The following is a 67,684-nucleotide window of genomic DNA, read 5'->3' as shown; positions in this document are numbered from 1 at the left end:
TTCCCAACAACTTTCGTTTTTAGTTATGTAGGTTTTAAAATCCACAAGTAATAACCTCTTATATCTTTATCTGAATAAATCTGGTTGAAAACCTTCTGTCAGGTTTCATTCCGTACGTTTTTTATCCACGTGGTGAACCGTTTCCCTGATTTCACGATAATTAAAAATTGGAACTTTCCTGTGGGCACGATTGGGCGTACCGCCATTGCAAAATATTTTTCGTGAAAATTTACTGTATTCTAATGCTAATATAATCTGGATGGGAAACAAATATTAAATTTGATTCTTTTTTTGTTCGTATTTCTAAATTTCATGATGAAAAGAAATATTTACAAATCATTTTCTTTAATGGGCGTTGCATCGACATTGACATATTTAATGATGTCATAATCAATGCCGTGCATCCTTTTCATAGGATAAATACCACTAAAATATACAAGATAAGTAAACATTAAATTTATCGCCCGCGAACACAGCTTAGCTAAGCGCACCTCTCTTATTCATTATCTAAGAATTGAAGCGGGTAAAGATTACCGCGCGGGCTGATAGCGGACAAAGGTTATTTGAAGATATTTTCAGTTATAATCCAAGGTAGAACAAAATAAACATAGAAAGGGGGTATTTTTTAGTGCTCTATACGATGAACGGTATTTTTTTTTAAATTCTATGTTAAGATTTTTCTACCTAGCCATGTTGCTATGTACGTGCGCCCTGTTGCTAAGATCTTTGCTTGAAATCGAAAGTGAAACCAAAATAATTTAGCGCACACTGCTGTTCGCGTAATATCGATAAAGTGAAAGGAAGCAAGCCCTGACTGAACTTGGGACGAATGGTCGACACATGGGAGTGACATATCTGGCCTATTTTTTCACTTACTGTTAAATCTCTTTGACAACTACTTTAGGCGTACAAACTTTCACGAGCAGAAACTTTCGCGAGGACGAAAAATCGCGTAATTCACGACATTTACTTTCGCGAGTTTAACAGAAATTTTTTTTTCGCGAGCATAAACTTTTCGCGAATCAAGACTTAAAATTGAGAATTTTCACATGAAAAAATGGCTTCGAGGGACAAATACTTCTTGGACTGGCTTGAAACATTTTGTGCTTTGACTTTTTTTTAAAGACATTTACTTTCGCGAAAAGGGCCAAAATTCGCGAAAATCGTGAAAGTTTCTGCTCGCGAAAGTTTGTACGCCTAAAGTAATTTGTTTTGATAACTCCACCAAGTTTATCAATCATACTTTCTGACTTTCTGTCATAACATGTCACGATAACTTTCACTGATAGCGCGCCTTTTTTTATTTTTTTTTTTCATTCAAAATGACCAGACGGCGATTGGAGAATTAGAGAACGCCCACCGCCTAACCGCCTATTGCCCGATGGGATTAACAAATAAAGAGTATGGATTTTTTTCATATTTCAATTTGAAAGCCTACTCGGTGCGAAAGAGAAATCGTGTATTTTTTAATATGTCGTTCATTAACTCAAATCAAATTACATTGGAGGTTCGGTGAAATGGTGGCCGAATTGCCGTCCCATGTTTTGTCAGAGAGTCCCAAGTTAGAACAGTTGACGGTAGTTTCAGCGCGAGTTACATCATGCATTCAATCATCATTTAGTGGAAGTACTTTGATTTACGAAGCATCTTTACGTCACACAGAACAAAAGAAAATAGCAATTAAGAATAAAGGAATCACCCAAAGCTACCATTTTGCAACCATGGGGAAACACGATTTTACAGAAATGGGAATCCTTATATCGAATAAAGCATCTTCTGGAAGTTTCATTCTTCCCCATAAATGCTTAAACGAAGAAACTTTCGAAATTGCCGTCCCATGTTTTGTCAGATAGTCCCAAGTTAGAACAGTTGACGGTAGTTTCAGCGCAAGTTACATCATGCATTCCATCATCATCAGTTAGTGGAAGTAGTTCGATTTACGAAGCATCTTTACGTCACACAGAACAAAAGAAAATAGCAATTATAGTGTGGGCCAATGGTGAAATGATTGTGCACTTTTTGCAAAAAGCATGAAATTTTGCACAGACCTACTTTAGACCTAAATAAACGATTTCAGTCCGGGAGCCCAAAAATTTTTTGCCTTTTTTCCCCTTTTTCAGCCGATTTTCTGCTGACATCAGCTAAAAATTTTTGGCCCAGAGGTCATCTCTGAAAATATGGTCATATCATATATCGTTGGATCGGAAATTGTATGTAGATTCCAAAAAAGGATTATCTCATACCGTAAAAATCAAGCCAATAAAAGTTATTCATCCCTAAAGTGAGTAATGACGTCATCAATTTTTTTTGCCTAGCAGCTAAGTCTTTAAATATGGTCTTATCATATACCGTTGGATTGGAAATGTTATGTACATTCCTAAAAAGGATTATCTCATACCGTAAAAATCAAGCCAATAAAAGTTATTCATCCCTAAAGTGAGTGATGACGTCATCAATTTTTTTTGGCTAGCAGCTAAGTCTTTAAATATGGTCATATCATATACCGTTGGAATGGAAATTTTATGTAGATTCCAAAAAAGGATTATCTCATACCGTAAAAATCAAGCCAATAAAAGTTATTCATCCCTAAAGTGAGTGATGACGTCATCAATTTTTTTTGGGTAGCAGCTAAGTCTTTAAATATGGTCATATCATATACTGTTGGAATGGAAATTTTATGTAGATTCCAAAAAAGGATTATCTCATACCATGAAAATTTAGAGAAAAAGAAATATTAATGCTCAATGTGAGCACAGTATTTCTGTTAGTAATTGGGCTTAAAATTTGTAACTCCCACTTTAAGCTTCTTGAAGAATATGAAACATTGTTACATACAGTAATTCTTGTACAAAATGCTAACGGGCAAATTATCGATCTTTTATACACTTCTATGTCTAAATAACGGACGATCATGGTCGATCGTGATTCATCTTTTGATCTATATAACGTTAGAAAAATATATTAAAAATTTCGAGAGCGACTGTATTCACTTCATTGTAATTAAAAATTTCGTTTTTAAAATCTAGAGTAGATATATAAACAAAGTAAAAAGTAAGATAAACACCTTTAATACATAGTCATAAAGGCTTTTGACCAGCGACTGAGTCGATTCAAGACCGCTGAAAGATCGAAGGGGTGACTAAAACGACAAATATACTTTCCCTATGAGAACCAACAAACGATAAAACGAACAACCTAGAAGGGTATATCTTTTTTCCTAAAATAATGTAAACAAACTTCAAATACCTAAACTGAAACACATCTTATAATTGCAGTCAATCTCGCTCGCATTCACCTTTACACCTGCAAAGTTCAGTACACAAGAATCCAGAGGATACACATTTACAACGTCCCTTAATCCTTTCTCTAGATCACACGAACATTTAATCAATTGTCTATGAAAACAGGAAGATCTGTCCAATTCGGGATGTAACTTCCATTTCGCACGTTCCATCCCCAATCTGCCGGAGATGGAAGCATCTGATAAGGATTTATTGATTCATACCATGCATAGCCAGCCATAAAGCACGCACGCATAACTTGTTTTAACAAAGATGTACTTCTCGGTGGGATGGAATCGATCGAACGTCCTTTTGCAGAAGAGATCTCTACGGCATTCATTTGTTGTGAAACAGTTTGATGTTTTGTTGTAAAGTAGTAATGTGAAGCGATCGATAATAGGCAGTGACTCCTCTACGTCGGATAGTGATGGCCAGTTACTCAGCTTTTCGAAAACAGAAGTAATTTCTTCGAACGACTCCCAAACTTTCCATGCTGAATCCTTTGAAACACGTGAGAAAAAAGATACTTGATCGCAGCCTGTAAAGGCATGGAAAAATGGAAGTGCTAAGGCTTTCAACTGACCAATTTTAGAGAATATTTTGTGAGCTGGAATAAAATGCCGGTGCTTCCCCGTTCCAAAATCGACCCATAACTCTTCCAACTGTTCTTTCAAGCGGGCGAACACGGAGACTGCAACATCTCTATATCCACGAACAACAATCTTCTTTCGGCCTTGTAATGACATGTCGCTTTCATCTGATGATTTAATGACATTGCTGTTACTTGGTGACAATACTTTGTTTTAGCGACATCATGACCTGATAACATTGCTTCATTTCCTGATGATGTCACTCCACTACTTGAAAGAGCTTCTATTCTCTAGAAATCACCTATACATCCCATCATGACTATCTCGATGTGTAACGCCCCAAGCATCAATACCAGTTTCTTTTCACCATATAGCGAAGGATGATGCCACTGGATTTTCTTTTCGATCGCGTACAAAGGCTGGTCAAGACCAATCACTGCTGCTTGTTCAGCAAATACTTGATTGTAGCTGGTGACTTGGAGTCGTCTCGTAGAATCGGAAGCATAGCGGGCGTATCTTTGCTCTTGATTTACTGAATGATAAACAGCCCATGATGATTTGCTAAGATTGTCAAGCCATTTTTGATCTTCGCTATAACGACTCCTGCTATTATAAGCTGTCCAGCCTTCAAATTGAGCAAGAAGCCTTTCTTTGAAGCGAGTGCTGTGCTCCATTGTTTCAACAGTTACACCAAGCTTGGCAAATTTCTTCTATGAAAGTTACAACTTCAGCGAATGCGATTCCACATAGCTTGTGATGAAGTTCTGAATAACAACCACCAAGTTGTTTATTTGTTCTCTTTCTATACGGATCAGTTTCGAGGGTACATGGCATCCTGAGCAATCATATCACCATTTTGAAGCTTTGCGTAGAGAATGGAATCATCGAGTAGCTTTGCACTGGTTCGAACACGATGGTCAAGTCTATATGATTGAGCCAGATGCAACTCCCCTTTTTCTGTTCGTTACAAAAGAAACACGTGGCAATTTTAGATGGTTGTTGAGATTGAGACTGTTGCCGTGTTACTAAAGATAAAAAACATTATAAAAACTTGACAAATTCGTGCAGAAAAAATAAAATTAACCCTAATAAACTCGAAAAGCTAAAAAACAACGGTCAAAATAGGTTAGAAAATTTAAAATTAGTTACTTCATTTAGTTAATTAGTACCTCTGTCTGTCTTGTCAGATTTCTGGTATTTCTGAATCGCCTTGTTTTAAGCTTATCGTTGGAGAAAAATTAAATTAGCTTCATTTCTGATTAGTGAAATGCAACTACCTCTTTCAATTTGTCTATGTCTAGAGGCACTAGTAACATGTCTATTGAATCAAACTTTGCTATTCTTTTCGCTAGTTCTTTGTATGCTTGTTCTTTATCAGCTGTCAAAGCTTTTGATGATGACTGAAGTTTTTCATCCGTTTCAGTTTGACAAATAAAGTAACTGCTCCAGCCCTCTCTCTTTACCATCACTTTCATCGCGTTTGGAACTCTTTGGGCTTGATCCACCAGGATCAGCAATTATAACATTTCTTCTCTTTGACATTGTTATTGTTTATTTCTGTATCTACATTTTTCTTTATCTAGCTCCTAAAAGAAAGAAAAATAGAGTGTAAAAATATACTTATGTTCTGCTCTTGCAAATGGTAATCGCAATCCAATAACATAGCTAAAGACTTGATGAAGCTAAAGACTGAAATAATCTATAAAGGAAGATTATGAAGTACAATAAAGATATTACAATCATCCCTCAACATTTGCACCCCCCCCCCCCCCATTAACACCAAAAATTCACTTCTTTGTCGGAAATACCGTGCTCACATTGAGCATTGATATTTCTTTTTCTCTAAACTTTCAAGGTATGAGATAATCCTTTTTTGGAATCTACATAAAATTTCCGATCCAACGATATATGATATGACCATATTTACAGAATTGGCTGCTAGGCAGAAAAATTTGATGACGTCATCACTCACTTTGGGAATGAATAACTTTTATTGGCTTGATTTTTACGGTTTGAGATAATCCTTTTTTGGAATCTATATACAATTTCCGATCCAACGATATATGATATGACCATATTTTCAGAGATGACCTCTAGGCCAAAATTTTTTAGCTGATGTCAGCAGAAAATCGCCTGAAAAAGGGGGAAAAAGGCAATTTTTTTTTGGGCTCCCGGACTGAAATCGTTTATCTAGGTCTAAAGTAGGCCTGTGCAAAATTTCATGCTTTTTGCAAAAAGTGCACAATCCCTTCAAAATCTTGCACCATTGGCTTTCACTATTAAGAATAAAGGAATCACCCAAAGCTACCATTTTGCAACCATGGGGAATCGCGATTTTACGGAAATGGGGATCTGCATATCGAATAAAGCATCTTCTGGAAATTTCATTCTCCTCCATCAATGCCAAAACGAAGAAACTTTCGTTTTCTAATCGTCTTTTTAATCTGACATTAAGTGTTACAAAATTCCTTTGACACGTTCTCCTACTAAGAGGTTTATAAAATGACGTAGAATCAAGAAACTGTGAAAATCTATTACAAAACCTACGTCACAACCACAAAGCGCTGACTTTTAGTTTTAATGACTTGTTCTCACTTACTTGGTTTCTGTAATAAAAAGAAAGTGGTTATGTGAGCTTTGAACATGCTTTAAATGGAGATATTTCCACTAACTGACCGCAGCCGCAATGAACGATATTTCAGTAAATATCAATAATCATAAGAAATTTCTGATGTGCTATATAACTTCAGTAAGATTTGGAGTGCTTTGGATTATTGAAGGGTGAAGTTTCGTTGAGAAGAAGAAAGATAAAAAATGGTTAATTTTGATAAACAGGTTCATCATTGTTTAAAGTTTGAGAAAAGCACAGTTAGGGAAACCATCCAAAATTCTGCCATTCTATAAGCCAGCAAAAACTAAATGACCTTTGTAAACTTAAGTTTCTTACCATTTTCCATTGAAAACAACCAAAAACATTGCTACTTCCCAAAGCCGGAGACCAAAACAAATTATCTTCCAAGATTATGATGGCGCCCTTTTGGATCTATTGTTTAGGTTGGTTTGGAAATCGTTTTATTTTGAAATGTAATCTTCACTTTAGATGAATACTTTTATTTATTTGGATTCATGAAAGGTTCAAGGTTTGTTTACTTTTTATTTCAAATTATTTCATTGATTTATTGAGCTGCAATAGCTGATTGAAAAACAAAGATTTTTGATAGTTATCAGCGTGGGCTTGGCCGCAATTTTGAATTTCGATTTTTTTCTCCTGTACTTGGCAATTTAGAGGTTGTTCGTAATACGTGATTTGGCTTACGCGTAACACTTGTGACCATGTTTCACAAGTGTTTCAACCGGTATTCCAGCGAAGCCATATTTTTGTTTGTACAGAAATTTTGCCCGCTCAACTCAAAACAACAAAATGGTCAAACTCACTAAAGCAAAACATTGCCGCCACGGCATTTCCCTGGATAAAAATTCTGGTCACGTGACAATCAGTGATTTTAGACCAATGAAAACGCTTCATTTCCCCGGATTAAAGTTGTGTTTACACTAACACGCAGGAACTAGCTAGAAAAAGAGAGAAAAAACCTGGGGTCAAATTAAATTTTTCTTCCTTCTTGCCGCAAACATAAAAGACTTGAAGAGCCCATTTATTTAAGAAAGGGGTGTTATATCATAAATGTTATGTAAGTAAGTGATATTTTAAGTATATAATACGTTCATTAAAAATTTTATTTTGAAGTTTGTTTTTAAAAACAAAACCCCCGTGTTAGATGATAATTTAATTTTCTTAACTTATGGACCCATTTGGAAGTATTTGTAATACAGATCATTTGGCAGTGTAGTTGCAGACTATACAAGAATTGGAATCTAAAGTCTGAAGTCGTAACTCCTTGCCAGTGACCCCGCAGAGAAATTTTTAGTCGGCAGACACTGACTTTAGGTGGGTTTGGAAATCGTTTTATTTTGAAATGTAATCTTCACTTTAGATGAATACTTTTATTTATTTGGATTCATGAAAGGTTCAAGGTTTTTTTACTTTTTATTTCATATTATTTCATTGAATTTTATTGAGCTGCAATAGCTGATTGAAAACAAAGATTTTTGATAGTTATCAGCGTGGGCTTGGCCGCCATTTTGAATTTCGATTTTTTTTCTCCTGTACTCGGCAATTTAGAGGTTGTTTGTAATACGTGATTTGGCTTACTCGTAACACTTGTGGTTTAATAGGTTTTAAGTTTGATTTTATTCCTGAAATTGAAACAAACATTGGAATCTATACCGTGAGATTGGGTAACTTGCATCAGTGGAGGCTAAGTAGTCATCAAAAAATTGTTCTATTTACGTCACCTGCCCGCATCAAATTTTCCGCTGATTTTCTGGTGCGGAGATGCGGAAAAAAAATCTGGGAAAAGCAATTTTTTCTTTAAAGTATAGCTTTTTTCTCAATGCTCTGACGACCATCGAAAAATTGTTTTGCTCGCGTTAACACCCGCCCCTGAGTTACTGGCGTGATTAAAAAAAACCCGGGAATGTTTTTGACCCCCCATCTGCCCGCATGCATTTTTAACACCTGTTGCGACGCGAACAGAGCATTTTTTCGATGACCGCCTAACATGCATCCCACGACCCTGGACACCGCCGTACATTGCACGGTGGAGTCCGGTGGCCGTCCCGTGGGTGTACGATGGTATTTTAGGTAAGATCGAAAACACCGTACAACACCACCGTACAGAATCCCACCGTACACGGAATTGCCACAGGCGCACAGATCGACTTCCCACCGTACAATATACGGCGGTATTTTTCGTGTACGGTGGGACATTTATGGTGGTAAAAATAGGTTAGACTCCGTCCACTGTACACCCACCCGACGCCCACCGGACTCTACCGTGCAATGTACGGCGGTATCCAGGGTCGTCATTACCCTCAAATGAAAGACCTGGCTGGTCATTAAAATAGAACTAAGCAGCTTTACTCTACCATTTTTGTTTTGATTTTATTTTGTATTTTAATGACCAGCCAGGTTTTTCATCATTTGAGGGATATGCATGTTAGCCTCCACTGGCACTGATGCAAGTTACCCAATTTCAAGGTATCGGACAGCATAGCTGTCAACTCTCCCGCATTGAGCGGGAGACTCCCGCATGTCAACAATTTCTCCCGCGTGAAGCGAAATTCTGCCAAATCTCCCGCATTTTTGGGATTTTCTCCCGCATCTCCCGCATTTCCAAAAATTTTCCGATTTTGGAAAAACCAAATGGCAAAATTTCTGGATTTTGAAAGATCGGAACGAAAAATTCCCCAATTTCCCGAAAAATTTCCAATAAAATCGGATTTTACGAGAAAATTTCCCCGATTTCCCGATTTTCTGATTTTGAAAAATCGGATTATCGGGGAAAATTTTTCCGACTTGGAACCTCTCCCGCATTTTTGTGGGGCGAAGTTGACAGCTATGGGACAGGTATGAACTAAACCAGACTTTAGTAGCTCCTCTGATTCCATAGTGATCTAATTTTGAGAGAAGAATTTTGTGATCAACGGTATCGAAAGCTTTTTGTAGATCGACAAATTCAAATACCGGCAAGTACAAAACGCCTACTACCTACTACTTAATACTTACTACCTACTCAGTTTGTATACTTTACAGACCAGAACTCTCCTTCTGTTCGAAATCTCTATTTAAAAAAAATTGGTTTTGTAATATCTGAATGCTAACACACAAGTCTTTGCTTTATATTTACTTGAAAAAAGTGTTATCTTAAAGAATATTTAGCATATTTACGTAGTGAGTAAATATTCTCTTCGCCTCATATAAGTATACTGAAGTATAAAACAAAAGGCCATTATCTTGATTTTTTCTTTTTCCTAAACCTACTCTCTCTTATGACTCTTATTATAAGAACTTTCCTTTTTCCTAAGGGTCAGTCACAAATCGATTCTAGGTTAGAAGAACGTCAATTGACGTTTTAAAAGCTGACCCACCCACCCACACCCAAAAACGTCAAACACCTTGATATCCCCGAAAATCGATAAAAACTGCCTTCATTGCTGTTTCGTCAGCCATCTTGATTTTCACTACGGCTTGCATAGTTTATATTTGAAAAAAAAAAGAAACGGAGATAATTTCTAAACTTGTTCACAAAATTCCCGTAATTAATTATCTCCGTAGTATGTAGCGACAGAAAGAACGGCCATCTGCAAAAATTCAAGGGCCGTTCGGGCCGTCAAACAAAGAAAAGACATAAACATCGGGCCGTTTGTTTTGGTTTTCAAAACAAACGAAGCGATCAAACAGAAACATGGCGAGAAGTAATATTTGGCATGGAATGAAAAATCGATGTTTCTGAAAAACGTCAACAACCTTTAACCCACCCACCCATATACGTCAATTGACGTTCTTCTAACTTAAAATCGATTTGTGACTGACCCCTAAACATACCCCCTCTTATGACTCTTATTATAAGACGATAAGAATACACGTAAATGTCTAAAAAAGGCTCTGTAATATAAATAGGGGTCAATCTATCTCTATCCTATTGTATGATCTGCATCATATCAAATGGTGCCAAAATATTTCTTGGAATTGGTTTGCGAAGCTTTTAATATTCAATAACTGTGTCAATATTTTTATCAAAAATTTCATTTCGTCAATACTTTGACATGGTCAAATTGACACCTCTAAAACAGCTCTTTGTAGTATTTTCCTACTGAAAATTTCTACCTTGCGATACTGAAAGCATCTTATTGAGCACAATAAGAATTTTTGCTACATAAAATGAAGTCTACAAAGGTCATATTTAATGACCCTGTCAATAGTTTGGTTCAAAAGGGTCATTTTGTCAATAAATGTCAAAGACATGTCAAAGGATTTTCAGCAAGTACCCAGTGAAACATAGGGCTCTACTTACTTAAAGTATTTTAACTTTTTAGATTGATCGATTCTTATAAATACAACTGACATGAATAAATAAGTGTGCGAAGGAAATATTTTTCTCTTCTACGAAGAAGTGCGTCTGTAAACTTTATAGAAAAAGCGCGGGAAAAAGTCATAAACAAAATAAAAGAGAGAAAATATTTTGAAGTCTTCAAAGTACGATAAAAGAAGAAGTTTTAACTTTTTTACCACCAAAGTTTCAGATTTTGCTAATTTTAACATGCTGAATATTTTAAAGGTAATTTCGAGCCGTTTTGAGCTATTTTACAGTAGGTAGTAAGTAGTAGGTAGTAAGTATTAAGTAGTAGGTAGTAGGCGTTTTGTATTTGCCGATTCAAATACACCACCACGCCACACATGCAAAACCCACCAGAGTCAGAGTGAACTCGCTCTAGAATGTTCATCAGGGTGTGGGATGGAGAAGCATTTCGTGAATTCTGTTGTTTGAATGAAAATTTAAGAAGTAAAATACAAAACATGAAACTTTACCGATACAATAAGATAGGTATAACAGTGCCAGAGCAAGAAGAGAGCTGAAAAAATTCACAGCCATTTCGAAAATAAACATGTCGGCAGGAAGGGTCATCAGTTTGTGTGTACCAAAAAAATTTAAAACAGATCTACCGAACAAGAAACGCCTTTCCTGCCGCCTTTATTCGCCTAGAAATATTCCGCCCATTAAATGTAAACAAATAAGAGTATTTCCAGTCCTGCACTATGGTAAGTTGATATTACCGAACAAAAGTTGACCTTTAAAAATATCTTAGAAATTTGTTCGGCAAAATACAAATGAGTAAAAGAAAACCTTTTACGGACTGTAACCTATCATTTCCTGCTTCATGTGGCAAGAACGGCAAGAAACTGTGCAGGCTTGCAGGATCTGCAGATTTTTTAAATCCCAATTTTGCAACAGCAAGGACTTCAATTCTTTGATGTAATAGGTATTCCTTTGATTTTAATTTGACAGAATTCTTTCTAAAGTTATGGCAGGAGTGACAACTTTTTTCTCTCGCAAGTTGATTGATGGGAAACATCTCTCAAAATTTTCAAAAAGTGTCAGATTGCTTTTGCATGATGGAAAGGTAGCCTCTCGTTCAATGAGCACAGACTTGGATCTATCTGGAATTTACCCACCAATTCCAACACCTTTCAAAGCTAATGAGGATGTTGATTGGCATTCTTTAAAGTCTAACTTGGACAAATGGAGTGCTGTCCCATTTAAAGGTTTTACAGCTATATATTTCTTTTGTCTTTCACTTTTACCAGAATTATATTTGACATTTGATATGACATATAATCAAATTTTAAAAGTGGGTGTTGAAATGCTTAGAATATTAAATCAATCTTTTGAATTGTGTATGTCCAATTGTTTCAAAATAATCTCGAATTCCAGCAGGCAACTTGAGAACTCCTATATGGTAGATGTTTTCTTTTTAAAGTATACATTTATTTTAGTTTTGTGAGCTGTGTAATCCATTCACATACCGGGTGCAGCAGAAAAAACTTTGGACGTTTGGCGAGCCAACTGAGGCCGAACAAAGTCTTGTTTAGACTCAAAACCACTTTTATTAGAAAGAGGACATGCTAACTTAAATTTTGCGGTATAACTTTTTAAGTTTGGTCAAGTAGTTGTCAAGTTATAAGCTTTTGAAGTCAAAATTCACTTTTCGAAAAGTGTGAAAAACACGTAATAAAAGGGTATTAAATTAAGCATCTTTAAGCGTTTTCGATAAGAATTTTTTTCAAATATTTCTAAAAACTGACTATTTACTAAAAACTGACTATGTTGTAAACGAAAACTGCTTTTAAAAGTATTTTAACAATTAATTATGTCGTAAAAGTCGTTAAATAAGTCAAATACTGAGCTATTTTTTCATTATTTGCATAAATTTAATACACCTTTTTTTACGTGTTTTTTACACTTTTCGAAAAGTGAATTTTGACTTCAAAAGCTTATAACTTGACAACTACTTGACCAAACTTAAAAAGTTATACCGCAAAATTTAAGTTAGCATGTCCTCTTTCTAATAAAAGTGGTTTTGAGTCTAAACAAGACTTTGTTCGGCCTCAGTGGCTCGCCAAACGTCCAAAGTTTTTTCTGCTGCACCCGGTATTCTTTCATATTTATCAGGATATGTTGTACAAGGTTCCAATGGAGAATATGTCTCCCTTTCTACAGAAGAAAAAATTGACATGGTCCAATTTGTAGCTGAAAATGTTGAAAGCAATAAAACCATCCTTGTTGGGTCTGGTTGTGAAGGTAAATTTTTTTCTCCATAAATTGTATTTTCTTTCAAAGTGTGAACAAACTATTTTATTTTGTCTTCATTCCCAATGGGGAGGGGGTACTTAGAAAAGGGTACAGGTATGTGCCGCCATTAAGGGTATCTTTTTTGGACTTCCAAAGTCCCACTTATGTGTTGGAAAAATCAGAAAAGCAAATTTAAGTCCCACTAAGGGTCCGGAAATTTGGTCAAGTAAGTCCAAATAAAGATCGTAAAATTTTCAACACTTTTCTTTTTTTCCTCCTTTTTAGTCCCGCTAACGATTCAAGGGTCGAAAGTTGGGCGGCACATACCTACAGTACCTAGTACCCTAGTACCCCCCAGGTCTTCATTATATGCTCACATTTTTACTTTGTTTATTATATGTTATAAAATTTTTAATTCAGCAACAAACTATGTTTGTAGAAAAACAGAAAAAGTCAATAATGCAATAATTTATCTTTTAAAGTAGATTTTTTAATAAAATTTTGCGTGGATATTATTTTATGATTTGAGTTAATTTTTCACTATTTTCATGAAGATCAGCAATTAGTCCAATTTGTTCTGCACAGAAAATAGTTTTGGGTGGAACCTAAGAAAATTAAAGAAATTGGGTAAAGAGGAGAAAAAGGCAAATTTGCATATATTCCACTTTGGCACTTGATAATTATGAGAGAAATAATTTCCATTTTACCAGCTGATTTTCTTCTTATTAATTTATTATATGTTTTTTTTATCACAGGTACAAAGGAGACTATTGAGCTCACAAATGAAATGGCAAAAAAAGGAGCTCATGCAGCCTTGGTTGTTACCCCTGCTTTCTTCAAAAACCGAATGAATTCTGCTGCAATGATCAACCACTACACACAGGTTTAAAGGATAATAAAATCAGTCTTTCATATAGTGGTAGTGTCATTCATGTTTATAAAAGAATTTATAGAATTTCTGTCCAACTATCTTCTTTCAGGGGATTGGGTGGCAGTATAGCATATGCATTTCGTCCTTGACTCAGCACTGCATACTGCTGACAGTATATATGGAGCCAATATCGACTTCAGAGAAACAGTGTCATTTTCGTGTTTATATTGATCTCATTTATACTATGAATTTATTTTGTAGTCAGTGTAGTTGAAGTTGTAATGCTACACTTTAGGAGTTGCTCTTGAAGCCTTTTAGATTTGTTTATTTTTTATTCTACTCTTAGGTTGCAGATGCTTCAAGTATTCCCGTCATTTTGTACAACGTTCCTTCAAATACTGGTTTTGAATTTCCAGTAGATGCCATCATAAAACTTTCCGAACATCCTAATATCATTGGTTTCAAAGATAGTGGTGGAAATGTAATAATTTAATGTTTTTAATTTCTAGTGATTTTAAGTTATCTTCAGTCTCTTCTTATTTCAAAAAGATTATTCATTTTTATTACACCCTTGTCTTGTGATCAGGTGAACATAAGAATGAAGAGCTAAGTACCAATCAGAATAAGAAAAAATGGGGGTTTCAAATTCTATTGTGTAGATATTGAAAAGTAAGGATTCTCAAAATTTAAGTGCGTATGCCAAAGATAAAACTTCACCTTAACTTCAACTTAAACTGAGGGGGGCTTCAGCATAGCTTTCAAACGGGTATAAACTTTCAGGGTACTTCAAACATTTGATAATTTTTGTTCTCAGGGTGAGGGTTTTGCTGCGTTTTAATAAAGAGGTGTGCATTTCTTTTGAACGAGAATCTCTTAGTTCAATTTATCTCTGTGTTCACCATGCTTAACTATTTCATAGATTACAAACATTGGTCACATCATAAGTGAAACAAGAGAAAGAGGATTCCAAGTATTAGCTGGAGGGGCCAGTTTCTTGATGGCATCTATGAATCTAGGTTAGAAATTTTACATTTAAAATTTTGAATATTTTGAATATTTTGAATTTAAAGACTTTATTTTTACGTAAGTGCTCCCGTTTCACAGCAGACACATATTTCATATCAGGACGGTGTCTCCCTATTGTTATATTGTGCTGAATAAACAAAACATTGTTATTCTTTTCCTCTTTCTGCACAATCTTGCTCCATACCAATGTCAATTCCATGTGAAAAAGCTTGTAAATTAAAATTGATGAGTAAGCAACCTCTATTACTCTTATTTGAAAACAAAACCTTTAATGAGAATTTAACTTTACTTTACTTGTCACGAGCTCGTAAATTTCGCGTAAGAAACGTTCATTCAATCAGATTTAATCAATGTTCCGTCTCTGACGGATTTTCTTCCCCACGAAGTATGAATCTGTAATTTCAAAGCCAGTTTGACAAGAGGGATTATTTTTGTCCACTGATAAATAATCAGTCCTCTATCGTCTTATTACGCTTTTTTTCGTATAAAAATTCCAAATAATTTTGCTATAATCTTTTCCAGGAGCTGTCGGTGGTATCTGTGCGTTAGCCAATATTCTCGGACAAGAATGTTGTGATTTGGCTACGTTGTGCAAAGAAGGTCGTTTAGATGAAGCAAGGGAACTCCAACTGAAATTGATCGCCCCCAATCAAGCAGTAAGAAACCCTTTCTAAATAGGATTAGCTATTATATGATATATCGGGGTTATTACAAACATTCAAGAGGACGAGATTTAAGAATGGAATCTAATATCAAATTATGTTTGCTTGCTAATTTTTAACTGCAAAAAGATAGATATTTTGATTAAATTCGAATTTAAGTGTTAAGTCCTTGAAATATAATACCCATATCGCTTACTGAATCTTTATATTTTCAAATCGCACTGAAATACATTCTAAATGTTAATCTCCTGGCGTTATCTTACATCTTAGTTAAAAAGTTTCATCGTCATTGCGTTAAAAGCTGTTTTTTACTTTACAACTCACTTTTGAAAGTACCCGTTTCATCCAGTATTGAATTCAAGTCCAAAGAAAAAATTGCGAGTTTGAGCGGAATTCGCTTTTCCTTTTTCGTTTTCTTGATTTATACAGATGGTTAAAAAAACCTATTCAACATGTACATTTGATTTTATTTACCAGATAAAGAAAAGCCCGTCTACCATCATTAGCTTCTTTATGAAAGTCTTACACGATTTCTTTTATAAGAAAAATCGTGTAAATCCATTTCATCATGGATATTCTTAACTTTTTGGTCGAAAATGTAATATTCTTAACATATTCTTAAGGTTAATTTTTAGATTTTACTATTCATAGTTTCAAAATCATCGAAAAGTAATATAAAAACAGAATACTTTTTTATGTGTATGCATAAAAAACAACAAAATAAAAACAATGTATTACGATATTTTTTAACATATTCTTAATTTTTTGGCCATTTTCATCATGGACATTCTTATTTTTATAAAAAAACATGTATTTTTATCTTAGGTTACTCGAAAATACAATGTACCAGCTTTGAAATACGCAATGGACTTATGTGGTTATTACGGTGGCCCATCACGGTCGCCACTTGGTCCACTCAATGAACAAGAAATGAAGGATGTCAAGAATTGTTTCAAGGAATATTGCTAAAAGATAGGAATATAACATGTCGCAATAAATGCATTTAAAAAACCAAGCTCCTTGCTTTGAACTAACAAAATCAATCTTCATTACACCCAAAAGCTACGAAAGATGTTTAACTAGCATATGGTCCTTTTGAGAAAACGTCAAATACGATTGATGCTTCTATGCCATTACTGGTTGTGCTTAGTCAAAAAAAAAAACGTCATGGAACGCAGATCTTTCATATCGGTTCTAGTCTCGGGGTCAGGGGACCAAGATATTTTTTAATCAGAAATTGCTTTTAAGATTGGGAATATTTTTTGAATGTGTTGGTTTTTAGAATCATTTAGTTTTTTTTGTTTTCATTTGATGACTACTCGGATAAGCGCTTTTTGTAAAGGTTCGATGGAACAAATTTCTAAAGATATTTTATACATTGTTAATAAAAAAACTTAAATCTTTTATATACCATTTTCATATTTCCATATTAGATATTGTATATTAGTGAAGATTCTTGTAACTCAATTCTTGTAAAACATATAGAATTTTAGTTATATTTTTTAAAATTTTAATAACAGGTAAACATAATGTCCTAACATTTTCAAACTTTCAAGAATTTAAAATCTTACCTTTATTTTCTTCTGTCAATATTAGGAATCAGGTCAACTGCAGCATGAGCTCAATTAATAGCCTGGGGACAAAAGCAACTAGCAAATAGAATTGAATGTATTTGTTACCAGCCTTTGCCTCCAGCATATCGAAAGCTCATTGTGCATAATTTAAGTTGATCCTGTTTTTAGCTACCCTGGTCAAAACACCAATCTTGCAATCATACGAAAAAATGAAAAAATTGATTTCACCAGCTTTTCCAACAACCATTTTTATAAATGCCAATAGTTCGCTTTGCAGAACTACCATAGAAGTGATTTTATGCAAAGTTCGATTTATTACCGAAATTTAAAAGAGGAGCCTAGATCCATTGGACCGTAAAGCCTAAACCAATAACAATTCCTTAATGTTTCGAACGTTTTAATTGTTATTGTGTGAAAACTATACAATTTAAATGAACAATTAATCAAATTAAACCGAATTTTATCCTAGATTAGATAAGGTTGCAGGCTTTATTGCACACTTGATTGCAGCTATGTGTAAACATTGAGCATGATATCTATAGTTGATTGCAAAATTGTGCATCGTGAGATCTATTGTTTGTTTCCGTTTTCACGGTTTTCTGCACAATTCCTATTTAGCAAGGTTTTTCGATTTTCGTTGCAAACTCCTGATTGATTTCTAGGGCAAAACTGAGGTTTTAGGTTTAATTTTACTACGTTAATGTCAAACTAGCTTTAAAGGTTTTATTTTTACATCAGTGTTCCCGTTTCATATCAGGACAGTGTCTGCCTATTGTTATATTATGCTGATATAAGCAAGAAGATGTTTGTCTTTTCCTATATATTTCTGGCCAACCTTGCTCCACATCTGTGTCAATCCAATATGTTAAAGCTTGTGAATTTAAATTTATGAGTAAGCAAACGATGTCACTCTTATTAAAAAATAAAACCTTTCGCGAAAACAATGAATATTATTATTATACTGATTCACGAAATTGAATTCCTGTAAAAAAATCTAAAGTACCTCGGGGAAACTTTTGTTTTTTGAAGCTTGATTCCTGTGAAAAATGTTCAAATACTCTCTCTTTTCTAAAGTTGAGCATGAGTGGGACTTTATCAATCATCAAAACTTGATAGGTACAAAATACTTTAAAATTTCTGATATCCTAATAATTTGGCCCTTAATTTGCTTAAACATTTTCCTAGATTATTGTCCTTATCTATTCATTGTTGGGTTCTAGGAAAATTGCGCCCCCGAGAAAACTGCCCCCCGGAAAACTGCCCCCGGAAAATTGCCCCCCGGAAAATTGCCCCCTAGGAAAACTGCCCCCTAGGAAAACTGCCCCCCAGAAAATTGCCCCCCAGAAAATTGCCCCCTAGGAAAATTGCCCCCGGAAAATTGCCCCCCCCCACCATCTTTTTTTCCACTTTTTTATAAAATCCAATGAAACTTAAAATGGCCATTGTAGCTGTAAAATTAAGTAGTTTTGAATTACTCTTAGGGTACCTAGTAAACGGGGCTCAGGCAAATTAAGGCCTGTCCAGATTTTTCAAACTTACCTAAATTTTTTATCACCGTTTCCACTTGTCATAGCATATCACTTCATACATCGAAAGAAGCGTATTGGGGTGTAGATCACTGGAATTGCTGTGCCATAATTAATTTTTTCACCCAAAAAAAGATATTAGGCAAAAACCAAAAAATGCTGACGTCAGCAAAACTTGTTTTTTGAATAACTCTAGTTTGGCTTATTGTAAAAACATGAAATTTGGACCAAAGTTGCACACCATTAAAAGGATCATTTTGAAAAAAAATTTTTTTGAAATTTTGCTGACGTCAGCATTTTATTGCAAAATTTCGTATTTTGCTGATTTCTGCTGACTTCAGCAAAATTTGCAAAAAAAAATTATGCAAAAATGTTCCTATTATTGATATGCAACTTTTGTCCAAATTTCATGTTTATACCATAAGCCAAACTGGAGCTATTCAAAAAACAAGTTTTGCTGGCGTCAGCATTTTTTGATTTTTGTCTAATATCTTTTTTTGGGTGAAAAAATTAATTATGGCACAGCTATTCCAGTGATCTACACTCCAATACGCTTCTTTCGATGTATGAAGTGATATGCTATGACAAGTGGAAACGGTGATAAAAAATTAAGATAAATTTGGACGTGCCTTAATTTGCCTGAGGGGTCAGCGGGGGTGGATTGGAAAAAAGGCTAAAACAGCATAATCCGTACAAAAAAGAAGTTTCAGATTCCGAAAAATTGATAAGCGGAGGAGGGGTTTGGATCAACAAGAAAAATAGATTATTTTGGTGGGAACTTATTTTGGCGAGTTAGTAAAAATTAGTTCCCTTAGCTTAAGATAGCACGGATAGGGCGCTTAGGGTTAAGAAATGGGGAAAGATTTTTTTGAAAGTGATTTTATTACTCGACTATCTTTCTCCACCTCATACAAAACTTGTAAAAGTCGTTTTTGAGGCGTCTTTTTTCTTTAAGAAAAAACTAAAAACTAAAACATGCAAAGCAGATCAATGGTCAGCGTGAGGACTATAGTAAGAATGAAGTTATCCATTCCATATGACCAAGAAATTTTGTAAAACCATAAAGAAAATACTTGAATAGCGAAAGAAATACAGTATAAAACACATTGAAATTGACTATCGCTAAACAGAGAAAACGCTTTCTCTGTATTCCATGGTTAAACCACATTATTCCTTATAAAAAGCGTCAACTTAATGAAAATTACGGCTGCAACCTGCAACCGTTGGACCAAAATATAGCCCCAAAATATTCTAGATCTCTTAATCCGTTAAGACGCGATCACGTAAAATTGCGTAATCCAAAATCTCCCAAATGTTGAAAATTGAGTTAGATTTAGTTTCGAAAAATGGAAAAATAGGGGGCAATTTTCCGGGGGGCAATTTTCCTAGGGGGCAATTTTCTGGGGGGCAATTTTCTGGGGGGCAATTTTCCTAGGGGGCAATTTTCCGGGGGGCCGTTTTCCGGGGGGCAGTTTTCCGGGGGGCAGTTTTCCGGGGGGCAGTTTTCTCGGGGGCAATTTTCCTGACACCCATTGTTGTTATAAAATTGTTCTAAAAAATGAAATTATCAATGGGTAGAAAATACCTTATGAAGGGAGAAGAAGATTTTTAAAAGGAGGGACGTCAGGGTCTGTAAAACATTGGTGAATGACAATTCAAAAAAATGTAAAACATTGTTTCATTAGTAAAGTTATAAGAAATTTCTTCTGTAAGATTATAAATAGCATTTTTCCATTTGAAATACTGCGCTAAACCGCGAGGTGCCTCACTTTCTAACTGATGTTTTCAGATAGCGAGTCGGTATGTCTGACTATAGAAAAAATTTCAAGTCAACTGAAACAATATTTGTTAAAATACTTACATCCGAAATTTTTAAAGAGGAATCATTTAAGCCTCTCAAATTAATAACACACGCTGGTAAAATTAGATTTCATTTACAAGGAAGCCTTTGGGGTAATATTATTTTAAAGCGGGAACATCATAGCAAAATATGTGCAAACGTACTGCATGAATACTTTGCCTGCTTTATTTTTCTTATAAAAACAGAACACTCAAGGGGACAGAGATGGATTTCTATTATGAACAGTTTACAATAGAAAAGACAAAGAAGCAATCCGCTAAGGAATTCTCGTCCTTCATCCAGCTCCACTACAGGGTGTCCCTAATAAAAGTATCGAGTTTGAACATGCGATTGAGTAAAAAAGTTTGTGTGTGTTATCGCTAAAATATAAGAACGTTCTCCATCACATTTATTGTTACGTAATGACAAAGAAAAAAGAGGGAGAGCTTAAAATACAATTTTGTGAATACACACTTAAAAATTTCTACTCAATCGCATGTTCAAACTCGATACTTTTATTAGGGACACCCTGTACAAGCATTTTGATTGCTTTCGGAGCGCGAGATCAAAAAACGTAGGCGGCAAACGCTATCTCACATCTCTCAAACCTGTGAAATTGCATATTTTAGTCACGTGACTCTGGTAGGAAATCCTTCCAAAGATGAGCTTCACTTTTTGATAAAAGCCGCAAATCTAGCCCTTCGGGCTTTACAGATATCTGTGGGTAAGCGTTGCTCGTGAGTTAATTTGTAAAAAAAGGTCTATACTATTGTGCATTCTGAACCAGTTTTCGACTTTACAATATAAAAAAAGTTTCTGACAGATTTTTCTCATCGAGATGAGTATTTTCTAAAAAAATTGGAGTAGAAATTTAAGATTGGAGTATTGAAAGTCAAATGAAGATTTTGAATTTATTGTCATCGTTTACAAACTATTGTAACCTAATCGTCTATTTCAAACTTCAATCATTGTTAATATAAATTAATTGTAGGCGAGTCGTGCACGTGGGAACACGGTACCGCACAAAAAGTTATCACGCCATGTATGACCCAACGGTTCTGCTGGTTCGATCCATTGTACGCAATATTTTCCAGGGATTGGTCCAGCCATTGACCATTCAAAAATGAAGGGGCTGTGATGTGGAACGCATAGATAGTTATCTCGCCATGTGTGTTTGGCTGGTGAGCTGAACTCGATGATTCGTGTGCATCTCATGCCAGAGATTGGACCTGTTGTGAGGTGAAGAAATAATTATCAAATTTTTAAATAATATTTTCTCTTGCTAACAGGAAGACAGTGAACGCCTGAGATACAAGGGAAACTTAACAGAAAACCGAAAAACGTTGTTTCAACGTTGAAAAACGTTCCATCACTTACCAGCGGAACTCCATCTCATACCACTTGCAATGTAGCCTGGTCCGGTTCGCTCGCAAAAGTAATTGTCCGCCCATGTGTGTGGATCTGCTGTTTCCAAAATTCTTGTGCATCTCCAGCCATTACCAAGACGTCCTGCGTATGACCAGCGAAATTCACTTGGCCAGTGTGGATATCTTTGGCATTGCCCGTATGTTAGACCAAGAAGGCCAAAGATTAAGAGTAACTTGATCATTTTATCAATTGCTATCTTTGTGTATTATCTTCTGAATTTTGCCGACTGCGTTAATCGATATTTTAGAAAAGTTTTAAAGCCCTTTCATATACGATACGACCTTTCAAAGATCATACCCCCTGGTTTTTAAAGTTTTGGAAGATGAAGTATTCTTTCTTAGCTTGTAAGAAGGGGGTAATCATGTAGTTTTACATTTGTATGGTCGTGAGGGAACCAAATCTGACGCAAGTATGCAACCTTGGGGACAAAACCCAAATGTTTGTAGTAGCTGGGATAATAGACAAATAAAAAAGTTTCATTAACTCAATATTGTGGTTCATTTTCTTCCTTCTAATACATATTCTTCCTTCTAATGCATATTCTTCCTCTATTTTGAAGCTTGATTCGCAATTCGCGAAACAGCTCTCAACTTATAGGCTGTTGGGCTTTATCGTTTTTGTATTCTTTGTAACCATATTTGGAGAAGTTTCTATTATGCCACGATAACAGGCCTTTATCATGCAAACAAGACCCATTGTTTCTTGCTATTTGTGATTTTGGGAAATCCTAAACATTTTATATTTACATAACTTAACCTCTGATACTCAGGGTACGGTTTTGAGGGAGCTCACGTGGGATGTGGCGGGCTATTGAGGGAGCTGAAATTAAACATTTCCTAAATTATCCGATTTTGAACAACTTTCTTTAAAAAAAACTTTTGTGTTCAAATTGTACAAACTAGGGCTTTATCGACCCAAAGAATGGGGTCATTTTAAGAAACTTTAAAGCACTTATAACAAATAATGACTTCTGATTTCCCCGATTAACATTATACTCTAAAGATCGCAGTGTTGCATATATTTGAAATAAATAAGGTTCAAATATTCTAATAGTTCCTTTCATAAATACACCCCCTGCTCACAGACCCGATAGGATTTTTTCAGCCAGTGGGGATAAAATAAACGGACTGAAACTCGATGGGGATTGATATTCCCTTATGTTTTATGGCTGGGGATTTCAATTCTTTTTTTTTTCAAGTCAGAAAATTGAGTGGGGATGGAAAAATAGCATAATACACGCTTTTTTTTATAAGAATAGTGTGCTTTGGATGAGGGTCAAGTATTCTTAAGAAAGTGCCAAAATTGAGGGTGAAATATTCTTAACGTATTCTTACTTTTTTAGACTTGACTTTTTTACAATCATGAGAAATGATCAAATAAGTTTTGGAATTTTGAGTGAAGATTTGGGTTAAAATTACATTTCTTCCTCAAAGCTTCAATTTATCTCTAACAAAGGAAGCAGTTTTTTCTGTTAACCAAATACAAAATGACTGTATTCTTATCAAATTCTGTGAAATACACCCTAGAGGGTATTTTTAGGGGATTTAGCCAATTTTCACCTTGATATTCTTATAGCGGAAACTCTTATAAAAAAGTGTGTATTTTAGCGAGGATTGGTTTATTTAATCATTTTCAGTGGGGACAAAAATAGTAGGATAATTTTCCACCGGAGACAATAGCTTGGCCAATTTTTCCAGTGGGAAGGGTTCCCAGTGGGTCTGTGAGAAGGGGGTGTATAAATTATTTTGAGTGCAACGCCGGGTACAACGACTGCCTCAATTTGAAACCATTACCAAGCTTATTAAACACCTTGAGTCTTCAAGTGTGCTTTCATCAGGGATATGTTATAGTGGAGCTGGACAACGCACATTTGAAAAAGCCTTGTTCTATCTCTGGTCGTGTTCACACTGCAGACCTTCCTTAATTAAATCCATTAACAACAAACAAAGAGATTTATGATAAATGAATACACTGGTTTATCACAGTTCTTTGTAGCTTCACAAAATCTTTTGGTAACAGATAATTGATTTTGCTTAAGCCTTCTGATTGGTCGTTTTTAATTCATAATCTCATGTAATTTTGTAGACTGTTTTCTACGAATAGTTTGATGTCGCGCTTAAAGCCAAATAAGTGGATTGAAGTTTTGAGATTAATCGTCCTCACGCATCAACAACACTGATTGATATGATTCAATTATTACATTTTTTCGGTCTTTTTTTATCTTTTCTGTTTTGCTGAAATTAACTTTATTGCGCGAAACGCTCCTTTTGTTCATGTTAATGTATCTTCCTTAATAAAATCTTTTGTTTTAAGGGAAGCCTCTACCCTACCTTTAAGACAATAGAGCTTACGACTTTTAGTTAAGGAAGATCGATTTAAAGTTACAATACTACGCGTTCGACTCTTTGTTAAATGCACGTTCTGTATTGTAGTCAACAAAGGATTCTCCTAACTACATTTTAATTAAGGAAGGTCTGCAGTGTTAACACGACCTCTGTCTCTGGCATTAAAATTTGATATGAAATTTAACTTTTTTAATTACAAACTCGTGCCGACACTGTGAAAATGTCTCTAATGAACCTTATATCGTTTTACAAAGTAGGTTTAGTTTGGTCTATGCATATCTTTTTACAAAGTAGGTCTAGCTTGGTCTGTGTCTGTAGGCGTGACGATCTGATAAGAACTTCTTGAAATTTCAAGTTCGATTTTTCTTCTATTCATTGCTGGATCCGTGTTGAAGGAAGTTCAGTCGGTATGTTTTGGAAAGGAGAAAGGGAAAATGATCTTGATCCCCGGGGAGGCACCTAGGAAAATTGGGTAAGGGAACGTACCGCTGGTCAGGGTCACTTTTTAAGGCTATCTTTTTTAAAGATATCTGACAGGATCCAAATTTGCTAATCATTCATATCTGCATATCTGACCAGAGAAATGGGATGGAATAGAAAAAGTGCTTCTCTGATTACCCGAAGTGTTCTGATCGTGTCTATTGAAAACTCTTTTGTTTTACCTTTAATTTGGTCGTTACAAAAGTTCAGAAAAAAACAGCTCGCCATGCGAAGAGGGCTGGTTTCTATATGCTGTTATGTGCAAAACTGAGGTTTTAGGTTTAATTTTACTACGTTAATGTCAAACGACTTTAAAGTTTTTATTTTTAAAGTCTGTCTCAAAATAATTTTCAGCTGGAGAATTTGATCGAAAAAGGCTGATAAAATTAGATTTCATTTACAAGGAAGCCTTTGGGGTATCTTCTGCAAATATTATTTTAAAGCGGGAACATCATAGCAAAATATGTGCAAACGTACTGCATGAATACTTTGTCTGCTTAATTTTTCTTATAAAAACAGACCACTTAAGGGGACAGAGATTTATTTCTATTATGAACAGTTTACAATAGAAAAACAAAGAAGCAATCCGCTAAGGAATTCTTGTCCTTCATCCAGCTCCACTATAACATATCCCTGCTTTCATTAAAAGAATAAACTTCTTACAACCCTTCATAGAATCAATTACCAAAGCGATATTTTGAAAACGATTCGTTTTTGATCCATTACTTTTTAAACTTTCAGTATCCAGTAACAAATTTTACACTAACTTGTAGTCTGAAAAATTCTCATCACAATGATACCAAATAATTTCTAAAAAAATTGATAGAAATTCATCAAAGACAGATTTGATTTCTTATTTTCGTGCACTTTAGCTTTTAATCTAATTATGCGGTCTTGATGCCGTTATATCATTAGAATCGCTAGAAAACTCTGAGCAAGAAAATATAGGTATCTTTTGGTATAAAAGAGGTCTCCCCAAAATATAAGCCCCTAAAGTGTACACATAATTTGACCTGAAACAAAAGAATTTCGTCATACCAAGCTAATTATACAACTTTTTTAAAGCAACAACAAAAGAAATCCATTAGCTCGAAACAAACTCCCTTGGGCAAAGGACCTGGTATACAGGGTGTCCCTAATTAAAGTATCGAGTTTGAACATGCGATTGAGTAGAAAAGTTTGTGTGTGTTATCGCTAAAATATAAGAACGTTCTCCATCACACAGGCTTATTACAAAAGGTAGTTGCAACGTATAAATTAATCGTAATGACAAAGAAAAAAGAGGGAGAGCTTAAAATACAATTTTGTGAACACACACATAAAAGTTTCTACTCAATCGCATGTTCAAACTCGATACTTTAATTAGGGACACCCTGTATGACGAGCCGTTTGTCTATTGTTCTGAAGAAGCTGTTTTTCCATCTCTTTACATTCCTCTGATCTGACATGGTCCATTTATTTCAAACTCCAGTGGCACGTCCCCGTCGGCCGTCGAGCCAGTATCCCCGCCCTTGGGTTTTGATCGCAAGCTGTAAAAAAACATTGTTCTCTTTTAACTTCAATAACAAACAGGTTAAATCATACGATTCTGCTAAATTACGTGGGTTACGTGCGTGTCGTGGGTTCGTGGGTTCGTGGGTCCGTGCCCTCGTGGGTGTTCGTGGGTTAAAATGTCTCGTGGGTTCGTGGGTCAAAATATCTCGTGGGTTCGTGGGTTCATGGGTCCAAAAAAAAAATCACGTGGGTTGAAATTGCTCGTGGGTTCGTGGGTTCGTGGGTCAAACCCACGTAATTTAGCAGACTCAAATCATACTGTATTAGAGTACGGGCTTGGTTACGAATGGCTGGCTTTCAAATGCAAATAATTTTATAATAACTTTGAGCATAAGCACCCATGTGCCACTTACCCTCTGTAAGATTTGCTATACTCAAGTCTGTGTCAAAAAGGTGTGCAGTGTTTTTATTTTTGGACATAAATTTTCAAGTTGTCATATTATAAAAAAATGTTTGGTATCGTTGGAAAGATGTCTAAGTAACATTATATTTTACAATACTTAGTTTTTCCAAGGACACTTGTATAGCGAATTTCATGTCTATACCATTAGCCAAACTGGAGTTATTTAAAAAACAAGTTTTGCTGACGTCAGCATTTTTTGGTAAAATTGGCAAAACCTAAATTTAAATAACACCGATTTTCATGTTCTACATCGTAATGCGCTTCTTTAAAGGTATAATTTATTATGCTAGAAGGGGTGATGATGGGTCCGAAGAATTAAGTAATTAACGAAAATTTGGACACGCATTAATTTACCCGGTAGGGCCCAAATTTGCCCAAAAAACATTTTTTTTCGAAAATCGGGCTCCGTCACATTCGAGGGATTATAGTTATGCATCTTTGTGCAAAAAATCATAAAGAATGAAAGAGCCAATCTCGACAAAAGCTAATACCTAAGTAATTGATAATGTGCTTATAAAAAAATATGGAATTTGGCAGGTTTTTCTATAAAAACACGCCAAGCAACCAAAATTTCATGTCTAAACACACATATTCTTCAAAAGTAAGCCCTCATGAGCATAAAAACATCTATCTCATAAAAAAGTGAGTAATTTGCCTAAGAACATTGATGTGTGTATATTAATAGTGATTCTTATAGATAAACATGCGTTTTTTGATCCAACAAATTTTGTTTGCAAAAATCTGCTTGAGCCATCTTTTACCTATGATGGTACCCTACTTTCATGCAAAAAATCAGAAAAAATTAATGACCCAATTTTTCACAAATTCTAAAAACCCCGTTTTTGAAAATCAGGCTCCGTCACATTTTGCCCACCACCATTTTGCACCTTTGCACCAAAAATGAGGAGATTTGGAAGCGCTCTAACCTAGGTTGGAAGGGTAGAGTTTCAACTATGAGTTTTAACATTAGACTTAGGACCTTAGTATCTGTAAAAACGAGGAATTAACCAAAAATTCTCAATATATTTTGACCAATATTCTGGGTGCGTAAACAACCTCAAAAAATTTTCAATTCAAAATTTCTCTTTTCTCCAATCAATATTATAACTAAAAATATTTCTAGAAAATAAATCTATTTCTTTCCAAGATCTTGATTCCGTTTGGTGGCAGCGTCGACAGCTTTCATAAAAGCACCTCTGATGCCACTCTGCTCTAATTCGTATAATCCACAAATAGTGGACCCGCCAGGTGATGTCACTTGATCTTTCAACTGTAAGATACGAATAAAGAAAAAGAGCAAAATGTTGAAGGGAAATTTAGTAAGAGAATGCATAAAGGGAAAAAGTTTTATTGTGATTTTGAGCCCTAAAACTCACTTCAGCAATCATTGTCCCCACCTTGATGACTGAAATACTAATTGAAGGCAACATAACTTTTGCTGTTTTTGTATAAACCTCAAATTAGAGAGTAATAATATAGAAACTTACAACTGCAGGGGCGTTTCCAGTTTCCAATACCAACTTGGCTGATCCTTCCATTGATTTAGCAGCCATTTTATACGCCAACGCCCTTGGTACACCATTTTTAACACCCCCGTCCGCCATGGATTCGATGACCATTTGATACCATGCTATGCTACATCCAATCAACGAAGAAATAGCATCGATTTGTTTTTCAGGCACTTCTTCAACCAATCCTAGAATGAATGAAGGATTTGTTATAAAAGGTTTTATTAAAGCTTCAGCTATAAGCATCTGTCGAGGACACTATTCAGTAAGGGGGTACATAGGGGTGGTTCTGGACCAGTGCTGAAAATTGCCGGTCCGCAATCCTAATGACATGACGGAAAAGTATTATACGACCCCAGAAATGGATGTTTTACATGAGATTCTACCAAAAATATATCAGCTGTCGTGGGTTTACAGAATTGACCACCCCACTTTAGCACCGTCCAGTAAAAAAGTGTCTTTCATTTGCCAAATTTGCCCACCGAGCAAGCAGTGGTTCCTACAACTTAATAAAGACCCCTGAATCAGTCGACTATAATAGGTTGATCATTGTCATCTCAATTCAAAGTTAAAGCCTATCTCATCTCTCATGCCTCTAAGAACTTTCTCATTTTTATTTGATTGCTGTTTTTTTGGAAATTTTTGGATATTTTTGCTGATAAGAATACGAGACTCAATCTCGGGAATACTTTAAACCTGGATGATAGATAGAACAAATATGATTGCATAGAGAAAACTTCCATATTATTTGGTGCACACCCAAATAAATAGCGTTCAGAAAAAAATCGAGCATATTTTATTAGAATCCGCGTACTTTTAATTTATACTTAATTTCTGAAATTAGCTAACTATTGGAACCTCACAGTCATATAATGGTCAGCGAACGATGCAATGTTGCAACAGTTGTCGCTCTCTAATTCGACGTTCTACTGTTCTATACGCTCCATTTTCGATAAAATTGAAACCCTTATTGAAACCTTTCGATACACTTCCTTATTCGATGAAAATCGATACCCTTCGATAACCGAATTAGAGAGCGTCAACTGTATTTGAGTTCAAAAATTATAACAATTATATCCCTGAATTTGAAAGTTTTCGTTTTTCTTTAAAAAATCAACAAAACTACAGTATTTCCAAAAAAAAAATAATTTTTACTTTAAAAAACTACAAAAGAGTCTATTTCTTTCCAAGATCTTGATTCCGTTTGGTGGCAGCGTCGACAGCTTTCATAAAAGCACCTCTGATGCCACTCTGCTCTAATTCGTACAATCCACAAATAGTCGACCCGCCAGGTGACGTCACTTGATCTTTCAACTGTAAGATACAAATAAAGAAAAATATATAGCACTTGTCAAGAAGTTCAAGTGAAGAACTCCTGTATAACACATCCGAACGGAGAATATTACTCTCTTGATTCTAAGATTCAACTTCTTATGGCACTAACAAATATACAGTAGTAGGGGGACTACAATCATGGACACAATATTTGATACAAAGAGAATTTCCCTGCCAAATTTTAAACATAACAAATTAACATGAGACTTAAGACTTAGAAGCTAGAAGCTCAAATTTGCTCCAATAAGGCTCGGAATATAGCCTAGAAGCCACCCCTCCAAAATCGAAATATTCAATGAAAGAAAGTGGAAGTGCTAAAATAGAAATTCTGGCCCGAACTTAAATTCTGAAAAACGTTAAAACACACTAAAATCTCAATATATTTCGACATGATTGTAGAAAGTCGAAGCACCAAGAAATATCATTGAGGATAAAGTTGGCACATAAAGGCTTAAATAGATTATAGAGAATTACCACTCCTGGTGCGTTCCCAGTTTCCAATACCAACTTAGCTGATCCTTCCATTGATTTAGCAGCCATTTTATACGCCAACGCCCTTGGTACGCCATTTTTAACACCCCCGTCCGCCATGGCTTCGATGACCATTTGATACCATGCTATACTGCATCCCATTAAAGATGTGACAGAATCGATTTGTTTTTCAGGCACTTCTTCAATTAAACCTGAAAGGATTGTTACATTGGTCGTTGTGGTTCTTAACCTTGTCTGTGCTTTCAGAGTATAGCCAATACCGCGCAGAACCAAATAAGAAGTAACGCTACTCGCAAGGCCCAGTAGTACCGCAGGCGGAATGAGTGATTTAGACGATTTAAAATTGAACTACAATTTAACTATTGTTAAATAAACATTTAATTTCCAAATTCGTTCATCTGGTTGGAGCGGAGGGGAGTATAATAGAATGAGACAATTAAGTTTGGCGTTCACATATTTGGCTAACCCATAATCAGTTTTGGGGAAACTCTAGCAATTTCCTTGACCGCATTTTAAATGTAAAACAAAATATCTCTGATCCGTCTCGCTCGTCTACTTCCGAGGTTTATAATTACTGCGTCGGTCATATGTAGGCTCAATTTTTGGTACCTAAACAATGGCTCTCCGGGGGTATTAGGTATGGAAAACAGTACCCTTATTGCTCACACATACCCGTTTAGATATCGTGCTTTGGCTGAAAAAATGCCAAGCTTAGGTAATCATACCTTAGTCACGTGACATTACAGTAGAATTTTAGCGCTAGACCAATAAGAAGCTTCGCAGGTTTTCGAAAACAATAGCAGTAATATTATTGCGATATTCGCTTTTTTACTTGGAAGAGCTTAAAGTACGACATCTAGCCCATCGGGCTTTACAGAAATCTGTGCCCTGCCTTAGTGCCCCCCCTGGCTTGCTCTTAATCGAATGCATCGTCGGAACGATTTGAAGAGCAAACTATCATAAATTGCGCTTCGTATAATCGCAACATAAGCAAAGAATAATAAAAAACACCCACCTATAGGATCCAACATGGTTTTGATCATTTCACCATCACTGGGTAGACATTCCGAGCTTAGTGCGTACACAATGACACCGCATTCAACCATACATGGAGTATTGGGCATGGTACGGACAATACGTGTTGGTACTCCAAAAGTCTTGGGGATAAAGAAGAGAAAAATACAATAATAATCTGCCTTAGAATGAGTAGGTTGATATTATTTTACTGTTTGAACAGTTTCTCAGCACGCGTTCTTCAGTTTTTCAATAACCTTTAAGGGCTCTGACCATAGTCAGAAAATTGATTTTAGTATCTGAGCATAAAAGTTATGTTTTAGATTCTTTAACACTTTTAACAAAGAATTGCTTTTATAAATTGCTTTTTAATCAAACCCCGTAAGAGTAATTAAGAACTTAATTGCAAAAATGACGTTATGAACTTTAAAAAGGCGTTAATAATATGTTGCATCACCTTCTTTTATAAAAAGTGCTAAGTTTTAATGGGTAATTAACCTTCTTGTTTCGAACTTTTTTCAAACTTTCCGCAAAGAATTGAACTTTTGTAAATTTTGCGGAAAATTTTTCTAAAAAGATGTGTCAAAAGTTATGACTGTTTTTTTAAGAAAAATCCAGATGAAAAATTGATGAAAAACCACTATTTTGAAGATTTCGAGACAAAGAAGCATTTACAAAAATTTTCCGCAAAAATATTTATTATTCGGTAAAAGATACACCATCTACTGCGAAAAATTTTTCAAAATGTTTTTTCTTCGCCGAAACTAAGCTCTTCAAAGTTGAAATACTCTTCCTCGCAAAAGTCTTCATTTTCTTCTTCATCAAATTTTTCCAATGCAATTTTTGAATTTTCAGATTCAGGAATAGTTTGTCTAACAGAAAATGTATAACATTTCATAATTTTGTTGGTTACATCATTCAGAAAACACATTTTAAACACAGCAATTATGAAAAATTCACTATGGTCAGAGCCCTTAATCTTTCAGATTATTCTCCGTAAAAATCGAACGGTGTAGAGCTTTTACATGCATAAAAGTTTGAGACTGACTTTATCCTAGGTCTTATAACTCATGTAAATTGAAGCCTTGATTTTGTATATAAGGTGTTGTTGACTGGAGGAACTAGAAAATTTATTCGAGTTAAGGAGACATTCAGTAATAGAAGATCGAGTTAAAGAGGCTCCACTGTAATGATAAATCCGTGTAAATGTTCTAGATGGCAAAAAAAGATATTATACCTCATTCATGGTGGCTATCGTAATTCCAGCTGCAACAGAGATAAACAATTTTGCTGGACCTGAGCTTTGTTTGATTTGTTTAATGACGTCACATATAAGGTGAGGTTTTACACTGAGAAAAATGATATCTGCAAATTTGACCACATCTTCATTGTCAAGTGTTGATTTGGTTCCCAAGTCCTAGAAAGCAAATCAATCAATCAATCAATCAATCAATCAATCAATCAATCAATCAATCAATCAATCAATCAATCAATCAATCAATCAATCAATCAATCAATCAATCAATCAATCAATCAATCAATCAATCAATCAATCAATCAATCAATCAATCAATTAATCAATGCTTCAATGCTTCATTCTTTTTTTACCTGGCAAAAACAACGAAAATCTGACGGACTGTTTTACAGTCCGCCTAAGCAAAAGCATATTACCATATACTACTGGCATATTACCATATACTACTGGCATATTACCATATACTACTGGCATATTACCATATACTACTGGCATATTACCATATACTTCTGGCATATTACCATATACTACTGGGCCACTTAATCGCACCATTCAGTCTATAAAAAAGCGGACCCCGGGCTAGATTTTACTCAACAAATAATTACATTCGCACCTTCCAACATGCATCAAGCCTTGTTCTAGTTCGAGCACTAGCCATGATGTTTCCAGCTTTAATAACACCGCTCGATACAAGAGCCTTTCCAATGGCATATGCCATGTTGCCGGCGCCAATAAATCCTACTTTTTTATCATCCATTTCGGTTCTAATATTAATGTATTATTTTCTAAAACGGGAAATTAATGTAAAATCTAAAATAAGAAAATCATATCAATAGACCTTTTCATAAATTACGTCACGAACAACACTTACCTATCGTTTTCAAGCTATTGCTATGGTAATTGATTCCCAGAGGAGTTCATAGGAAGTTGACTCTATTCATAAAGTTATCACTTGGAGACTTGAATGTATTTAATCACCTTGGCAATAGTCTCAAAACGAGGCAGTCTCTGCACTCAAAATAATTTATGAAAAGGCCTATTTGATCAGAAGATTGTAAAACAGTCGTAAAAACGATTGGTTTTTCAATCGAATTTTCTAGCTGAAAACTAGGGACATTGTATTTTCTGTTGGAAAATTTTTCATTTTAGTAATTTTTACTAATACACCCAGGGAAAGTTTGGCTAACGTGAAAAAGAAGGTACTAATAAAACTCTTCAGTGATTGCCTTTCCATTATTAAGACTTGAATATTTGGATGGGTCACAGGCAAGAAACAACAAAAATTTATTTATTTATTGATAAATTTTCTCTCTACTCTATGGTAGAGCATCTTCAGATCTAACATAACTCATAAAAAACCTATCATATAACAGGTACTAATCTTATGAATTTACACCTCACAGGAATGAATATGATACTCTTAGGTTCCAAATAAACGCCCCCCCCGCTTGTTAATTTTTCAAAAATTTTCCAACCCCCCCGGACCTTATTAGGACCCCCCCTTTTATTAATCTCTAAGAATATTTTCAGCTGTCAAAGAGAAGGCCCCTTATTTTGCTCTAAATAGCCTGATTTTAGCCTATTTTTACCTTATTTTTGGGTTTCAGAAGTACAATTTCCAACCCCCCCCGGCAATTAGGTCCCCCCCGTTTATCAAAATCTAGAAAATTTTCCGACCCCCCCGTTTGTTCGAACCCCCCCCCCGTTTATTTGGAACCTAAGAGTAGGCGGATAACTAGGTGAAAAAATTCAATAACAAAGGCTTGAAATTTCAGCTATCGGAAAAAAAACTATAGGGAACACACTTACACGTTTTTTTTTATAAGAACAAACTATATAAGAACATAAGGCTTCGATGGCCAAAATTTTAAGAACATTCTAAGAACATTCTAAGGCTTTGGAGACTTAAAACAATTTTAAGAACATTTTTAGGCTTCAAATCCAAAAAACTAAGAACATCCGAAGGCTTCGAAAATTTTTGACGTTCTTATAAAAAAAAACGTGTACCACACACTTAGTCCTTAGGAGGACTAGCAAAACTTCGTAAGCAAAGAAAACATACTTTAATTATTTTAATTCAAGTATGAAATTTTTATGTATTAAATATACTTTTGTTAAATAATTTTTTTTACATATAATAAACACCCTCTTTTCTCAGACCCCTTAGGATTTTTTTTAGTCAATGGGGGTAAAAATGACGGGCTGAAACTTGATGGGATTGATACTTTCATGTTTTTTATAGCTGGGGATTTAAATCCATTTTGTTTTCAAGTCAAAAAATTAAGTGGGGATGGAAAGAATAGCACAATATTTTTCAGTGAGGATTAGTTTATTTGATTATTGATTTCTATCGGGGACAAAATGAGGGAAAATATTTTGGCCAATTTTTCCAGTGGGGAGAGGTCCCACCGGTCTCTGAGAAGGAGGTGTTATTAAGCTAATTTACAAATTTTGGCAGTCTAATATTTTAAAAATAAGGCAATGTACTTGAAAATAAATTACTTTTTTCAATTCCAATATAACAAAATAAAAAAAATAAAATCCTGAAAAAAAATATGAAAATGCGTAATCAACTGAATTAAAAAATATAAATATATGAACGAAAAAATACACATATAAATATCCAGGCTTAAAAAATGTTTGGTGTTGCCTAAGCATTTGCTGTCCCTTAAACCATTTCAATCATTAAATTTGCCAAAATTACAAAAACAAAATTAATTTGATCATAATAATATGTGCGTATCTATAATATGCACAAAAGATTAGAATATTCAAGGCTCAAAAGTTTTACCCCATGCTAAGGACACGTATAGTGTGTTATCGGCGATCCAAAAAATATCAGCAATTTGATTGGTTAAAAAGAGTACAATATATCTTGTATTTTACATGTAAAAATATAAATTGACGAATAGCTGTTGCCGCGCTGCTTTTTTCCAACACAAAAAGTGCATTTTTTGGGTCACCGATAAATCAGTTATCAGACGCAAGCTCGTGTACAATACAAAAATATTTTACTCGTTCCGATTTTTTTTTTGCATATTCTATTAAGCAAAAAGATCTCCGAACTCATGAAATATGTCTTGTATTGTACTCGCATCTGTCTGATAACTATTACTAATCAAGGCTTGTCAGTCATCGATAAATGAAACGAACAAAACGAACGAACATGACTAAAGATTTACAAGCGTAAAGGTGTGCCTAAATCAATGCCAAATACTTATAAGAAATTATAGAAGACCACTACAACTGGAAAATTGGACTTAAAATAGCTATATCAATTTCTAACAAATAGAATGGTCCTCAAATATACATATTGTTCTCATCCTGTTCTTATTTCTTGGGTGAAAAATAATGCATTGCTAGAAAATCATCATGTTAGAATTTCATCACGTAATAAGTAAAAAGCCTCCAACTCACGCATTAACATTTTCGGTAAATTTTGTTGCAGAAGCACGTCATAAGTAAAAGATGACGTAATCGCACTCTTACAGATATCTTTCAGGGTAGTACCACGCCAAGTACGGAAATCAACACAAAGATATTCAGTGCAAGTATCAGAACTTCTTTCATAAGTACCTACCATTTTGATGACGTCACCTTTAGTAGACATTTGCATGGATAATTTATGAGTCCAAAAACATGGTACATAGCTCAATATCTGAGTAGCCTTACATGAAAGCAGGTCAATGACAGTAACATATGCTTCTGACGATAAAATCAAAGCTTTCATTCCACGATGATGTGTCCATATCTCAATGTAGTCATCGGTGATATAATTTTTATACTGTTGCAAAGAGCGTGACAAATCGATACACCCAGTCAATTTCATCTCAGGTTCAAAAACGCCCGTATAAAAAATGGGCGGATGAACTTTATCAGGTTTTTTGGGAAGGACGAAAAACATTTTACCAACCAAATGCAATTCTTGGGCTTCAACTATTTCTGGTATGTCAAACTTTTTTTCGGACAAGCAATGTTTTTGCGTGTCATACAACATATATTTTTGAGACCTTAAAAATAACATGACTCGATTAGAAAACTTTACCTCACTCATTAACGCATTCATATTATTGAACTTTAAAGACAAGCTGTGTTTAACTACACTACAATTTTCATATGAAGCGTTCGGTAAAATATACAAAACTTCAGGCGTTTGCTGGGGAATCAAAGGCGGCATCTGTACCACCCATAATGCACCATTCCGTAGCCTAAGTTTGATGTTAGTATAAAACATAACTAATTTCATGAAATGCGTTTTCCCTGTAACCAAATCCATGTAACATAATTTTAAAGATGGTGCAGCAAATTTAAGTAAAATAATACAACGGTCATCAGCCATGTAACAATTATCATTTAAAATGACGTCATCAAATTTATCTCTTTCAAAATGGTGGGTATATTGGTTTGGATCACGATTCTTGATTCGTCTTTTATCATGGAAAACTATTTCATATCTTCGCAAATTCTCCATAACATGCTCATACTTTGTTTCATCATATTTTTTCAAGTACCATGAAAAACCTCTTTTTAACAATCTTCTACATTCTCTGGGTTCAGGCTTTGGTTTTGGTTTCAATTCCAAACAATTATATGTTCTCTTCGATTGCTTCTTTCCGGTTGTAACTTTTTCCTCTTCCTCCATTGCAGTTGCTTCACAAATTGGAATCAAATCTGTTTTATTATTTCGTTCATAGCTTTCCCAGAATGAGACATTATGTATACTGTGTAACATTCTTTCTTCATAACTCTAAAGAAAATAGAATTTCTGAAAATTAAAAATTATCAAAAAAAGTTTTTTTTTTAAATGGTATTCCAGGACTTGGGCACGACAAACATCATTTCCTAGAAACAGAATTTCTAAAATCTAACTAGATAAATAAAAACACAGATTTTAAATCAAAGAAACAAGTTTAGAAGGGATTGAAAATTTCACTACAGTAAAACTAAAGAAATGAAAAACAGAGAGACAGCAAAACAAATTCATGTATATATTTTCATGGAATATTTTTTTCCCAGAAAAGAAAAATTTCTTCTATTGATGCAAATAATCATCACCATATAATAATGTAATAAGACAATAAAATATTCAAGACAGCCGGTAATTTTTTCAAAAAATTGACTGGGTCTAATGAGAAAAAAATTGGAATCAGATCCCCCGACCATCAAACTCAAAGATATTATTAAAAAGTTTCATTATAAAATTTCCCTGTAACAAAGAAGAAGTAATCTGTATTTCGATTTCAAGAAATAATTACAAACAATTGGAACGAGATTGTACGATACTTAAAAAATGGTCAAATCCAAAAAGTGGTGATTTTGCTTTGTAATCTATTGTCAAAATGAGGGGAAATATTACGAATGAAACATGGTTAAAATCTTTGTACACAGTAAAGGATGAAAGAAAGTATGGAAATGAACTGAAATTGCTTGGAAGAAAAAGTTGGAAGAAAAAAATTATCTACAAATATGAAATTTTGATCCAAAAAGTGGTGGTTTTCCACTGAGACTTCCCACTCATTCCTCTGTTCTGATAGACTTAAACAATCTATCGTCTCTTTAAATGACTAAAATTTCACTTCTTAATAAGCAACGCTGATGACTCGGTTAACTTGAAACTAAAAAAAGGTGCACCACCGAATTTTACGTATTTCTTCGATGAACAACCTGCAGCATCATAACTTTCACTTACTTACTTACAAGCAACACTGACTGACTGTTGCTATAACTCGGTTAACTTGGAACAGAACTTACACTTCACTGAAATAAGCTTAGTATAAAATAACTTTTAAAGCAAAACGAATTTCCCTGAGAGATGAGGGAGGCAATCAAAATTTCATATTTCAAGTTCTTCTATTTTTCTCAAACCAACCAAAAGAAGACGATGTTATTCTTTAGAAATAAAAATATTGAAAGATGGATTTTTTGTGAAAATGAAAGAGAAGATAAACAAAGAGAAGAGCTCGTTCAGAAATTATCAACAGAATAAAAATACGAACTGAGAAAAACAAAACAGGACTGAGAAAATATTAGTAAATCGTTAAAAAGTTATCATTCAATTATAAATGTGAATTCTGAGAAATAGAAAATATCTATTTTAAAGTTTTTTCACATTATAAATTTTGCTGTACACGACAGTCTGTTTGTTGAACTTCAATCTCAAACAATTTACATAAAAATGGTAGTACCAATTCAATTTTTTTCCAATTTTAAGAATCACACCATTTTTCAAAGGGACAAACGATAACATCTCAAGCAATGCCATTAGTAGTAGCAAAACTTGCGGATGTGACAACTGGATCTGCAGACTTCTTGGTAATAAAGGAGCTTTTAGATTCTGATTGACTACTGACAGGGATTGCTGATCCATTTCCAGTACCACCTCCATTGCCAAAACTGCTAATAGAGGAATGATACTGGGGCGGCATAACAGCCATTACCTCAGCAATTTTCCCTTTCAACATTTCAACTTCTTTACATTTTTCCTTCATACGATCCTGTGCGATTTCCAATTGACGCCGTGTGTCACCAAGAGCTGAAAACAGATCAAGTTTCAATCGTGTTTCCGAGCTCAAACTATTTTCAAGGTGTAGATTCTTGCCCTGCATTGCATTCAAAGCATTGGTTAAAATCTCGAATTCTTTTTTAATTTTTTCAGTGTCATTTTCGTTATGTTTGCGGTTCGACTCTACCTTTTTCAATGCTTCCATTTTTCGGTTAGCCTCATCAAGTTTAGCCTGCATCCGTTGTAAATCAGCCTCAAGCTCATTATTTCTGGCATTACAAGCGTTATGATTGGCCAACTTCAAATCAGACGGGCTTTCAGATGTAGATTTCTTTTTTGATTCTTTAAGTTGAGATTCCAGTTGAGCACGATTGTCTCTTTCGTTTTTCAGTTTTCTTTCCAACGAAGATATCAATGATTTATCTTGGGATTTGTTGGAGTTAAAAGATGAAATTCTGAAATAAAAAGATACTAAAATATTGAAATTCGAAATGCTAAGGTGTGTGTTCTATAAAGTATTTTAAGGCTGGCCTTGGTTTGTTGTCCATCAGTCCTACAGGTTCTGGTGCAGGGATGGTTGGCCGGAAAATGGTTTTACTTTATTGATTTATCAGAGGTAAAAGTATGAGTTTCTGTTTGCGTTTTATGAGTTTAATTTTTTTTTTCATAGTACTGGAAAGCAATACCAATAATCTTTTAGTGTCAAAAGGCAAATCAGCTGAAAAGGGCATTGTAGTCATCAGAGTAGAATTCTAAACAGAACTACATAAGGTTTCCAATTAAGAAAATAAAGCCTTACTTTTGTTGGAGGTTTTCATTGTCAGATTTCAGTTGGTCAAGTTCAGCTTTCATGTAACGTTCTGCAATCAAACTTGAATTGACTTGTGTGCGGAATTCACTTTCAGTTTGACGTACTGAGTGCAAATCACTACGCAACTTCTTCATGTCACATTCCATCTGACAAACTTGCTGCTCTGAACGCCGCCTGGAAGGAAAGTTAAAAACAACCAATTTTACACAAACTTGTCGCAAAAATAATGCATCAGTCCATTCGCTTTAAGTTTGAACTCTGTTTTGCTATCAGGGGGTGGAAACCATTCTTAAAGAGAAATACTAGATCACGCTGACATGGCTTTCATGTTCTCGTAAAGAAGAGTGCGAACCTTATAAGAGATTTAATTTCTACCTATGATCAATTTGACGATGGATTTATGCAGCATATAAAGCATTAAAGGTTTTATTTTTACATAAGTGTTTCCGTTTTATACCAGACACATATTTCATATCAGGAAAGTGTCTGTCTTTTGTTATATGCTGATATAAGCAAGAAAATGTTTTCTGCTTCTCTTTCTGACCAATCTTGCTCCACATCCGTATCAATTCAATGTGAAAAAGCTTGTGTATTGAAATTGATGAGTAAGCAAGCGATATCACTCTTATTTAAAAACAAAAACTTTATTTAATGAGCGAAAAAAAAGAGAGAAAAAGGCAACACATAAGGTACTGTCAAGAAAAGGATTCCATAAAGCATGCAAAATCAAACATACCTAGAAACTTGTTCCTCCTTCAGTTTATTTTGTAGATTATCAATAGTTGCACTGCGGTGAGATTTTGGTGAATTATCATGACTGAGACGACTGCTTGATGTAGATTCCTCACTATCAGAAATATCCAGCTCATAATCAGATTCGGCAGGAGCCTTTGGTTGCTTATTATGTTTTGAGGAACGTTGCTGCTTATTACCAGAAACATCTCCGTTAGATTTCAAGTTTGATGATAATTTAGTGACTCTCACAAATCCAGATTCATAGTTATCATGATGATTCAAATGTCGTTTACTGCTAATATTAGAGTCTTTAGAGGGTATACTAGATATTGTTTCGAGGTCGTGTAACGATAAAGAACTACTTGATTTCTCATCATTTTCATTAGATTTTTGGTTTTTCTTATTACGAGTGTCATTGGAGAAAATAGTGTCAATGTCTGTTTTAGAATTTATACCATTCACAAGCGGCTTCTTGATCAGTATCTCATCTGAAAAGAAAAAGTTATGATAAACTTTGTCATTATTAGTTCAGGCTATTTTCATGCCTTTTTTAAGCGTCCGGTTATCGGGCGGTGCCCCTCTTGAAATCACCAAAAAAAGCTTTTCTTAAGAAAAAAATCTCTGAAAAGTGCTTATTTTGGCTACCATCGGACGCTGCCCTACCCTCTAGAATATAGCCTGTAAATACACAAGGTAATCAGATCAAGGGTACTTTAGGTTCTGTAAAATTGGTCTAGGCAAAGACATATTTACAAAAAGGAGCGACGGACTAAATTCTCTTTAGAGAATTGAGAGGTGGTAGGGTGGTATGTTGAATTAAGCCCTGCAGGAGCAAAATCTAAAAACTCACTGCAAAAATTCCCATTTGAGAACAATCTGACAAAAATATTTAATGTCCTGGAAAATTCCCAAAGATTTTCCAAGAATCATAGCGTCAGCCTGGGTTTAGGTCTCAGGTAAAAATTAGGTCCCCCTTGAGTTTTAAGGCCCCTCAAAGATTTATGAATTTTTTGTTAGACCCCAGGACTTTTGACCTTAGACACTTTCAAAAAATTGATCCAGTAAAAAAGTTTTTCAGATTCATGAGCTTCAATTTGGGTAGTTGAAGCCAACTATTAAGCTGAATTATCTTAGCCCCCACGTTAAGTGATGAGATTTTGGCTCCCCCCAATTACATAGGTCCCTCCAAGAAAGTGGTGTACTTCCAGCCCCCTCCTTTTTTGGGAAAAAGTTAGGGTGTAACCCCCCCCCCCAACTAGCAGGGGGGCTGACGCTATGAGAATCCCGGCAAAGATTCTTCCTAGGATCCCCATCTACCCTGCAGTATGAATGGATGATAAAATAGTGCAATGGTAAGAAAGACTTACTGTAGAGAGACTGCACTTCGATTGGAAGAGCGTAAGAAACCAATTGCTGGTAAAAATCATTTTGATGACTGACTTCAGTTTTTTTGTACTGTTTATAAAAATATTTAATCATTAAAGTTAATCAATACATGATTGAATTTCTACACATAAAATACTGCTGAAACTAAGTGCACTCTTGTTTCAAGACCAATCTAAAATACAAGATAGTGAGTGATAGTGCTCTACTTCCTGTTTGAATTATCTAGGTTAACATTTAGTTTGGGTATGTGTGAGTGTGGTCTAACATGATGAGATAATTGAAATTTATATATTTCTACCTTACAGGATAAAAATTTTGCGGAACAAATTTTTGCGGAATTTAATTTTGCAGTTTTTTGAGAAACAAAAATATTCTCATGATTAAAAAAATCACCAATAGAATTGGTGTTTTTGGGGCACAATAAGCCATATTTTAAACAAAAATTTCTCTCAACCGTGAATTGAGAAATTTTAATCTGTGAACCGCAAAAATTTCTTTCCGCGAAAATTTCTTCCCTTAACCCTTTGAGTGCCAGGGTCCTTTTTTCTAAGTTTTTTTTAAAAAATCGCTAGTTCAAACTTTAAGGGCTTATATCTCCTGATCTAGAAGGAATTAGAAGCTCGTATATAGCTCGTTGGATAATTTGAGTCTCTTCTTTCTTTTGGGCGCCTTCGGCGCCGCCCGATTTAGGAAGGGCGTGGTGGGCGGCGGCCAAGGGGGGGGGGGTAGGTTAGGGAATTAAAACAGTCAGGCCCGCTGCGCGGACCTGACTGAACTGATGAAAAGGTGCCCAGTGGTAAAATTTCAAATCAATTCACTAGAAGACAGAATAAAGTAAAACAGGGCCAAATTTGGAGGTTCTTGGATCACTCGTTGACCAAAAATAGTCAAAAAACGGTCAGAATCTCAAAAAAGTGAATTTTTGTCAATTTTTTGCATTTTTTTGACTTTTTTGCTTAAAATTTCGCTGGAAAGACTCACTTTTGAATTTTTTTTTGCTTGACCATAAAGGACAATCTAATTCCTACGAGTTCGACCAAAAATAACGATTTCTAACTCAAACTGGGCATTACAGGAGGGCTTCGCCCTCCTATATAGCCCATGTCGTATATATACGACATCGGCACTTAAAGGGTTAAGGTAATCAGAACAAGAAGAAAGACCCTTGAAGTATACTTACGTTTTTAACCTTATACCCTACAAAACTTTTGAAGCCATATCCCAGGCTGACCACTGGATAACCAATACTACAAAATGAAAGAAATTGATAAATTGTATTTTCCCTATCACCAAATAAAAGCATAACTTAGATGGTCATGATTGGAGATAATACTGTGAAGGTGTTATCGTAGGACGAGATGAATTTTTTACAAGCTCTTATTTGATTTGATTGGTCATTAACCAGTAATAACACAATTTTGTTACTTTTTCTAAAGAATGCGTCATTTTTATTACTTCAAATGACCAATTATTAAAGTATATTATAGAAACTCCATCTCATCTGCTTATCGTAGCAGTAGGATGATGAAGATGATAATATTGTCATTTCAAAATGTAAGGCTCGAAATAACGATTTCAAGTGGGTCCGACAAAATGGCCGATGAGGGTTGCTTTTAGCTTGAAAATTATGATTTTTGGGTTGGACATCAAGCTATTTGGGTCGGACAATGTCCGATGTCCGACTGTTATTTCGAGCCCTGAAATGCAAAACAAAAAGCTTACCAGTGGGCTGCAAATGGCCTACATATATCCAAGTTAAAGGGTAAAGATTTGATTTCACGTAGTCTCACTGAAGCCTCCACGTACACAAATAGTAACCATAATGCAACTGTGGCTAAACAAGGTCCCCGTTCTAAACAATTGTTAAAAAAAGTCCAAAGTTGAAAAATATTTAAAAAATCATTGATGACTAGCAGATAATCACAATGCTCAGATAATCTAGAATACTGTAAAATAGGCTAATAAGCTAAATCTTCTTTTTTAGAAAAATTGGATATTAATAAAAGAGTCTTGATTGAAATCCTTAAATGAACAACTCCTGAATCCAACAAATGCACGAATCCTTGAAACATCAGAATCTATTTCAAAATTATGAAAACATTTGTCAAAAATACAGAAGCCATTATAACACTTAAAAAATGAATTAAATTACCTGTTGTAATAACAAACTGAACCCATACATACGTGCTAGCAACAAAGAACAGCCAGTGCAATGGAAGGAACATGAAGCATATGACGTCAGAAAGAAGTGTAATACAGAGAAAGAGAAGAGTCAGAGCCTGGAAAAAAAATAAAATGAATGAATTTACAGCAATTAAAATAGCCCTTTGACTTTACTTAAAAGTCTTTGCTCTCAACAGGCAGGCTGTACAAATTCAAAGGACAGGATTACCTAGATTTGAAAACTTTCAGCACTTTGTTGTGTCCCTGAAATTATGGCTGACAAATCTGAAAAAATTGGTTATTTACATTTTGAAGTTTTAAAAGGATAACTACCTAATTTAGTAGAATTTCCCAAAATTAAATAGGCAATTGAATCTATTTTTAAGTATTTTGACAAGAACTTTCTTAGCAAATTTAATTTCTAAAATAAGTTCTTGCAGGTTCTTGCTAAAATTATCTCTTTTATATAATAGGGTATTTCTAGTTGAAAATGCTTACCATTCCTTGATATCGAAATGAATCAAAAGAACTTTTGATCAATAACCAAAAAGGCCAGAGAAATTCAATACGAAATTCCAATGCAAAATCCACTGTGATGATAAGAAGCCAGACAACAAAGAATCTCAAATACAAAAGCCAACTAAAAAAGAAGGAAAAATTATTAATATAGATTGGGTGGGGCGTCAAATGTCAATGTCAGAAAATTCAAGATGTAGTGTTTTTTGTGAAAATTTAACCTATTGTGACTGATTGTGAGGCATTCAGCGCAATTTTTAATAAGGTTAGAAGTCCAAATTTGCTGAAACCCCCAAGGGGGTAGATTCGCACTACAGGCAAAAATTAGAAAAATGACATTTTTGCAGTTTTTTGGCCTTTTCAGGCCTAGGAGTAAATTTGTCAAAACTATTGCAAATCTTATTTTTTTCATTTGTTGTACTAAATTTTATGAAGAAAGAACAAAATAATCATATTCCATTGAAAAATGTGCCCGTTTGAGCCCCAAACGGGTGGTTTTAAGCCAATATTGGGTAGCAAAATGCTTTTGAAGGCCAACTTTGCAATTTCATAACTTTTGAATTGAATAAATTGCATGTCTGAAATTTTCAGAGATGGAAGTCTTCAATGAATTCTTTTGACAAAATAAATTTCAAATTTTCCACTTTTAAAAAAAAACCATAATGGCATCGTCAAAAATCATCTTTATCAAAAAATAAGATTCTTTTAAGACAAGCTTCTATAAAATGAGTTCAAATTTTGACTGAAATTCTTTTTGCAGTGATAGTATTCTGGTGATACTCCAAGGAAATCAAAATCATTTGGGTCTGGGATGCGTTTGAACATGTTCAAAAATATGAGGCAGAACTTGGGACATTGCAAAATTTAACAAGACGACTTAAAGTCGAAAATTTCGCATAATACTTGAACATCAACGACGAAGATGCGTGAAACACGTGACTCCTGCAGCATTATGCATTTTGAATGAAGCGTTACACAAAATATACACAATGTATTGTACATACAGGTCATAGATACCATGTTTTTTTAATGAAAAATCTCAATCCATTAAAAAAAAGATTCCTTAAAAATGTGACTAAAGAATTCCACTCTATAAAGCGTAAACAATTTCAATTCAGAATAATTCAGAGAACTGCAATATACTTTGAGAAAAAATAATTTTAAATTTTTTTGAAAATGAAGAAGAAAAAATGAACTTTTCATTATTTGATGCCAGAACCCTCATTTTGTGCTTTGAAGGAACTTGTGATAAAGACCTCTTTCACTTGCGCAAAGTTTATATCTACTTCTCTCTATAAACAGTAGAATTTATCTAAAATTGAGAAAAATGGCTAGTCAGAAAAATCTGTTGTATACTATCTTCGCTTTCTGATACATGTTTTTTTTTTTATAAGCAAGTGTCTGTCCCTATGTCAGGCTCGCATTATGCTTAGTATTCTATTGTTCTCAAACAATAGAGCCATTGTTTAGGTACCAAAAATTGAGCCTGCATATGCTTATAAACGTTATGCTTATAAAAGAAAAAACATGTATGAATGATGGCCCACCACCATCAAGATCATTGGACTTTTCCAGAAAGAAATTGAATATGGGGGGGTGAAGGATATAACATTTTTTGGAAACCCCCCCTGGACATTGTGACTTTTGATCCCCCGGACAGCAGGTCTAACCCCCCCGCCCCGGACAAGCATCAGTTGATCCCATTGAGAGCAAGTTTACCGCCCCCCCCCCCAGGACAGGGCAAATTTGTAGATTTTTCACTACCCCCCTACCCCCCCCCTCCAGACACTATATCCTCCACCCCATGTACAGACATTTTCTGGAAGAGCCATTAAAGGCAAAAAGCAGTGGAGTAGTTGAACTCCAGCTTCTGGACTAGAAAATTGCAGGGTAAAAACTAGCCAACTTTAATACTCCTTGAGATTAACCTTTGACTCCTTTATAACTGCTTTAAACAAACCCTCCCCAATCTCTTGCCGTTCATCCCGTGAAAAATATATACTGTAGGGGAAAGATTCCAGAAAAGTAACAAGCAGACAAGAATCTTAGTGCGGAAATGGGAATCTTATACAAACAACGGTACCATGATTCAAAGTGAAAATCCTAATTAGCAAGAGATGTATCAAGATCGGTGAAGTTTGATTGAAGCTTGATTAGTTTGATTGAAGCTTGATTAGTTTGATTTATTACCTTGTTGCCCATTCTTTTTACATTTCGACGGCTTAATAGCAGACGCCCACACTAAAGCTTAAAGAGCGAGCCAATATCTATCATCCCATTGGGAAGCTGGAACTTTTACTAACAAAACTCATCGAACACCAATCAAACTTCATCGGATAAAAAACTGTCATCATTAACGAGGGACCGCTGTACATTGTGCGGTGGTGTATGGTGGGGCTGGATCTAAATGTCCTTTGTACGGCGGTGAAAATAGGTTAATTTGAAATCTACTGTACTGTACACCCCACCTTACCCACCGTAAATCACGGTACAATGACACTGTACGGCAGTGTCTAGGCAGGGTTGTTTCGATTATACAAAAATGATTGCTGAATTTCAATTCACAATTGACATGATTTCTAAGAAATACTGTGAGATCGGGTAACAACTTGCATCAGTGGAGGCTAACATGCATAGCCTTCAAATGAATGACCCGTTTGGTCATTAAAATACAAAGTTAAATCAAAACAAAAATGGTAGGCTAGAGCTGCAAGTGGAGTTCATTTGTTTTGAAATTTTGCTGCTTTGATGGGTCAGTCATTTGATGCCTATGCAATAAGTTAGCCTCCACTGATGCAAGTTACCCGACTTCACGGTACTTGCTAAAACTGACTGCTTGTCACAACTGGTTTCACTATTAACACATAACTATCTGGTGAAAAAAGGAAAAAAGATCATACCTGTGCTGTTTGTAGTTTATTGGAGAAGAAGAGAAGAGAGGGTTAATAATGTTGTTGTTTGTTGTGGAAAATTAACTCCTACTTACTGAGCATGATCAATTTGTTGGTGCATTCACTAACTACACAAACATAAAATACTTAGTAGTAAACAAATATTAAACCTCTTTAAACACTCTACAAAGGACCAGAAAACATGATTAAAATTTATACAGCAGCAGCAAGTTTCAAAAGCACAAAAGCATGTGCAATAATAATCAAGCAGCCATTTAAAAAGTTCTCACGATGAATGTTTACAAAAACTTGGTTACTTCGCCTAGCGTATTTTATTTATTAAGAAAAGCCCTGTTTTTATCACTTTTTATCTTTGTGAGTGAGTCCACCTTCAGAATATTGCCCGTAGTACGCCCGCAGCCAAACGCCCACGCCATAATTTGCGCCCCAAAAAATGTCTCGCCACATACATACATACACGGAAGGCTATCGTAATACTTTCGCTAAGCGAAATTAATAAAATCGTTTTTTTTTATATAAAATTATAATTTTTGAAATTGGAGTGTTCAAATTTTCAGAAAGTACTCTTAGCAATGATGCAAATGTATTAGCTTAGTCAAAATTTACTTTTTGATCATATAACTGTAATCTGCAGTTACTTTTAGAGAAACTGACCCACAAATTAGTCAAAACTATTCAAGTATTTTGCCTCTTCATTACACTCTGCAACACCATAGAATTCAAAATAATGATCAAATTGTAACCTTCCCTCAATAATGCTAAAATTGTTACATTTTTATCAATATTTTGTTCCTTTTCCTTTTTTGTTACTGGATATATATACTGGCTTGCAATTTTAGAATGTAAAAATTGTTCTTTGAATGCTGTTTGACAGCAAAAAATGATAACAAATGCAACTATCTTGAAGAATTACCCAAACTTTCACAGTTTTTTGTTACAAATTTATCGTTACATTGCTTTTTAAAGCCATTGTTTGGTTCATTTTTCCTTTTTTCTTAATTTTGGGTTGAATGCTTTCTGAGAGCTGATTATTAACCTCATTTTCATTTTCAGTGATATATGGAGATTTTTAACTTCCTGACTATGATCCTGCCAATTTTGCCTTGAAATAGAGCATTTTGAATATGATGACTTTGGTTACATCTTTATCATTTTGTATGTTGATTTAATAAAGTGAATACTCTACTATTAGATTAATTTAAGACTATCAAAAATAAAAACAAGGTTACTTGTTCACAATTTCAATCCCCTTCAAAACAGTGAAAGGATAAAAAATCCAACTTTAAGCTTTGAATAGTGTTACAAATTTATCACTCTGGTGTTCTACAAGGTTTTTTTTCTTGAAAATAAGGTCCTTATACCTGTTTCTACCTGTGTATAAAGTTACAAAAGTTTGTGTAGAGTAAAACCAAAGATAGGGAAAGTTTTATCATTTTGTAAAATTTCTACTTGTTATAACTTTATCATTTTTTTGTTATTGAGTTAAACTACTGTTACAATTGTATATTATTGTGTTATCTTGAATCAATTACATGACTGGAAAGAGAATTTAAATTTTGAAAGGTTGTGAGAAAATGAAATTTGACATACATGAAAGGATTTTATTGATAAAAATGTAACACAAATTGGAATGTCCCAAAAACAGCCATATTCTGCCTCATATTTTTAGACATGTTCGTTTATGTCCGCCATTATTATGGAAATGAAATCCCTCTTAAACAAGTGATACTTTTATGGACCTACCTGGTTACCAAAACTAACCAATGAACATTGAAACAATGAAACACATAAGACATAACTGGTCAAAATACAAAAATATATAAAATGAAAGCATATCTATTGGTAGAAATTATCAAAACTATTGAAAAAGTAAAAAAGTTATTAAACGCTTTTCTTTATAAAAACAATACACTATCAGAAAAACGCACAGCTTAATAAAGAAGGTTTCTAGAAAACAAAAACGGCGATTTCCGGCATTTACGGCCGGAAAAAAAATTTTCTCAAAAAATCGAACTCTGTCATGTTTTGAGTATTGCGCATACGCATCTTTCTGCAAAAAATCAGAAAAAACTAAGGATGAAAATTCAAGAAAATGTCAAAAAAACAGTTTTTCCGGCATATTCCCGGCATTTTCAGCCGGAAAAAAAATGTTTTTCGAAAATCGGGCTCTGTCACATTTTAGGTATTGTCATTTTGCATCAGTGTGCAAAATTTCATAAAAAAGTATAAAGTACAGCTCAAGAAATCCAAGAAATACTGTCTTTCCGGCGAATATAGGTTGTTCCGGCGATTTTTGAATAGTTCCGGCTTCAAAAATCATTTTTTTTGAAAATTGAAACATGCTTGATGGTGGGCATTGCTATTAATAATGTTTTTGAATGAAAAAACAACCAATTATAAGGAAAAAGTCTAATGAAAATTCAGAAAAACGGTGATTTCCGGCATATTTCCGGCATTTTCGGCTGGAAAAATTTTTTTCTCATAAATCGGACCCGGTCATGTTTTGGGCATTGTTAATACGCAACTTTAAGCAAAAAATCTGAAAAAACTAATGATGAAATCTAGAGAAAATGTCAAAAAACCGGTTTTTCCGGCATATTTCCGGCATTTTCGGCTGGAAAAATTTTTTCTCAAAAATCGGACCCGGTCATGTTTTGGGCATTGTTAATACGCATCTTTAAGCAAAAAATCCGAAAAAACTAATGATGAAATCTCGAGAAAATGTCAAAAAAACGGTTTTTCCGGCATATTTCCGGCATTTTCGGCCGGAAAATTTTTTTTTTTCGAAAATCGGGCTCCGTCACATTTTGGGCATTGCCATTTTGCATCTTTGTGCCAAAAATCAGAAAAAGCTAATGAGCCAATCTCGAGAAAAGCTGGTAACAGACGGACGGACGGACGGACAGACGGACGGACGGACGAACAAAGGTTAATTTATAGGACCTCCAGGTAGGTCCAAAAGGTAATTTTTCAGGCAAAAACCCAAATTTGGACTGAAAAAATAGCTCTGAAATGGCAAAATAGACATGGACCCAAATTTTTTTGCAGTGATAGTATTCTGAAAATACTGCAGGAAAATCAAAATCATCTGGGTATATCTGGAATTTTTGAAGCTAAATCCCTGCTAAAACGCAATATTTCAAGTAAAAATTGGCCTTTTTTGACTGGAAAAATCTTTAAAATATAAACCTAAAATCTTTTTGCAGTGATAGCCTTCTGGAAATAACTCCAAGGAGATCAAAATCATTTGGTTTTAGGATTTGGGTATATCCGTCCTTATTGAATTGAAATCTGTGCTTAAAACTGGCTAAAATGCAAAATTTTGGGCAAAAACCCCATTTTTGACTAAAAATCTCCTCTAATTATGACAATAGACATGTACCCAAATTTTTTTGAAGTGATAGAGTATTCTGGACATGTTCCTGAGCTTAGGGAGGGGTAAATCTTTTTTATTGTTTTGAGGCTATTCTTTTTTAAGAATGCTGAGGGGTCAAGTAATTTTTAATTTCCAATAATTTTGAAAAATCTGTTTTATCAAATTTCTAATTTTATACCTTATGAACGACAAAAGTTTGATTAAATTATTTAATCAAAACTTTCAAAAGTCCCTAAAATTGTGAGTAATTCGATTAATTTGACAAAACATATTAAGTTCGTCAAAGCTAGACAATTCTGCAAATAGTCCTTTCGATTAAGTAATCTTATTTGAAAGGATCAATCAAAACTCAGATCGCCGATGTTTTTTGTGTGTCTCTAAAAAATTTTCTCAAGGGTTTTCTCAAATTGTTTTTTGGTTAAACTTGATAAAGTTTGATTAAGTTTGATTGATATAATCAAACTAATCAAACTATTTAAGGTCTCTTTTTTTTAAAAACCTCGATTAAATTCGATTTTTTTAATCAAACTTAACCCTTTAACTGCCGTGCGTATTTTTTAAGGTTCGACCTATTTGCCACGGGAAAAAAGAAGGTTCGACCTATTTGCCAGATGTCGGCATATGCAAAAGGTAGCGATTTTGACTTCATTTTCTGAATAATATATGAAGTATCAGCCAAGGACTATAATTTTGAGTTGAACATTGTTGTATAGTTATTTTTGAACATAGAAAAGCTTTTAACTATATCTTTTTTCATTTCAAACCATCTAATACAAAATCTTTGTAGAAGTGTTAAATTTTGCCGGCAAAGAAATGGAAAGTGCCCATGTCGGCAAATTCCAACATCGGCGAAGAAATTGAAAGTGCTCATGTCGGGATATGCCGACATCGGCAGTTAAAGGGTTAATTGAACTTTATATTTTCAAGAATTGTGAGTATTCGAATGCGAATATTCGATTAAAGTTCAACAACTGAACTTAGTCGAACATTAATAATTAATTGGATAACAACGTTCGATTAAGTTCAACAAAGTTTGATTTAAAATAATTAATTGGTTCAATTAATTACCGTGAGATCAGGTAACTTGCATCAGTGGAGGCTAACATGCATAGCCCTCAAATGAAAGACCTGGCTGGTCATTAAAATACAAAGTTAAATCAAAACAAAAATGGTAGAGTAGAGCTGCGAGCTGAGCTGCGTAGTTGTATTTTAATGACCAGCCAGGTCATTCATTTGAGGGCTATGCATGTTAGCCTCCACTGATGCAAGTTACCCCACTTCACGGTATGTCTGGTCTAAATATTGCATTTTTTTAGTGGGAATTGATTTTAGTGCGGAAATGGGAAACTTATACCGTGAGTGGTCCTAAATCCGACAGCCCTGCCTAAATCCGACCCCCCAAATAACTGTTATGAAAAAAAATTCTATGTTAACAAACATTCCCTCTCTAAGTTGAACAATAAACTATTGCAAGAACTCTTGAAACAAAACAACTAACAATATGACTATAATGTCAAGATGTCAATTACTGCGATCAAAAACGTGTGAGTTGTAAAAATAATTACCTCTATTCTGTATTCTGAATCTGTTGCTGGTGTTTAAGAGCCATTTTAACTTTAGACTGTCCAATATTTCTTGTCCAGAAGATTTTAAACATCATTGTTTGCAGTATCTCATAAAATATCACCCTAGTAATGTTGCTTAGTTATTTAAGAATCAACAAGTAAGGCTGTCAGTGTACACAAATATAGAGATATTGGACAGTCTAAAGTTAATCACGACACTTGGACTTAAAAATTTTGCGGTAAAGCGCAAATTATTGTCAAAGTAGGATTTCTGAATGAGTCTAAAAAGTTTTTGAATAGGAATTAAGTACTGTTAAACCCATTTAGTTGAAGTAACCTGCTTATATTTAAGAATAATATTCACCAAACTGTGAAAGGTTGAGGCTTTTCCTGAAAATATAGGCCCTGGAATGGTAGGAAAGGCCAGATGTCAGTCTCATTTTTTTTACATATTCTATACTTAAAAATGAAGAAACAGTCATAAAATGTCATCTGTTAATGGAAATGACCTGAATTTTTTTACAGTTGTTCCCTTAATGCCAATGATTAGTTGGCTAGAGAAGATCAACCAATATTTTGACAAGAATTTACCTTTAGAGCCCTTAAGTGGGCCTGATTTAGCATTTTAGGAGGGAAAAAACAACAAAGTTAAGCAAATTTTCAATCGATCATATCTTTAAGAGACTTCAAGGCCCCACTGAGATTTTTTGAGGTTATAAACTAGACCTACTAAGGAAGCATTACTGAAAGTTTCAAAAAAATTTGTAGGGGGTTCAAAAAGATACGCCATCTTGAATTTTGCTCCAGATCTGCCAAAATAGCAATTTTTCGGCCATTTTTGACGGTTACGCAAAAATAGAAATCCTGAAAATGTTATTTTTGTGGCCAAAACCCACCAGTAAACCACTCCAGGTCAAAAGTTTGCTTCAAAAAAGTCTCCAAGGACCATCAGCAGACAGCTAAAAGTGCTTCTAAACCCAGATTACACAAAGTTTGAAGCCCTCTACAGGAGATACTAAAGATTTTCGGGGAAAATTTTGGAGACTCAATTTGATTTTTTCTGATTCCCTACAAAAAGTTCTTGAAATCCACTGTAAATCAGCTTTCCAATGTACTTGAATAAAAATTCATTGGCTTTCAAAATCTGCTCCCCACCAGAGTTCATGATTTTTAGGGGTCAATTTTCGCTTAGTAGCCTATCTTTGAGACGCTGTATCTTCAAAACTACTTGAGATATCAAGGTGAAATTTTCATAGTCTTATTTTCTTGTGTGATGGATCATTTGGTCAAAATTTCATCAAAATCTAAGAGGGTGAGGTATCACACTTTCTTTATTCTGAAGATTTTTAAAAAAAATGGCTCTTAACGTTAACAATTTGGACAATTTTGTAATAAAAAATTATGTTTTGTTTTAAAGCAATTACAGTATTGTTATTTGGTTCAACTGGTTCAGTGCATCAAATTTCTCAGTTTAGTTGACACTTTGGTATCTTTGTTGCGTCACAGCAAAAGGTTTGCTTTTATTTTAGTTTGTATCTTTGAAATGAAAGACCCCATCAGATTTAGGCAGGGCTGTCGGATTTAGGACCACTCACAGTACAAAACAACGGTACATTTCAGACATCAGGATTTACTTGTGCATTTTTTAGATTTTGCATACCGTGAGATCAGGTAACTTGCATCAGTGGAGGCAAACAGGCATAGCCCTTAAATGAATTACCTGTCTGGTCATTAAAATACAAAGTAAAATCAAAACAAAAATGATAGAGTAGAGCTGCAAGCAGAGCTGCGTAGTTCATTTGTTAGAAATTTTGCTGCTTTGATTGGTCAGTCATTTGATGGCTATGAAAGTTTCCCTCCACTGATGCAAGTTACCCCACTTCACGGTATATATACAGCTTGCATGCGAATGTGGCAATTTAACCCTTTAAACCCTGCAAAATCTACAACACATTGTTTCTTTTGCAATTTGGTCCCAAGTTTAAACCCGCCATTTTCACAACTATAGATGCTTTCATTGAGCAACCCATTAGCACCTTAGACTAACTATACCAAAATTCCCCCCACCAATATTCACTGTCATCTGAACACAAATGACAGAAAAATCCTAATCCAAATGAAGTCTAAGTAACGTTAACAGTTCAAAAAGTTCTGCAAGTGTTGGGGTATATATTTGACTGGCCATTGACGAATTATATGTTAATGGGAAGTTAAATGATAAATTGTAACATCCATACGATACAGAGTAGAAAATATACACAAAAACAAAAAACACACCTGCCATTCACAGAGTCAGTGATTCGAGATCTTTTGGTTGGTCTTCGAAGTTTTGAAGCATCGATAGTTCTTCTTTTCATAATTTGTGCAATTTCCTAACATATGATCTTCTTTTTCAAAACAATAACTATTATCTAAACTAAAGAAAACATACAATAATACTACCTAAAATACCAGGTAAAATCTGAAAAATAATATCGCGACAAAAATTCTCCAAAAATATAACAACAAAATAGTTTTAAAATGGCTCTGGTTTGCTGTTGTTCTAGACTACTTCAGTGCGCATGCGCCCGACTTTTTATGAAACGATTCCGTAAAAGTTCCGCTTATTTTGAATCTAAAGTATCCGGGTAATCCGCGATAGGCTGTGGAAATTTTATTCGTATCGTATCATTTTTACACAGACAACAGACTAGGTGGTGCGACCCCACGCGACGCTCCCTTAGTGATCACAACGTTTGGTTTCGGCTCATAATTCGGCTGAAAACGTGAAGCCGGTAGACATACATGGGGGGGGGGAGTATGGTAGGACGCACGTCGTGGGTATTTTTGTCCATTTTCATACAAGAAATTGGGTATTTTTGGTACCGCGAAGCGATAACTTTGATAAATCTACTGCATTAATGTTTAAGAATCAAAAGGTTATGAATATCGTTCCCGCTTGAGATATGCCTAAAAGACTTCTTATCCTTACTACTGAGTAGCCGAACTTGGTATCGAGCTATCTATATAAAGATAGCATTACTCCAAATACATTTTGTCCGTCATCATGTAAATTTTAGGACAAAAGATAATTAGCATTAACAATTAATGATTCTTTCCAAATGAATTTGAAGGTCCTAAATGTGACTTATTATTTCAATCAGCGCTGGTTCCATAAGTTTGGATTGGAGGATAAAGTCGATTTCAACATAAGATGGCTGTAACTGCCAAAATGCAGCTAATTTGTCTTTTAGTTTTACGTTCGTTTTCATCGCTTCCTTTGTACTTAGATTTATTATTTGATAGGACTTTCGTAGTGAAACTGTAAATGATTATAATTTGTATTAGTCTCACGTGTATTGTCTATATTATGTGTCTAGGGAGTTGCGTATTGTAATGTATAGTACCGTATTGTGTGTATAGTTATGTGTTCGTCCCTTGAGGATTGTCTAGTTGTTGTATGAGTTGTTGTGATGTGTTATAAATATACGTATTGGAATTGTGAGTGTCATTTGACAGTATCTGACGAAGCGTACGTGTGTGTTCAGCCACAGTGTTTTTAGTAAGTGTCTATTTCTTCTTTATATGTTATATCTTTATGTAGTCTTTGTAATCTACTTGTGTATCTCTTTATATCTTGACTTGTACTTTATTTGTATTTCGTATTTCGTTAGCTAAACGTGTTATTTTATTCATTTTTAGCCATTTTCCACAGTGAAGATGCGTCAAAGAAAACCTATGGCTCCGTTTTAACTAAAGTGTCGTTCGTGACTTGTGTTGACTCCCATTTTTACTCGATCGACATTTACAATGGCTATTCAGATATACTTTCAGAGAAGTGTTGCCTTCAACTAAGTTCCTTGAACTAAGCTACTGTAATGTATTAGTGAAAAGTCATCTTTGACCAGCTTTGACACCGTCTGAGACAGCTAGATCACTAGTAGTTTTAAATATTACGAGGAATATCATTTATTCGAGCCTTTTCTAATAGTTTTCCTCCTGGCCATTTTGTTGACTTCAGAAAAGCAGATACAACCAAAAAAAAATGATATTCAATATAATCTCTGTCTGTTTTTTGGCGTAATTGAAAATTGCTGTATTTATCAAATTACACCATAAGAGAAAAGTTATAAGTAAAACATATTTTGTTTCGCGTGGTCGTTCACTGTTTGGTGATAGAAACAAGATTATATTACACAATGTTTACACCTCATAAACAGTAAACCGATAAAATTCTGTTTTGATGTTGAAAATTTAGTTTAACCTTTTCAGCCCGGCGGACGTGTATACACGTCGAGCATACGTTCCGGCAGACGTGTATACACGTCTTTTTGACATAGTGATCTTCTAAGCTATATTTCTCCCATTGGCTTCTTTGCTAGCCGTAGAAGTAAAGAGAAACGGAAAGTAGAGATTCTAAGCTTTCTTTTGATATATGGTGATGTAATGTTTTGATCACGTGGTGAGGCAGCAGATTTCGGAGAAAAGATAGAGAAAAACACTGAATCAAGATGGCGACCAAGAAATGGGTTTTTCAAACTTACTGCTAAAGTTCTTGGATTTTTTGACTGGTTTAGGCCACTTTTCTTCATGGAAACATTGTTTTTATAATGGCAAAACATCCAGTAAGTATATCTTATATTTTGTGTTTTGTTTTTAGCATAAAAATTCCATTTATTTGTCATTTTGACCACTTTTCTCGACAAACCATCGGAGTCGACCCAAACTTACAGTACTTTTTACTTTTTATTCAGGTTGGAGCATGGAAAGTGGACAAATTCAATGCAAAAGTGTTTTCTACACCTCATTTATTTCAAAGGAGCACCAAAGAATTTGAAAAGCCTGGATTTATGTTGAATTGCACTACTTCTTCCGCTCCACCAGCAACGGTCGATCGATCCCTGAAATTCTTGGCTCATAACGATGTCCTGATTACAGCTTATATGGATCAAAATGATGGCAAGAACCACATAACAGCCACATGGAATTATTATGATGACATTTAGCATTCCTTATGGGCAAAAGAGACCAGATTTGATAGCAATGAGTTTGCCTCAAAAGGCTTACGGTTTTTGGAAACTTTGTAACTGCCGCCGACTATGCCATCTAGTTTCACGGTAGCCGATACCCTTCAAAAGCTTCAGGAGCTAAGAATACTGACTGAAAGTGTTGTTTAGATAGTTGGGGAATACTTTTACACCATTTTTGATGTTGTAGCTGCTTCTGGAAACACATTATCATCAAAATACTTCAAAATTGTATATATTGGATTTTTTTAGCCGAAAATCGTGATTTTTGGCAAAAGTGACCGATATTTGGGAGGCTGGTGTGACACATACAGATTTTTCTGGATGCTGATTTTTGGTATATTACTTCAAAATGATGTATAGATTGATAAATAGCCAAAGACAGATTTTTTAATTAACTTCCCCCCACTTTTCTTTGCTCTAGAAGTGAAAAATGCAAAAAAAGTGACATTACCGCAAAACGTGAAAAAAAACTGTGGTTTACGTGATGCTACCATTTTTGTTGGAATATTTTATTTGGATTGGTACTTGGTCTAAAAGTTGTAGAATTTAAGTAGCTTTTCAGGGATACCTTACTTTTTTTCTAAAGATTCCTAGTTCTTGAGTTATGACCAAATAACTGAACATGTCTATTTTCTGAAAAAATGTTGCGCGCTGACAGCGTGAAAATTTAAAAAGTTGCGCGCTGGAAAGGTTAACTGATCAAACAAAGGAGAGAAGAGTTGGTGCAAATATTACACGAAGCGAGAAAGAAGTCGCAGCGAAAGAAATTTTAATTTGTTGGCAAAGAAAAATAGAAAGTAAAGAAGAAGGAAGAGAGTGTTAAAAGGCAGGAAAAGCAAAACAAAATGTTGAACTCTCAACTTGCACTGGTTTTATGTTTGTCATTTTACAGCTGTAGTACTTATGCCAACGTCAATCACTTTTCTTATAAATTCTTGAGCCAAGAATCTAAAGGAAATGCTGGTAATATCATATTTTCACCAGCTAGTGTAATTGGTGCTTTAAATATTGTATTGGATGGTGCTAAAGGAGATACTAAGGACCAGTTGGAGATTGCTGTTGGTGGACAGGAGAGTTCCGGTGTACTAGATGGATTGAAAAAAATCTCAAGACCTGAATCCAAAGACAACCAACCGTTAAAAATTGCTGAAAAAATCTGGGTTGATGACACGACAAAGGTTGTTGATATCTTTCAAAAGAAATATGAAAATGAAATCACTGAAGCTTCTTTCATCAAGAATTCTGAAGAGGTTCGTCAACAAATCAACGATTGGGTTGCCAAAAATGCTGATATTAAAGATCTTTTCAAGGAAGGTAGCATCGATAGTATGACGCGTCTTGTTTTGGTCAATGCAATCAATTTCAAAGGACTTTGGAAAACACCATTCGAAAAGCAATATACAAAGAAAAGTAAATTTATGCTTGAAGATGGCACGAAGAAGAAGATTGATCTAATGTATCAAAACGGGAATTTCAAAATGGTATATGAAGATAGGTATGAGAGCGTCGAGGTGCCTTATAAAGGTGACGAATACAATCTATTGGTGACTATGCCAAGTAAAAAATCCACCAAAATTGATGACTTTATTGCACAGATGAGTCAAGAAAAGATTCAACATATCTTTGATCGAATGCAGTTATTCATGGATGGGAATAACATTGCACGCGGTGGGGATATTGAGTATAGTCAAGACATCGATCTGTTTTTACCAAAATTCATGGCAAAAAGTGAGTTTGACTTGAAGAAAAGTCTCACTAAAATGGGAGTTGCTGATCTGTTTGAGCAAGGGAAAGCTGATTTGTCTGGAATCACTGGTGACCATAGCCTGTACGTCTCATCAGCTGTTCATCAGGCTAAAATTGAGATGGATGAGGAAGGAACAAAGGCTAGTGCTGCAACTGGTATTGGAATAGTGGCTATGTCTTTACCACCTCGTTTTGTGGTTAATCGTCCTTTCTTGTTCCACATTTTACACAAAGAGTCTGGAACTATCATCTTCGCAGGCGTGGTCAAGGATTTGGGAGAGTAACATATGCGGAAAGAACAGTCTTTGAAATTAGACTTTATGGACTTAACTTTTTTTTATCTATCTACTGACTTTTTCACTCACTTTTTTATATTTTGTAATCTTAATTATTTTTGATTATTTTGTAATTTATTTTGGTAATTTTGTCGTTTCTTAAATATATATTGCGAATATTCTGTCGAAATTATTCTGATATTTTTATTCCATGTTTAAAATTAATTTAGTTAATTCCTTCGCTTTGTCTCAGTTTCGCTATTCAAAAGCATCCTCTGTCCTAGTTACTACTTTAAGCATCTTCTATTTCAATTCCTACTTGAAACATCCCTGTCCCTGTCTCTATTTAGTAAGTATCCGCTGTCGTTAAGTTCTTATTCCCTGTCTCGGTTCTCTACTTGAAGTATCCCCTGTCTCATCTATTTTAAGGCCATTCTGTCGGAGCAGAGCCTCAATAACCTATTTGAAACATCCCCTGTCTCAGTTTCTTATTTAAAGCATCCTTATAACAGTCTCCACTTGATTCTCGCTAATCCAAACTCGGATAATAGAGAAATGCGGATTATAAAAGAATTCTGATACTAGAAGTCCAAAAAAGCGAGACTCGACTTTACTTACTAATCTAACACAAATGGTATTAAGATCTATTTTATTTCATTTAGAGACGAGAAAGCTAGTCAGTATTGGTTGGTTTTAAGTCAAGCAATACAGTCACTAAAAATTTATTTCTTGGACAGGACCCAATATTCATTATGTACACACTGGTTATAAATTCTTAAATTAAAAAAATATATCGACATAGTGCCAAAAATACGGATAAGTAGTATATTTCCAAACACACTTGTTGAAGCACTTTGCTATCACAAAGTTGATGCTGGATGGCGTTATTGGTATATCTTGTCACTCTTCTTTTCTTCTTCATCATACCTAAAATAGATTAATGAGAAATTTAGCTTTCAATTATTCCTCCAAGCTGGCACACAGCATTGTTTCAACGTTCATCTAACGTTATATGGACGTTGTGAACGTTAGATAAACGTTGAAACAACGTTGTGTGCCAGCTGGGCTGGTACCTTTGTTCAGTTCAGATGTCAGTTCAAACTCGAACCCAGTCCCTTTTAGCTCGCTTTTCTATGAATCTAATACACCTTTTCGACCGTAGCCAACAATTGCCTCGCGGGCATTTTTTGTCCGTTTTACCACACTAAAACCACCCCAATCTTTTTTTTGCACCTATAGACAATGGGCAAAGGTGTAAAAAATTGGATCGATTTTAGGGGGATAATTAAATAATAAAGTGACACGCGCCTGACCACGCGACTACGGCCAAAAAGGTCCACGTATCACGTCTATGAGTGTAACATCAAAAATTGGTGCGTAAGGTCTCTGAGTAAGAGATTGCTCTCAAATCCTTACTTCTGACAAGAACAGTAATTTTGCAGATTTTTCTTCGCTGGCTGCTGCAATATTTTTTATAGATTTGGAATTTCCTTTTAGTTTGGTTCCGTGGTATAATGTGAGACCTTTCAACTTTAAAGTTTACTTTAAAAGAAAAGAATCACTATTAAAATGGCCTTTATAACACCCACTTCCCACAGATCCACTTGCACCCCAAATGCTGGAAGAATTGGGTAAAATATCATCCCCAGTGGGAAATCTTTTCTCCACGCTGAAAATAATCAGATAAGCAAATTCTCACTGCAAAATATTGTGCTATTTTTTCCATCCCCACTCAATTTTCTGGCTCGAAAACAGCAGAATTTAAATCTACAGCCATAAAAAAACATGTGAATAAATCCCCTTCGAGTTTTACTCTGTTATTTTTACCCCCGCTGGCTAAAAAAATCCAACCAAGTCTGTGAGAAGGGGGTGTTTTATGATATTACTCCTGAAAATTAAGTGAAGAATCTTAATTTCTCGTGAATGGTTCAACAGCTGTTGTTTACGTATTTGTAAACTGCGTCTTGTTTGTGGCGGGACGGCGGAAAAGAGGGCGTATTATCAGAAAATTTTGGCGGGAGCGGGTATTACAAATCAAGCGGGGTATTACGAAATAATACCCCGCCGTAGGATAAGAGCGTGCAACCTAAATAAAATCAGTCATATAATTTATATGATATAATTCCCTGCAAAAAAAGTGAAGAAACAAAATATTACCTTGAACCTATCTCCTGACATGGATAAAGCGTCAATTCGTAACATTCTCGGCAGGTGGCACGTAAGAAACTGCAAATACCACGGTATCTATTTCCTTCTCCATCACAATGGTAATCCTCAGAATTAGTATCCAGGCTGCAAACGAGGTCACACATTGACGTGTCACCTAAAAAAAATATGTATCACGATCAGTACCGTTAGTATCACCAGAAACCGTAGTGCGTCCGGCTACGGTGCGCAAGGTCGTGGGTTCAACCCTCAGCCGGGTCATACCAAAGATTCCCAAAATGGAACTTGATGCCTCTCTGCTTGATGCTCAGCAATCAAGAGAAAGATCAAGAAGCAATCTAATGAGAAAGAATGACACCCTCTCTCTACCGGATAGATAGCTATCGAAAGAGGAGCCTTCGGGTCGCCTCCGACTGCGGTCGCAGACTTACTATAGATAGCATCCCTTTTTTTAAAGTTAACCTGCGCTGTCATCCCGGGGGGAGGGGGTATTTGGGAAAAAAGTGGTACTGGGATGTGGCGCTGTTCAAGGTACGTTATTTCACATCCATGTGTTCCGGGTAACGTCCCAAAAACACCAAAATAAAAAAAATCAGTCTCTCATAGGGTGCCCTTTTAAAAGGAATTTGGGAAAAATGTGAAAGATTTTGGGTAAATTTTGGCCAAATTTAAAAAAAAACGAGTCCCATATAAGGAACATTTTTCAAACCTCAGCGTCATACCTCCATTGGTCAGTAAGGGTATAGTCCTCCTAGGGGATGACATACATATTGCAGCATACTTAAATGTATAGTTACTACCGTTCAAAATAACATAGAAAAATCAGAGGATGAATCGCACACATCCTTGTTTGTATTCAGCGGAAGCAGATAAGTTTTATATCGTTCATAATACAGTATTAATTTTGAAGATAAGTATCAATCGGCTAAAACATTTCAAAATTGATCAACATTTTTTGATTTGCTATAGGACTGGAAAACCTTCTCTATGGTTTATAATGATAAGTGTATACTATGGAAACATAGCCACAGCAAAGTTAAAAGAATTTGCCGTCTGTTAAAAGCAGAAAACAGAGGAATAATACACGTTTTTTTATAAGAACATCCAAAATGTTTGAAACCTTCGGATGTTTTTTTTAAGTTTTAAGCCTAAAAATGTTCTTAACATGTTCTTATTTTACCATTTTTGAGTGTTTTTGCCCATTTTGGTGTTTTAGAGTCTGAAAGCCTTAAGATGTTCTTAATTTGTTCTTAATATTTTGGCCATCAAAGCCTTATGTTCTTATGTAGTTTGTTTTTATAAAAAACACAAGTAACATCTTACTTACATCTCTTGGACGGGGCAGTTAGCGTCTGTTGAAAAGCCATTGCAAGACAAGAGAGAACAAAAATTGCCTTGATGCCCATAATGATAGTTTTTATTTTATACGAGAAATGCTGAAATTTTTAGAAAAAAATATGTTAAAATGCTGAAATTTTTAGAAAAATATATGTTAAAATGCTGAAATTTTTAGAAAAAAATATGTTATAATTAAATTAAAGGCTAATATTATGTTCTTACTGGATTGGCCAATTCCCGATTTGTCACGACAAATTCCCGGTGAATCTCGGACAGATTCTTTAGCTTAGAATAATGTTTACTGTAAATATGCCTTGGGCTTTGACCACGATTAAAACCATTCTAATAGATTTAAGAAGAACAATTCGCCGTCTGTAAGGCTAAACTAAAACCTCGTGAGGATTTTAGCATAAGCTCTATGGTTAAAGGAAATTCAAAAACAAATGTATTGAAAAGTTCCTTTATCAGATTTTCAAGAAGTAAAGATAACCAATCAACAATAAAATCGCTTTAAATCGACCAATCAGTCAATATTCAATATTCAGTCAATCGGTCGAACACACAACATTTTTCCTCGAGTTTTATCTGTTTCAACCAATAACTTAAACTTTACGTGTTTCAATTCTACTATATATAAAAACAACGACAAATCATTCAAAAACATTTGTCATGTATAAGCTATTCTTGGTGACCTGTAAAAGTGACCTTTATATTTTGAAACAATTTGTAGTGTTATTTCTCAACTCAAAATTTTATGAAAGAAAATTTATTCTGAAAACATATTTTGTCCGACCAAACGTTTCGTGATGTTTCATTAAGTTTCACTTCGCTTTGTTATTTTGTTTGACTTTAAAGGTCTTATTTCTGTCAAATTCTCACTCTAAATTTGATGATATCCAGTCGCAACTCTCTCTAATTCGAACCTCTACTATTCGAATCTTTCTGTAATTCAAATCTTTCTCTAACTTGCATAAAATTTTTGGTCCCTTGAAGATCGAATTAAGAGAGAGTCAACTGTATTTAGACCCATTTAGAGCATGTTAAAGAAAACTTTATTAAGTTTTTTAACTTTATTAAAACTTTAAAAAAATTTTGTTCCACATTGCTATTTTTCTTTGAGAAACCTCTTTCTATCGGTGGTTCCTGCAAATTCTTTCTCCAGTTTTAGAGTTTGTTTCTTAAGGTGGTAGTCTACCCAAAAATAAAAAATCATCGAAAAAATTGTCGAATTCTGGTTTTTGGATGATTTGAGATCCTTAGGTCTTTCTGAACATCTCCTGAAAATTTCAGAGCTCTATCTTTATCATTCAGGCCGCAGTGAGCATTTTTATCCTGTTGGGTGCTTGAAAAATCGCCCTAGCAACAGAAAAAATCCCGTTGCTAAGGACTTATTTCTTCAATCTCGGCCGAAACATAGCAATGTGATACGCCAAAAGAAAGCTCTTTTTACGCCCTTTTCGGGCGTCAAAATATTATTTTCCGTGGCATTACGTAATCCTTGAAATTAAAGATGGTAGCTGCAGTAGTGTAACACATCAAAACCAGCTGAAAAGCGAGCTGTAAGCATGATTCTGCAGATTTCTTGGCAAGTTTTAGATCAAAACTTAATCTCTTTGATTGAAATGAATTATTTAAATGAAGAATGGACCCTACAGAATCTATAAAGTTGCTCTACATTGGTTGTGTTGCTGGATTTCTGCGAAAAACATTTAAGTTGTCGGCATTTTGTTTTGAGCATAGACAGTGTGCTTTTGGTGGCTCACATAATGGTTTGTAGTGGATTTAAATGTAACTGAGATATATTTCCAAGCACAACATGATGTAGCAGAGATAGAAATGTGCATTATAATGAACTGGACCTAACTTCTGGAGACACACATTCTCATCTGACACCAGCCATTCATAATAACCGCCTAGGCGGTAACCGAAGCAAAGGCGCCGCCTTCGATCAAGCCAGCTCATTGTCAATTCAAGTCTATGTGAATAAAAATATGCACTAGAAAAGTTTCCATGTCTACAGAGAGTCATGCTGGAATTTCAATGAACATTTTGTCACACTTATGTGGCTGTTTTCACCCAAATTTGATGTTATCGCAAGATTACCGCAAAGTTAGCTATATTTACGTAACTTTAGCGCAACATGTTTTTGTTGATTTTTGGATAATTTATCAATTTTTGTGAAATGTTTTACTTTAACTTATGAAACCTGACTGGTTTGATGAGTATTCAGTGAAGAAATTTTTTGAAAAGAGCTTTCCAGCTTAAAATGATACCCATTTTTGTCTTTTTCTTTGATTTTCTCAAAAACGCGTTTCCGGGGGTTCGCAAACACCTTGTCAGAAATATCTTAGGATTGAGAGTAGCTACAGACTTGAAATTTTCAGGGAAGTTTCCTTACATGATTGTGCATTGAATGAATGGATTAAAAATTTTTAAAATTAGTTTCCTGATTTTTAATCTCAAAAAAGCGTTTTTTTCAGTTTCTTACCCCCTGGAAAAAAAATTTAATTTCTTTTTTCACTCATTCCAGACCTTTTCTAAATATTAGTCATTTAAAAAAAAAACTAACTTCATAGGTCAAGCCGACTATTCAGAAAACCTGACACAAGCAAAATAAAGTATTTTACCCCCTGGCTGATTTTACCCCCGTCTTTGGTTATTTTTAGAATTTTTTTTTATTTTTAGAAATGTTAATAGTTGATATACATTTCCTGAAAATTTCATTACGAAATGTAAAGAAGTTCTTGAGTTATTGCAAAAAATGTGATTTTTTGACTTTTGAAATCTGGCGGTAGACTACCACCTTAAACCAAGGCTAAGAAAGAACCTAATACTTCCATAGACTATCATACAAGACTTTTTATACACCTTGTAGTCTGGCATTTGGTCAGTTTTGTATCATACGACTGGTTGGAAAAGAAAGAAAAAAATAGGAAAGAAGAAAAATCTAATCCCTGCAAAAATAAAAGTTCTGTATCGTTCCGAAAGGTCTAAAATGACAAAATGTTTCGATGTTTTTTGGCGGTCAAATATTGAAATTAGAATTCATCTAGAATACAATAGTAACTAAAAAGAAACAAATTGCATTGCACAAAAAGCCGTATAGCTTCGTAAAAATAACTGGTTAACAATGGTAGTTATTACACCCTTTTCTCGCAGACCCAGTAGGATTCTTTCAGCCATGGGGGTAAAGAAAACGCAGGGGACGCAAATTTGTTCGATTTCAAGGAATTTTCAAGTTTTAGAGTATGGTTTTGTTAACTGAAGGGACCATAAAACTTGTTGGAGTTTAGGAGACATTCGAGTTAAAGAGGCTCAAGTTAAAATGTATTTAGCTGTGAGGATTTGCTTATTTGATTATTTTAAGCTGGGCACAAAGTGGAGTATAATTTTCCACCGGGTCCTGTGAGCAGGGTGTGTGTTTGGCAATAGTAAACGACTGGTGTCAAAGATGCTGCTCTCCAAACTCACTAAGAATAGTTAAAAAGTAACCACTATAATATATATTCCATATAGACTATATAAACTCCAGAGGAGTCATTCACAGAATTCCCCAGGGAATTTCCCTTCTGTCCACTTCTTCTTTCAGTCTGCGCCACAATTAGTTTTATGGCCAAGAGCAGCCACCGGCTAGGAAGTATGAAATATCTGTTCTTGAGGTCCCTTTCTCCTGGAAACAACTATCTGTTCTGTATCCTGTTAGGAATAATACCGCCCTACCCCGTTACCTGTCCATAGCCATGGGCTCACCTACCAACACTAAACTAGACGAGCTTAGATAGATACGAAAAAGTAAAAATAAGAAAACAATTTGAAAATAATGGTTAATCTTTTACCATCTTGTGAGCAATAAGAAATTTCGACCAGCAAAATTTAATTTTACAAAAACCACAAAGAATATATATATGCTAGAATATTCTATAGAACATAGGGATTACAAAAAAGCAGATGCTAAGAACATGGACTGAACACGAACCAGGCTTATGTTCTTAAGTAAAAATAGAGAAATTAATCTGTTCATGAAATGAAAAGAGGGCATATAAAATCCTCTAGTTTACAATAAGAGATTATAACCAAAAAAAGCAGAACACTCCTCCCAAATTAAACAAAAGACCTACCGAACCAGTCCCTTCAACAAGAAGATATATAATTTTGAAATATAAAACCTAAAATATCTCTTTGACGAGTTTTAGTTTCAGCTTAAAATAAATGAAAAATGTTCCTACATGATTATTACTCAAACTGGTTTTTAAATACTTTTGTTACTACGAGATTCAAATTAGCATTGATGTTCCGACCAGAATCATATATGACCAGTAAAATTTTCATCGGATTTTGTTTTTTCTCGGATCGATATATAATCACAATAAGGAATTAAGAATACCAATTGAGGGCCCTATTTAAAACGATATACGGGTCTTGTACTTTTAATATCAGAAATGATAATAAAATTCAAAAATAAATTATAAAGATTATTAAATTAAAAAGGGATATTATATCATCAAAACAAACTATTTTTTCTTCATTTTACAAGATTAAATACCCGACAATCGATGAGATAAAATTGGTAATGACTTTGGCATGAAGCTTTCAAAAAATGACAAAATCCAGCGTAATGTCTTCCATATTGATCACAATAGATTCCAGAGTTCGGTGATGGAAAACAGGGAAAACCACAGACATCTATAAATTTTGCTGGATTGCTCGCAATTTCATTAGCTATAAAAATATGAAGAGAAAATACAATTTTTCGCAGAGAACAAGGAACCAAAAAGATATATTTACATTAAAATCATATTGAGACAGACT

At 34.7% G+C, this 67,684-nt stretch overlaps 5 protein-coding genes and 2 long non-coding RNA genes across 8 annotated transcripts; 4 read left to right on the top strand and 3 right to left on the bottom strand.

Moving 5' to 3' along the window:
* The first annotated feature begins 11,662 nt into the window (after window positions 1–11,662).
* Window positions 11,663–17,179, top strand: LOC136817810 (4-hydroxy-2-oxoglutarate aldolase, mitochondrial-like). Its single transcript, XM_067074128.1, has 7 exons — window positions 11,663–12,035; window positions 12,943–13,071; window positions 13,818–13,945; window positions 14,280–14,414; window positions 14,853–14,949; window positions 15,482–15,615; window positions 16,447–17,179. Exons 1-7 carry the CDS (start codon window positions 11,795–11,797, stop codon window positions 16,588–16,590), a joined length of 1,008 nt encoding a protein of 335 aa, XP_066930229.1. The 5' UTR covers window positions 11,663–11,794; the 3' UTR covers window positions 16,591–17,179.
* A 4,267-nt stretch (window positions 17,180–21,446) lies between these two features.
* Window positions 21,447–22,223, bottom strand: LOC136817834 (uncharacterized). Its single transcript, XM_067074167.1, has 2 exons — window positions 21,939–22,223; window positions 21,447–21,790 (listed from the first exon to the last, which is right to left on the bottom strand). Exons 1-2 carry the CDS (start codon window positions 22,168–22,170, stop codon window positions 21,543–21,545), a joined length of 480 nt encoding a protein of 159 aa, XP_066930268.1. The 5' UTR covers window positions 22,171–22,223; the 3' UTR covers window positions 21,447–21,542.
* A 5,615-nt stretch (window positions 22,224–27,838) lies between these two features.
* On the bottom strand, window positions 27,839–33,181 carry LOC136817966 (pyrroline-5-carboxylate reductase 3-like). 2 transcript variants are annotated; one of them, XM_067074317.1, is made up of 5 exons: window positions 32,989–33,181; window positions 32,358–32,537; window positions 31,122–31,263; window positions 28,259–28,467; window positions 27,839–28,041 (listed from the first exon to the last, which is right to left on the bottom strand). In XM_067074317.1, the coding sequence occupies exons 1-5, from the start codon at window positions 33,130–33,132 to the stop codon at window positions 27,904–27,906; spliced, it is 813 nt and encodes a 270-aa protein (XP_066930418.1). In that variant the 5' UTR covers window positions 33,133–33,181; the 3' UTR covers window positions 27,839–27,903. The 2 variants fall into 2 exon arrangements, with proteins under 2 accessions (XP_066930418.1, XP_066930417.1); XM_067074316.1 differs by lacking the exons at window positions 27,839–28,041; window positions 28,259–28,467 and adding exons at window positions 29,360–29,593; window positions 30,089–30,297.
* A 4,173-nt stretch (window positions 33,182–37,354) lies between these two features.
* Window positions 37,355–54,790, bottom strand: LOC136817965 (macoilin-like). Its single transcript, XM_067074315.1, has 9 exons — window positions 54,619–54,790; window positions 44,471–44,612; window positions 43,962–44,088; window positions 43,532–43,661; window positions 42,990–43,056; window positions 41,791–41,878; window positions 40,425–40,911; window positions 39,677–39,862; window positions 37,355–39,332 (listed from the first exon to the last, which is right to left on the bottom strand). Exons 1-9 carry the CDS (start codon window positions 54,696–54,698, stop codon window positions 38,624–38,626), a joined length of 2,016 nt encoding a protein of 671 aa, XP_066930416.1. The 5' UTR covers window positions 54,699–54,790; the 3' UTR covers window positions 37,355–38,623.
* A 1,025-nt stretch (window positions 54,791–55,815) lies between these two features.
* Window positions 55,816–56,078, top strand: LOC136817954 (uncharacterized). Its single transcript, XR_010848174.1, has 2 exons — window positions 55,816–55,882; window positions 56,023–56,078. It is a non-coding gene; the product is annotated as an uncharacterized lncRNA (long non-coding RNA).
* Window positions 56,079–56,579: 501 nt separating this feature from the next.
* Window positions 56,580–57,835, top strand: LOC136817784 (uncharacterized). The gene is made up of 2 exons (XR_010848150.1): window positions 56,580–56,945; window positions 57,075–57,835. It is a non-coding gene; the product is annotated as an uncharacterized lncRNA (long non-coding RNA).
* Window positions 57,836–58,046: 211 nt separating this feature from the next.
* Window positions 58,047–59,561, top strand: LOC136817783 (serpin B6-like). Its single transcript, XM_067074100.1, has one exon. The coding sequence runs from the start codon at window positions 58,196–58,198 to the stop codon at window positions 59,378–59,380; it is 1,185 nt and encodes a 394-aa protein (XP_066930201.1). The 5' UTR covers window positions 58,047–58,195; the 3' UTR covers window positions 59,381–59,561.
* The last annotated feature ends 8,123 nt before the right edge of the window (window positions 59,562–67,684 follow it).

The sequence above is a fragment of the Clytia hemisphaerica genome, unplaced genomic scaffold (assembly GCF_902728285.1).
Source record: "Clytia hemisphaerica strain Z4C2 unplaced genomic scaffold, Clytia hemisphaerica genome assembly, whole genome shotgun sequence".
Lineage (NCBI taxonomy): Eukaryota > Metazoa > Cnidaria > Hydrozoa > Leptothecata > Clytiidae > Clytia > Clytia hemisphaerica.
Note: the sequence above shows the minus strand (reverse complement) of the source record. Positions and strands in the feature narration are given on the sequence as shown.

Coding starts and splice junctions, on each gene's coding strand:
- LOC136817810 (XM_067074128.1), top strand. CDS start 11,795: ATGGCAGGAGTGACAACTTTTTTCTCTCGCAAGTTGATTGATGGGAAA. Junction 13,946..14,279: donor TGATCAACCACTACACACAG/GTTTAAAGGATA, acceptor TTCTACTCTTAG/GTTGCAGATGCTTCAAGTAT. Junction 14,415..14,852: donor TCAAAGATAGTGGTGGAAAT/GTAATAATTTAA, acceptor ACTATTTCATAG/ATTACAAACATTGGTCACAT.
- LOC136817834 (XM_067074167.1), bottom strand. CDS start 22,170: ATGATCAAGTTACTCTTAATCTTTGGCCTTCTTGGTCTAACATACGGG. Junction 21,791..21,938: donor TATGAGATGGAGTTCCGCTG/GTAAGTGATGGA, acceptor ACCTCACAACAG/GTCCAATCTCTGGCATGAGA.
- LOC136817966 (XM_067074317.1), bottom strand. CDS start 33,132: ATGGATGATAAAAAAGTAGGATTTATTGGCGCCGGCAACATGGCATAT. Junction 32,538..32,988: donor GGCTTGATGCATGTTGGAAG/GTGCGAATGTAA, acceptor TTTGCTTTCTAG/GACTTGGGAACCAAATCAAC. Junction 28,042..28,258: donor CTGGAAACGCCCCTGCAGTT/GTAAGTTTCTAT, acceptor CGTATCTTACAG/TTGAAAGATCAAGTGACATC.
- LOC136817965 (XM_067074315.1), bottom strand. CDS start 54,698: ATGAAAAGAAGAACTATCGATGCTTCAAAACTTCGAAGACCAACCAAA. Junction 43,057..43,531: donor AGGCCATTTGCAGCCCACTG/GTAAGCTTTTTG, acceptor TTCATTTTGTAG/TATTGGTTATCCAGTGGTCA. Junction 39,863..40,424: donor AAGGAGGAACAAGTTTCTAG/GTATGTTTGATT, acceptor CTTTCCTTCCAG/GCGGCGTTCAGAGCAGCAAG.
- LOC136817783 (XM_067074100.1), top strand. CDS start 58,196: ATGTTGAACTCTCAACTTGCACTGGTTTTATGTTTGTCATTTTACAGC.